Source organism: Panthera leo, chromosome B3 (assembly GCF_018350215.1).
Source record: "Panthera leo isolate Ple1 chromosome B3, P.leo_Ple1_pat1.1, whole genome shotgun sequence".
Lineage (NCBI taxonomy): Eukaryota > Metazoa > Chordata > Mammalia > Carnivora > Felidae > Panthera > Panthera leo.
In genome coordinates, this window is record NC_056684.1 from 41702383 (window position 1) to 41768311 (window position 65929).

The window sequence follows — 65929 nt, forward strand, 5'->3', positions numbered from 1 at the left end:
CGAGTCTATGCTACACAATGACTGCAGAGCTGGCACAATTCACAATGACGACAGACCTTCTACTACCTTTTTGGACTATGTGTCTCTATGAAAGATATACTTAGGGCCAATGGTATTTAACTTTCACCTAAGGGTGATTTGGAATTTAAGTAGTTTAACAGAGTTAACTAGTTTCAGATGAGTGGAATATTTAGGGGGAAATATTTGGGGAAGATTAGACTCATTCTCAACTGCCTTCTAAGTCACATCTATTTTTCCTAAAACTTGTAATAACCCAGTCTATATATTTAAAGAGTCTATAGGGAGACAGAGCCAGGACTAAGGCCCTCTGGAGCTGGCAAGATAAGGCTCTCTGCTGGCCAGTGCTTGTCCTGCATGGCAAGTGGCTCCTTGTGCCACCTATTGGACTTTGAAAGAACAGTCTCTCAGGTTTTGATTGAAAGGTAAGACACCAGCAAGTATTTTCTGCAGCTGGAACAAATTCATGGTCTTCCCTAAGTCAGAACTATTCTAAAAAGCTAGAATTTTACAAGTCACTAAGAGGGAAATCATCATCAGCCCGAGATTCACAGAGCCAACTGATTCCTTTGTAATCAACAAGCTCTAGGAATTACAGTTGGCGTTGACTGAGCACTTAGTATACTGTGCACTTTACAAGCATTACCTCATTCTGTCTTCATATAACCTTATGAAGCAGACATAAATATTTTCATTTTACAGATAGGGAAACAACACAGTTAAGTGGCTATTAGGCTTAAAAAGTTTCTGCATTGCCTGCCCGTTCTGTATACAGACATTCTGCAAATAGTTGAGTAAGTTTTTAAACGTGAATAAACAGAGCACCATTCTTCTTAATACTCTGAGCCTGCTGACCCATTAGCCTTTTAATCAGCTTTTATCTAATGGGAAAACAGAATGATTTTCATTTATTTTTGCTTGAACATGCCTTCCAAGGGAAGGCTATACTATCTCCATATCACTATATCACTGTAATATCTCATTAACCTTATAATGACTTACACTTACTTTTTCAGTTTCAGAAAACAAGTTAACTTGGGCTTGGCCAGAATTTTGTGGTCGTTCGGTCTTCTCATCACACCAAGTTGAGGCAGAGGAAATACCAAAGGCATGCATCAAGAAGGACCTATAAAGTTATGAGAGAAAAAGAAGGGTTATGGATAAAGCAGAGGGAGAAGAGTTAGTTCTCAAAGAAAGACGATCAAGCCAGTTACATTGAGTAGATGGCACTCTGGACATATTCCTGTGCCTATCATGCTACTAGACAAGTGGGGGAATGACAGCACATCCTGATCTTAAGAAGCCTATGGACTTCTAAGGAAGAGAACACACTCAGAGGAACATGAGAAGCATGAATCTGCAGTACAAGAACTTGCAGAGAAAAACCACACAAGACAGCAGTGGTCATTGAGAAAGGATTAATGTAGGCAGTAAGTACTGCAGAAAAGGGAAAGGTTACATTTGCATACATTTTTGCTGACCCCAGCATCTTCATAAAATATCTTCACTGTGAGCTGTGGGGAGACAGTGAAGTATGAGAGAACACCTGGCCTCTCAGTAGCTCACTTCTCCCCTGGAGACTCAGGCAGGCGATGAGAGGGTTTGCAGGAAGCAACAGCTGGAGAGACATGGAGACCAAGCACCCGGCCATCAAGGCAGGCAAGATGGTGCTGGCAGGTCTCACCTGGCTACCGAGTCTTGATGTACCAAATATTAATGATTTTTTTTTCCCCTCTGTATTTGTCCTTCATTCTACCTTTCAGCAGAAGTAGCCTGTAGTTCTTCTGGGCTTTGCTTTTGAAAATTTTGAGCCCTCTGGAGAATGGAGAGTAGTAGTTCTCAACCTTGACTCCTCCAGGAATTACCTGGGGAGTTATAAAAAACACTGCCGCCTGGGTCCCACCCCCATGTGCTCTTAAACTGACCTGGGATGCTCCTCTGGTGATTCTAACGTGCAACCAAGTTTGAGTCCCACTGACTTAAAAGGTTCCTGGACATAGTAAGAGAGAATAAGATCTACTAAAATGGACAAAGCATCTTGGAAAAGGAGGGAAGAGGGGAACTTCCGTGTTGCAATCTAGAGAAATAGCCTTGATTTGTTGTCTGGAGTAGTGGGAATCTGGGTTCTGGTTTTCGTAGAGTTCCACAGAGGAGGTAGGAAGGCTCCAGAGAGAATGCCAGTTGGTAAATCTAGGGCAGTGTTTGTAGGTCTGGGATCTGCATGCAAATTGCCAGGCCATCTTGTTAAAATGCAGATTCTGACTCAAGAGGTAGGGGGTGGGGCCTGAGTCTCCATTTCCAGAAAGTTTTTAGGTGATCCCAGTGCTGCCCATAACATGTCAAAGATCTTCATGGCTAGGACTCTAGGCTGTCTCTCTTAAGATTCCCATTTCCATCTGAAGCCACAACCTGTTAAACGTGAAGTGTTCCACAGTCAGGGGCAAAGGACATCCTTCTGTGACCTGGTCTGATTGAGAGCTGAAGGGCAGACAGACCCATCTACAGATCTCCAAAGCCTGGCAGGCTAAAGAGGAGCATATCCTGGCAGGGGATCCCCATGTCAGGGTCCTGGTAGAGTACAAATGGCCCACTCAGAAGAGATGACTGAAGATAGCTTCATGTAGGTATTATTTACAAGGTTGAGGCAGGGTTAACAGAAATGAACAAAAGATGGTGGGATACCATCCCTCAGGCAGAAGAACCAAAAGAGGAGAATGTATTGACTGGAATCCCATAAAAGCTGTAGGAAAGGGACACCTGAAACAACAGTTTCTTTTATTTTTATTTGTTTATTTATTTACTTACTGGGGGAGGGGCAGAGAGAGAGAAGGAGAGAGAGAATCTCAAGCAGTCCCCACACTTTCAGCACAGAGCACAACACAGGCTCCTTCTCACAAACCATGAGATCATGACTTGAGCTGAAATCAAGAGTCGGATGCTTAACCAACTGAGCCACGCAGGTGTCCCTTTATTTTTATTTTTTGAGAGGCCTCACACCCAGCATGGAGCCTAATGAGGCACCTGAATTCAGGATCATGAGATTAAGACCTGAGCTGAGGGACACCTGTGTGGCTCAGTTGGTTAAGTGTCTGACTTCAGGTTAGGTCATGATCTTATGGTTAGTGAGTTCAAGCCCTGCATTGAAAGCACTGAAGGTGGAGAACCCACTTCAAATCCTCTGTCTCCCTCTCTCTCTGCCCCTCTCCTGCTCACACTCTCTCTCTCCTTCTCTCTCAAAAATAAACATCAAAAAAATAAAAGACCTGAGCTGAGATCAAGAGTCAGACACTTAACCTACTGAGCCCTAAGTGCCCCACAACTGTTTAACTTCGAGAAGCACAGCCACATGAAGAAAATAGCCCACCATGGATAGATCCAGGGGAGTGAATACCCCAATATTTCTCTAAACCCACCTTGTGATTTCCTACTAATACCTCCCATTGGCCCAACTCAAGTAGAAACCAGAGGACAAGAGAACTCAGCAGATGCAGTCCATCAAAGTCAGCTTCCTGGGCACAGAGAAGGGTGAAGGATGGAGAGGAGATCAGGTCAGGGAAAACCTAGCACAATCTCCAAGAATGAGGTGAAATGTTCTGCCAGGCCAGACTACTTAGCCTGTTTAGGCTGCTATAACAATATACTCTAGAGTGGGTGGCTAAAATAACAGACATTTATTTCTCACAATTCTGGAGGCTGGCAAGTCCAAGATCAATGGTGTGGGCAGATTTGGAGCCCACTTCCTTGTTCATAGATGGCAGTGTTCTCACTATGTCCTTACATGGTAGAAGGAGTGAGGGAGCTTTCTCAGGCTTCTTTAATAATGGCACTAATCCCATTCATGAGGGCTCCATCCTGATGACCTAACCACCTCTCAGAGTCCTCACCTCTCAGTACCACCACACTGGGAAGTTAGGATCCAACCTATGAATTTCAGGGGGACACAAACATTCAGCCTATAGTACAGCCCAGTGGGGCTCAGCTTCTGTCAGAAATTCAGCTGGCATGGAAGAGAAAATGACAACAGAGTTTGCACCTGAGACTCTTACCCCTTCTAGACGGGAGCTTACCTGAGAGTGTCAAACATCCTCATGAATGACAGGTGAACTTCAACCCCCACAACGGAGCTTTTGGGACAATGATCGTGATCCTGTTGGAGAACTGGTGAGCAGAGAAGAGGCGAGCTTTCAGAAGTTGGTGTTGATTTCAGGAATGTGTTGAGAGTAAGCCACTCAAGCTTTGAATCCTGACAACAGGTGGAGCACAGAGGAAGAGAAAAAGAATACAACCATGTGACAGTTTGCTGATGACACAGATTTCTCTGAGTTTCTCAGAAAAATACTTAGGAAGGCAGGAGTGTGAAGAGTTATCTTTGGGCCCCACCTCGTACCCCTAATTTCTTAAGACAAAACGAATCTCCCACCATCTTTCTGGGAAAAGAAGGGCACAAGCCAGAGGCACGTCCCCACTCCGGGGCAAGTAGGGATCTGACCTATTTAGAACTGGTCTTGGCTAGCCTGAAATTTAGCACCGGTTAAGTTCCTGGCTTAATCGGAACACCTGTGCGCTTTCCCAGTGTCTGAAGTTGACAAAGGGGGAAGGGAGCGGAGACAGCTGCGCACTTGTGAGGCTGGTACTGAACGGGAGATAACAGAAGCACTTTCTTGGACGTGGCCAGGTAGAACCGCTGGGGAGTTCTCAGCAGTACACAGAATTCCAACTGGCACTTTGGGAAGTCAGGTGGGGGCTCCTTCCGCCGGATCCCTGAGAGCAGGCTGCCAAGGCAAAGGGCCTCTGGGTCCCTTAATTGGCCAGCAGTGCAAAGACAGCGGGACATTTTAGGAGATGCTTAGCTTTGGAGGAGGAGGCAGAGTTGTAGCGTCCAGGTCTTTCTGACCTTGAGTTTTATTTCCCATGCAAGTACTGTGTCTCAGAAGTTGAGGGTTTTGACACTGTACGGGGCATTAGTAAGGAATGGAAGCAATAACTAGTCAGAACACTAGAAAGTGTTCTGAGGGGGGCGCCTCCTGGCTCAGTCGGTTAAGCGTCCGACTTCGGCTCAGGTCATGATCTCATGGTTGGAGGAGCCCCACATTGGGCTCTCTGGTGCCAACTTCAGATCCTCTGTCCCCCTCTCTCTGGCCCTCCCCTGCTGGTTCTCTCTCTCTCACACAAAATAAATAAATAAACTTAAAAAAAAAAAAAGTGTTCTGAGGCCTACTGCATATCAAGTGCCAAAATCAATTCCAGGTTAATTAAAAAGTTAAAGAATGAATACCACAACAAAAGAATTAGAAGAAAGTTTAGCTGATCCTCACATGGCCAAGGCCTGTGAAAACACAAAAGCAAAAAAAAAAAAAAAAAAAAAAAAGGAAAAACCAAGTTTGAAATAAAAATATACATGCAAAATTAAAAATTTCTGTATAGTTTTCAAATCACCAAAAAAAAATTAAACGGGATAAAGTTAACAGGAACTAATGAGTTGGGAAAACACTTGCAGCATATGTGATTACTGGTTAATGTCATTAACACAGAAAGGAAGAAATGGATGATCACCTCAATGGAAATATGTGAACTGCCAATAAGCACTGGAAAATATTAATTAAACAGTGAAATATGATAAAATATCATACAGTTCTTCAGGATTGACTGAGATAGGGAAAAATATAATATCCAGTATTGCCAAGGGTAAAAGAAAGGGGCATCTCAAATATATATAACTAGAATGTAAATTGGTTTGATTTTTCTGGAGGGTAATTGATAGTTTATATTATTATTATTTTTAAATGTTTATTTACTTTTGAGAGAGAGAGAGCATGTGCACACAAGTGGGGGAGGGACAAAGAGACAGGGGGATAGAGGATCCCAAGCAGGCTCTGTGCTGATGACACTTTAGGTGCTGACAGCACTGAGCCCCATGTGGGCTCATGAAGTCATGAACTGCAAGAAGTCATAACCTGAGCCAAAGTCGGATGCTCAGTTGACTGAGCACTCAGGGGCCCCAGTAGTTTATATTATACACCTTACAATGTGCATAACTTAAAAAAATTATTTTAAATGTTTATTTATTTATGAGAGAGAGGGAAAGACACAGAGTGAGAATGGGGGAGGGGCAGAGAGAGAGGGAGACACAGAATGTGAAGTAGGCTCCAGGCTCTGAGCTGTCAGCACAGAGCCTGATGCGGGACTTGAACTCACGATCCATGAGATCGCGACCTGAGCCGAAGCTGGACGCTTAACCAAGTGAGCCACCCAGGCTCCCCAAAATGTGCATAACTTGACTCAGCAGTTTGTCCTCTAGGAATTTATCTTAAGGAGATAATCAAGGACGTGTACAGAGACTTACCTACAAGAATGTTTACGACAGTGTTATTTTAGCAATGACAAATTCTGAGGAGGGAGTACTGAATGTTAAGATTTGACAGAATTGGGGAGCAGCTACATTGGTCTTCATTATTGTATTAGTTTCCTACTGGAACAAAAAACCGTAAAGTTAGTGGCTTAAAACAACGTAAATTTTTTAAGTCACAGTTCTGTAGTTCAAAGTCCGACTTGGGTCTCACTGGGTTAAAACTGAGGTGCTGGCAGGACCGTGTTCCTTCTGGAGACTCCAGGGCAGTGTCCATTTCCAGCTTCTAGAGGCTGCCCGCATTCCTTGGCTCAGGCTCCCCTTCTTCCATTTTCAAATCCAGCAACACAGCATCCCTCACACCTTTCTTTCATCACCGCATCTCTTTCCCTGACTCTTTGTCTGTTTTCCTCTTCCACTTTTAAGGACCTTGTGATCACATCGGGCCTACACAGACAATGCTCCTAGTTAGCTAATTAGCAAGCTTAATTCCAGTTGTCATGTAACCATAGGTCCTGGGGATTAATGCTGAAGTCTTTGGGGGTCATTATTCTGCCTACACTACTGTATTATAGTTCCATATACTTATCTTCATAAAATGGTATTTTGTAATATTTCAAAATCCTAAATTCAACGTCCACTTTCGTGTATGGATGAAAGGAGGCTATATATTGATAGTATGAATGCAGTGTGCGCATTAAAAGTCATAATGTGGGGTCACCTGGGTGGCTCAGTTGGTTAAGTGTCCGACTTCAGCTCAGGTCATGATCTCACAGTCTGTGAGTTCGAGCCCTGTGTCAGGCTCTGTGCTGACAGCTCAGAGCCTGGAGCCTGCTTCAGATTCTGTGTCTCCCTCTCTCTCTGCCCCTTCCCCACTCATGCTCTGTCTCTCTCTGTCTCAAAAATAAATAAAAATATTAAAAAAAAAGTCATAATGTGGGAAAACATGTAACACGGAGCAATGTTCATTATATAATGAATGGGGGAAAATAAAGTCTACAAAAGAATATGCACAAGATAACAATTATGTAAAACCCAAACCCCAAGTGTATTACTGTTTACTATGCAAGTAAATAAAAAATGTTGGGAAGGTCAAAATGTCAATAATGTTTATCTCTGGATGGTCATTTTAATTTTCTTCAATTTTTCTCCATTTGCCAAAATGTGTGAAATAAAAGGTGATTGACAATGTTATCTAGCACATTTTTCTCCTTGGTATCCTTTTAATTACACTTGCTCACATCCATCCCTCAAGTTCATCCTCATCAAAAATACTTCAGTTCAAAGGGGCACATGCACCCCAATGTTTATGGCAGCGCTATGAACAATAGCCAAAATATGGAAAAAGCCCAAATGTCCATGACTGATGAATGGATAAAGAAGGTGTGGTATATACATACAATGGAATACCACTCAGCGATGAAAAAGAATGAAACCTTGCCATTTGTAACAAGTGGATGGAACTAGAGGGTATTATGCTAAGTGAGGTAAGTCAAGCAGAGACAGATACGTAATTTCCCTGATATGTGGACTTTGAAAAACTCAACAGATGAACAGAGAGGGAGGCAAACCATAAGAGGCTTTTAAATACTGAGAACAAACTGAGGGTTTGGCGGGGGGGGGGGGGGGGGGGGGGTGTAGGTTAAATGGGTGATGGGCATTAAGGAGGGCACTTTTCGCTGGGGAGGTGGGGAGACACCTGGGTGGATCAGTCAGTTAAACATCCGACCCTTGGTTTTGGCTCTGGTCACGATCTCAAAGTTTGGTGAGTTCAAGCCCCATGCTGGGCTCCATGCTAACAGTGCAGAGCCTGCCTGGTATTCTCTGCCTCCCTCTCTCTCTGCCCCTCCCCCACCTACACTATCTGTCTCTCTCAAAATAAATAAACCTAAAAAAAATTAAAGAAAAAAAAGGCAGGCACTTTCCTGGATGAGCACTGAGTGTCATATGTAAAAGATGAATCACTTGGTTCTACTTCTGAGGCCAAGACTACACTGTACATTAACTAACTTAAATATAAATAAAAAGAAAAAAAAAACCCACCACATTTCAAGTCTGGCTCTCAGTGACACCATTTTTTTCAGGCCCCAGTTGTTCGCGGAGGCAGGAAGGAACCATGCAGTGAACTAAGCCTGGCAGCGAATCCTGCTTCTTAAAAACTTCAGGGCGAAGCTAACCCAAGGCACAGCCGCATCCCACAAAGAACTTAACGGGTACCTTGGAAGGTGGATGCTCAAGTATAGGAACCCTTCATAATTTCTCCAACACGGGTTAACGGTTTCGATTGACGCTACTATTTTTTAAAAAAACAGAGAACGGCGGCAACAGCCGGGGACCTGGCGGCCAGGACCGTGGCGGGGGCCACCCACAGCGCCCGCCGGGTTCCCCTACGCCGCGGGGATCAGGCGGCCGTCAGCGTTCCCCCTCCGCGGCCTAAGCCCCAGGTGGTTTCCCAGCCGGACACACCGCCTGAGCCTCACTCCGGGCACCGCTGGCTCGACGCGGAGCCCTACGGCCGGCGGCCCTGGCCCAGGAGCCCGCGAGGGTGGTGCGGTTCGGGCGTTCGGCACGAGGGGAACCTCAGGGCCTCTCCCGCAGCCCCTGATCGGCTGACCCGGCCGAAGCCGACCCCCACCACCGAGAGGAGCGCCTAGAGCGGACCGGCCAGCCGGTCCCGACGCTCCGCTCCGCCCAGCCGCCTCTATCCCGGAAGTTGATGCAGCTCGCCAGATCGCGTGCTGCTCGTTAGGGGTGTCGCCTTAGAGATCGGGACTGGCTGGGATTGCGAAAGGATCAACATGCCTGTGAGTTGTTTACTTTCTGGCTTTCCGTTTATTTCGGGCTTCTCTGTCTAGGGGTCCTGGGGGCGGGTTAGCCCGACGCTTCCGCGGGCCCGGGGGTCCCTGCCGAACGCATTTCAGGGGCGCGGATCGCGCAGCTCCTCCGCGCGTGGCGGACTTGTTGGGACTTGCCTGGACGGCGCGGCGTGTAGGGCCCTGCCTGGGCGTGGAGCGGGAGGACCCGGGGCCGCCCAGTGCTTAGGTCTCGAGTCCCTAGCTAGAGGGACACAGCTTCTCGGTAACACTCAGCCTTCTTGGGTTTGGGTGGGCGCTCGCGAGACTGTAGTCTTTGGAGTCTTTTTGCTCTCCTTGTGCTTGGTGGTTCTCTCCTCGTCTCGGAAGCGATTTTCTGCTGGTTTCCTTTTTCAAAACTGTCTTCGCAGTTACCTTACTTGTTAACTGCATCAAGGACAGTCAGGCTTCAGCCGCTCAGAGTTCCTGTCAGATCAGATGTTGAACCCCGGGGCAGAAGTCACCCCCGGGTTGGCACTCTCCGGTCTACCTCAGCGATTTCTACTTTCAGCGGGTGCACGGTTGGGGTCAAGTTCTTACTTAGCACCACAGTGTTGTTTTTATCGGAGACTGTTACTCAGCGGACTAAAGAAGAACGAGATTAACCTTACCATATGCTTCTTGATCGTCCTAGACCTTTACCGGGACGTAGAGAACGCAAGCATTATAAAAAGTATGGATTAAAGTTAACAGGCTAAAAAAATAACAAGTATCTGACATGTTGCGTCGGCTGAGTATGACTTTTATTCCCTTTTTTGCGTGTGTATTTTAAGTGTGGTTAAATCTGCCACCATTGTGGATTCCTTCTGGGAATAATAATACGTTTTTTTTATTCAGTTGGCTAGAGATTTACTCCACCCGTCCTTGGAAGAGGAAAAGAAAAAACATAAGAAGAAACGTCTAGTTCAAAGCCCAAATTCCTATTTTATGGATGTAAAATGCCCAGGTAAAATTTCAGATCTTAATTCCTTTCTCAAGGAAAATTTCTGAAGAGATTGCTAATGTGGTGTGTATGTTTAGATCCCTTAGGACCCTTTGTTGACTAGCAGTGGGATTACAGAATTGGAATGTCAAAAGGGACAGTTTCCTAGTAAACTATTCAAACCACGGGAGAAAGATTTGGGGGCGGGGATGGTGAAGAGGAGACTCCAAAGGGGCTATGACATTTGACTTACTAAGTGTTAAGCTATGCAGATGGTTAGTTTTCTTGAAACTAATCATGAAAAGTATGTTAATTCTTCAATGTAAAGCTGTGCTGCCCACAGTGGTGGCCATTAGCCATAGGCAGCTACTGAGCACTGGAAATGTGGCCAAAATGGGAAATACTCCTTAAGTGTAAAATGTACACCTGATTTTTAAGATGTAGCACATATACACACAAAAACCATATTGATTACATGTTGCAATGGTAATAATATTTTGGAAATACTGAGTTCAATAAAATATATTACTAACTTCACCTGTTGGCTTTTAAAAACATTTTTTATGTGACGTAAATATGTGGCTTGCTGTTGCAAACATTAAAGTCTTAATCTTTTACAAAGTCTTTGCTAGAAATATGTTGAACAGTATGCTTTATTTTCTTCTGCTTTTCGCTTTCAATTTGCCCTTTTTCTAGGTTGCTACAAGATTACCACGGTTTTCAGCCATGCTCAGACGGTGGTTCTTTGTGTAGGCTGTTCAACAGTGTTGTGCCAGCCAACGGGAGGAAAGGCCAGACTCACAGAAGGTATGTCATTTGCCCGTTTCTAACCCAGTGATGAGATTTTATGATTATAAGTGTCTTCCTTTGCTAAAAACCAGTTTAAAAGAAATCTTAAATTCATTATTACCAAAATAGTTGTATCTTTCATTGTATGCTTTTTCAGTAAAGAGTACCCTGCTCAGATGGCTAAGTTTATATTCTTGACTTTGTAAAGAACTCATGTAACTATTATTTTTCTTAGTTTGGAATACCTAATTCTGTTATAGTTAGTCATTTAGTTTGTTTAACTTGGAATATTAAACATAAGTCAAAATGGAGCCAAACAATAACTACATACAATAGGACATACAGATTTTTAAAACCATAGAATTTTAAAAATTCCATCATAAATATTTTGTTTCATATATAGTTGACGCATTTGACTGAAGACAGTTTTCATCATTGCTGGCTAAGCAACAGAAAACTAATGTATAAATTAAAATGCCAGAGGTTTTGATTTGTGAGTACCTGCTTAATTAAACATCTCATTTAAAAATTTTTATTTATTTATTCATCTACTTATTAAAGACTTTATTTTTAAGTAATCTCTACCTCCAGTGTGAGGCTCAAACTTACAGCCCTGAGATCAAGTCACATGCTCTACTGACTCAGGCAGCCGGGTGCCCCTAAAAATCCCGTTTGAGTTGCTCTTTCACTTTTGTGCACCAAGAAAAAAAAGAGTAATTATGAATATTGTTTTCCATAGTAGTACTTACAGATTTATAGTTCCATAATTATATTTGAAATTTGCTTGTGATATTTTGGGGAGTTGTGAATTCCACATTGTTCTCACCAGAAGAGTTATAAGTAGTTTGGGTACTGATCTAAAATCTATTTTGTGTGAGCTGGTGAGATCTAAGTATGAGGTCAGCATACGATATTTAAGTGTAGTGTTGCTCTCAAAAGTATACTTGCAAGAGTTTTTAAACCTTTATATCATGCCATGATCTTGGAGTTTTGTGCCCATGTGCTGATGGATGATTAATAGGGTATTAGAGTTTTCCTAGCAGACTTGAAGAGCATCCTAATCAAAATTAGTTTCTTGGGAAAGTGATTCAAAATAATTCCTAAAAACTAAGATTGCATTTTCTGATAGCTGGCGTTAAAGTTTTACCTGTTGAATTTAGGCTCATGGTCTTATGTAGACTCCAACATAGCATTTGAGAAACAGGAATAATAGTTATAGTCATATCAGAATAAATTCAAATGTACAAGATTTATTATAATAAAGTTCTAGTATAAAAGGATAAATAACATATATATGAATGTTAATCTAATATTCCTAAAACTTTGGTTTTTTTTAACTTAAAAAGTACTTTTTGTCATTAAAACTATACTAGAGATAGAGTACACTTGTTTAACATGCTCTTGTGATTCCTTTGCAGGGTGTTCATTTAGAAGAAAGCAACACTAATGATCACACAACCTCTTGAATTTGTGTTCTATCGCAGAAAGCCTTATCAGTTCAATAATTCCGGTTAATCTACCAAGATAATGTAATTATGTTTAATTTTGTAAGGTATACAACAGTCATCTCCTATTTTGGTGTCAGTTTTTCAATAAAGTTTTGATTATGGGCAAATTCCCCTTTTTCTTTTTTTTAAAGTATGTGTGAATATGCTATAAGTTTATATGTATACTGTGTCTGTGAATTTGGTATAAACATTTTAAGAAGTGTATTCTGATTAGTTTGTCTCATTTCAAGACTGGAAACCCTAAATATTTGATTTTCAGCCCTTTTCCAAATTGCTGTCAGTGGGCTAAATAATTAAAAAATGGAAAGAAGTCCATTATTTGTTAATTCTAAAAATAGTTTGCTATTGCAACTATGGAAACACATTTACAGAAGTACATATTTAATGCTGTAACAATCAGTATAATTACAGAGTAATTATAATGTAATGGTTTGTGTTTTTGTGGCCCTAACATGCTGCATAATTTAGTAGAATAACTGCAGCTGGGGTCTGAGCTATAGGAAGCTCCTTTTGGGGTAGGAAATTTGAGAGGAGACATCAGGAGTAGCATGATTTACCCCAGGATGTCCTGGTTGGGAATGGTAGATGGCATGGAATTCTCTGATCCAGACACATGAGCATACCTGATTACAGATGTGTGTTGAGTGGCTCTGGTGTCTCCTTGTCATTTTGATAGTTTATGGAGTGATCCTAGGGAGCTAGGAAGTGGAGTGTATCTCCCTCTAGCCACATTGGACTGCTTGTATTTGATGTGTTATCTTTAAAGTAGGCACTTAAGATGGGCCTTTGCTATCAAGAGATGTTTCTATATATTCACCCCCCCAATCTGGAAGGCTGATCCTTAAACATATTCATATACAAGAGGAATGTGGCACAAGAACTGAAAAACTTGGGGCACCTGGGTGGCTCAACCTTTTGAGCGTCTGACTCTTGATTTCTGCTCAGGTCACCATCTCAGGGTCTTGGGATTGAGCACTGCATTGCCCTCTGCATTAGGCTCCATGCTGAGTATGGAGCCTGCTTGAGATTCTCTCTCTCTCCCTCTGCTTACTCTCCCCTGCTTGCCCTCTCTCTCTCTCTCTCTCAAAAAACAAAACAAAACAAAAAAAACTGAAGAACTATCCAAAGTTTGGAATGTATTTAATATATGGAGAAGTAAATAACCCAAACATTTCCAAACTTGCTTGGTTTATGGTATCTTTAGAGTCTCAGTAATTTTTTCAGAGTTCCTTGGCCAAAACAAAACAAAACAAAACCTAACAGTTAACATTAAGTAGTTAGGTTCTAATACATGTAAATTAAAAACAAAAGTGGTATTTTTTATCTCATTCTTAAATGACCACATTAGTAATCGAATGGGTGTCCCTTTTGGGCACTGCACGGTTTCTCAAAATTGGAATCAGACTAGACAACTGCCGTCTCCTTTCTTCCACACTGATTTTTGCGTAGTACTTGCTTTTTATCACAGCAATGACCCAAAACCCAGCTTCGCAAAGATATGACATCATCAGGGGTGCCTGAGGACCTCGGTTGGTTAAGCATCTGACTCTTGATTTTGGCTGGGGTCCTGATCTCATGGTTCTTGAGATCGAGCCCTACATTGGGCATTAGGCTCTGCACTGACAGCGTGGAGCCTGCTTGGGGGTCTGTCTCCCTTTCTCTGTCCCTCCCCTGCTCAGCTCTCTCTCAAAGTAAACATGGAAGAAAAAAAAGATCTGATACATCGGAAGGAATGTGGTGTCACATATTAACTACCTGGAACTACAAGTTGGCATGGTATCCAAAAGATACCCAGTATCAAAGCTTTTCTTGTGCCTCAACTCACCTCAGCTTGCACAGTTCAGGAAACTTGGCCCCATGGAGAGCCAGTGGGGATGGCAGCCTATTGAAATGGAAAGGAGCAAAACCTGTGATATCTAATCTAGAGGGCAAATCCCTGAAAATTTCCTTGGAAATAGTACTGAAAGAAAGGGTTTGTACTTCGAAAAACATATCCAAGGATTAAGTTATGGAGATACTTGGCACTGGGAAGTGAATGGTGTATTGACTTTTACTTCATTATTAATCCAAACAGTATTCCTGGGTTTGAAAAATATGCAATAGAACACTAGGACTTTTACAAATGTCAGAGTCTGCCAACAGACCTTGTTATTTACTGAATGCTTTTCTTTAATACTCTTATATTGACATTTTTTAAAATGTAAACTTTTTAAAAAAGGTTTTAAGTAATCTACACCGAACATGGGGCTCAAACTTAAAACCCTGAGATCAAGAGTCACATGCTCTAAGGCCTGAGCCAGCCAGGTACCCCAGATGTAAACAGATTTTTAAAGGAAAACTTTCCTCTCTTCTCTAAATAGAAAATCCAGTTACATAAAGATAACAAAATGAAATGGATTCTTGGCTCTGACCTGGTCAGATGACAAATGGTTTCTTACCTGGTGGCGCCTGCAAATCATCCAAAAAAGTTCTTGTTCTTATCCTTGTTCTTGTCCTTGTTCTTCTTCATACGATGTATATAGAACTCAATGTTGAACAGTGAACATTTCATTCAACACGAAACGCAGTGTTTTTTTAGTATATCCACAAGTTGTACAGCCATCACATAGTCTAATCCCAGACTATTTCCTTAGTTCATGAAGAAACTCCATATTCATTAGCATTCACTCCCCATTCCTTCCTTCTCCCAGTTCCTGGCAAACACTAATATATTTTCTATCTCCATGGATTTGCCTATTCTGGACACTTTATGTACATGGGGTCACATAATATGTGACCTTTTGTGTCTGGCTTCTTTGGCTTAGCATAATGTTTAAGACGGCCATCCATGCTGTAGCATGTATTAGTACATCATTCCTTTCTGTGACTGAATAATACTCTGTTGTAAAAATATACCTTCTGTTTATTCATCAGTTGATGGACAGTGGGTTGTTTTCACTTTTTGCTACTATGAATAATTGTACTATGAACATGTGTGTACAAGTTTTTGTGTAGACATAAGTTAGATTCTCTTGGGTAATATACCTAGGAAAATTGCTAGGTTATAGTAATTCTGTGTTTAGTTTTTTGAGGAAATGCCTATGTTGCAAAAAGGCTGTACCATCTTACATTCTGACTAGTAATGCACAAGGGTTACAATTTCTCTACATCCTCACCGACACTTGTTTTTATCAGCCTTTTTGATCGTGGCCATCTTACTATGTGTGAAGAGTTATCTCACTGTGGTTTCGATTTGCATTTCCCTGATGGTTAATTATGTTGACCATCTTTTCATGTGCTTATTGGCTTGTTTTTCTTCTTTGGAGAAGTGTCTGTTCAGATCCTTTACCCATTTTTAATTGGGTTGTGTTTTATTGTTGAATTGTAAGAATTCTTATATACTGTAGACATTACACATATAAACAATTTTCTCCCATTCTGTGGGTTGTCTTCAACTTTGTCCTTAGAAATAGAAACATCTTAAATTCTTATGAAACCTAATTTACCTATTTTTTTTGTTGTTTCTTGTGCTTTTGTTGTCATATCTAAGAAATCATTGCCTAATTCATGGTTATGGAGATTCATGCCTGTTTTCTTCTAAGAACTTTCTAGTTTTAGTTCTTACATTTAGATTTGATCCATTGTGAATTAACTTGAATTAATTGTTACATATGGTGTGAGACAGGGGTTCAACTTTATTCTCTAATTCTTTTTAATGGTTGCATACCATTCTATGGTATGGAAGTGCCATAATTTATTAAGTATTATCCTGTTGATGGGCACTTTGTTTCTAGTTTGTTCCACTGTAATCAAATGTCATAAATATATTTAAATATGTCTTTAGTAAAGGTGCTTTTATTTCTGTGGGTTAGATTTCTGGGAGTGGGATTGTTGGTTGGAAAGATAAATGTATTTTTCATTTTAATAGGTAATACCGATTGCTTTTCGCCAGCAATATATGAAAACATTCTCCTCCTTCTCCATCTCTTCCACTAATAAATGGAATCTAAATTTTTTGACATTTTGATGACCATAAGGTTACATATACATCATTGCTACTCTAATTTGTATATCTGCTTACTGAGGAGTGTGGGAATGTAAAAAAGGCAAAATAAGCTGCTATCTTCCTAGAATTCCTTCTCATTTGCCTTTTCTTAATAACACCAGCAACAACAACAATGACAACAAATTCTCCATATTAGAAATATGTCTAAAAAGAGTTGGAATGCAGTTTCCTGTTGCTGCTGTAACAAATTAGCACAAATTTAGTGGCTTAAAACAGCACAAACTTAAATGGATCATCAAACTTAATGGATCATCCATGTCTCTAAAAATAAAACAAAACACACACACACACACACACACACACACACACACACACACACCCCAGAGAGAGAGAGGGAGAGAGAGAGAGAGAGGGAAACAAGGAAAACATAAACTTATTATCTTACAGTTCTGGAGATCAGAAATCCAAAATGGCAAAAATCAAGGTGTTGGTGGGGCCATGTTCCTTCTGGAGGCTCTGGGGGGAGATGTTTCCTTGTCTGTTCCAGCTTCCAGAGGCTGCCTGCATTCCTTGGTCCCTGACCCCACATCTTCCTAGCTCTGCTTATGTCATCACATCTCCTCTGGCCTTTACTTCCTACCTTCCTCTTATAACGACATTTGTGATTACATTGGGCTCACCCAGATAATCCAGGACAATCTCCCTGTCCAGGATCCTTGATTTAATTACATCTACAATGTCCCTTTTGCTGTGTAAGGTAACTTATTCACAGGTTCTGGGGATCAGGGCATCCGTATTCTGCCTATCACAGAATACAAAGCTTTAAAATTCTATCCCAGAATTTAAAACAAATTCTGGAAATGTGTCTTTGTAATTCTCAGTGGAAAAAAACTTAAATCTGGGCACCTGGGTGGCTTAGTCAGTTAAGGATCCGACTCTTGGTTTTGGCTCAGGTCATGATCTCACAGTTTGTGGGATAAAGACCCAAGTCAGGGTCTGAGCTCACAGCATGGCCCTGCTTGGGATTCTCTCCTTCCTCCCTCTCTGCCCATCCTCTGCTTAGGTGCCTGTGTGCATGCATGCAGGCTTGCTCTCTCTCTCTCCTTCAAAATAAATATATAAACATTAAAAAAAAGAAACATATAAAAAAACCTTAAATCTTTGTCTGGAAGGGTTAGAATTTATAACTGCATTTTATAGAGAAAAACAATTACTTTTATAGAATAATGACCTTACCTTATAACCTCTTAGGAGTTTAATGCTACATTTTCTTAACTATAGGCATAAATAATTATATCAAGTTAAACCCAGGCTCAGATAGCCTTCGAATCTTGTTTCTAAGGGAAGTCCGGCATAATTTTCTCAGTTTATCTCTTCTACCTATCCTAGCTCAGTTCCCTCATTGCTATACCAAGTCTATTGTTATTTTCTTGCTTAGCAAAACCTCACCTTAGGATAAGAATTAGGGAAAATAGTCCTGTCAGATTTAGTTAAAAGCCTACCTTCAAATCTTGCCTTATGGAAGCAGTTTTAGTTTTGATTATTCCACATGAACAGAAATTTAAGCTGTCACTGCCTTCTGGACCCAGAGTTCACCAGACATTAGCTTCAGCTCTGCTCAGTGTTTTGTGTTTGTGTTCTTCAGTCCGTGAATATCTTTCTCATTTTCCCACTTCCCATTTTATATGTCATGCTCTGTATTTAGGAGGTGGAATGTAAGAACATGACTCTACTGTGCCACCTCCGTCTTGTCTTTATATTAATCTGTGCAGTAATGTAAAAGTTGTGAATTAACTTGAATTAATTGTTACATATGGTGTGAGACAGGGGTTCAACTTTATTCTCTAATTCTTTTTAATGGTTGCATACCATTCTATGGTATGGAAGTGCCATAGAAGAAATAAACTTTCTTTTATAAATAAATAAAGAAAATAAACTTTTCTTTATTTGCAGCCAGCTTTACTAATTAAAATCCAAATATATATTTATTTTTATTCATTTTATGTACCTTAAGAACTTACTATTTATTGTTTATAAACTATAAATATCTATAGTTTTTACTAACCTATTTTTACTATCTATAAAATTGCATGCCACTAAGTGTGACTTTTATTGGATCTGTAAATTTTTAGAGACTTCTTTTTTTTTTTTTTATGGGAAGGCAAGATAATGGTTAGAACAGGCTTTACAGCCAGATATACCTGGGTTTGCAATGAGTTCCAATGGCTAATGGTTGTGTGACCTTAGGCAAAATAAGAACAATTTCTACTTAATAGAGTGTTTTGAAGATCAAACGAAGTAACATATACAAAGTGCTTAGCACAATGCCTGACACATAATAAGCACTTTGTTAATGGTATGTTTTTAATTAAAAAGGATCCTATTAAAAATCACGTACTTTCAAGTTCTATTTTTCTCTAAATTATTTACCCATCTCATTACCGTACTAGAGTATAGTTAACTATTTTAAGATTTTTAAAAAAGTTTATTTATTTTTGAGAGAGAGGGTGTACACACATGTGTGCAAGCACAGGGGAGGGGCAGAGAGAGAGGGAGGGAGAGAATCCCAAGCAGGCTCCACAGTATCAGATACAGCTGGATGCCAGGCTTGATCCCACAAACTGTGATATCATGACCTGAGCCAAAATCAAGAGTTGGCACTTAACCGACTGAGCCACTCCGGCACCCCCACAGTAACTTCTTGAAATACTTCATTCATTTATCTTATTCCAGATAGCACAGAATGTAAGTGGGAAATTTACATTAGAGGAAATCCAAATGGCTAATGGTTAATCATAAAAAACTCCCTATTCAAATATTTTTAACCTACAAAAACAGCAATTTCATATGGTCCAACCAAGAAAAAGATGTTCCTTACAGCACTGCCTACTAAAAAAAAAAAAATCTGTCAATGAGAAAACATTATGCGATATAGTTAAGCAATGTAGTATTTTACAGCAGTTAAAATAAACTGGCCAGATCACCGAACAATGTTAAATTTAAAAAGGGAATGTATAAAACATGTATACAATGATGCTATTCATATAAATGTAAATAATACAAGTTAATACTGTTATTAGATATGGATACATACATGGCTGTGAAAGAATTAAACAAGGAATTGGAAGGGTAAATACCAATTCCTGATAGCTGTAGCCTGTAGGGCAAAAGGGCTGGAACTTTGGGTTTGGCATGAAGGGGTCTTCAGCTTTATCTCTTATGATACTATTTTTTTTAATGAAGAAAATTTAATGAAATGTTAACATTTTAAATTCTGGGTATTGGGATTGCCATATGACTCTTGTGTGCTTTCTGCTTTTTTTCTGACTTCACAAAAGTTTAATAAAAATAAAAGATCAGTTTAATACAGGAAGGTAAGGAAAATAATTTGTAGCTAATGATCACCTTGACAACTTGTAAATTGCAGGAAAAACAAAACAAAACAAAACAACAACCCCAAATACAAGAAACTTGTGTCAAGTTCTCTTTAGTTCTTTTCCCTAATATTAAGGATCCGCCACACCAGAGATAGCACTCTGGGAGATATGTACATTTATCAAGACTGTTTCTAACAATATTGAGAAAAGAAGTTATCATGGCAAAAATATCTAAAACAGGAATTCTTTCTTTTTCTTTTTCTAAAACAGGAATTCTTAATCTAGGGTCTGCAAAGCCCTGACATTTGCATAGCACCTCCTTTTCTGAGCAAGTTCACAGCACTTCTCAGAGCTTTAAGAATCCTAAAGAAGATGAAAAACATCTAAAGCAAGTGCCTTGTTCATAATACACACTCACTAAATTCGCAGGCTCTTCACGCTGTGTGGATCCTCCTGCACCTATAGTTCAGTTACAGGGCACTTCTCCCCAATGCCCAGATAACGTTCTTTCCTCATCCTTTTCCCCTAATTCAAATGTCCGCACTTTGGAGCCTCTGAGCAGTTCACTCTGCAGTCTGTACACAAGTTCGAAGCATACAATAACATCGCATGATCAGGTTGCAAGCGTATGTATCTTTCAGTATCAGAAACATTGATTTATTTTTATTTTTTAAATGTCTATTTACTTTTAAATTTTTTTTTTTTTTTTACGTTTTTATTTTTGAGACAGAGAGAGACAGAGCATGAACGGGGGAGGGGCAGACAGAGAGGGAGACACAGAATCGGAAGCAGGCTCCAGGCTCTGAGCCATCAGCCCAGAGCCTGACGCGGGGCTCGAACTCACGGTCTGTGAGATCATGACTTGAGCTGAAGTCGGACGCTTAACCGACCGAGCCACCCAGGCGCCCCAATGTCTATTTACTTTTGAGAGAGAGAGAGAGAGCGCGCGCGCACGCAAGCAGGGGAGGGGCAGAGAGAGGGGGACAGAGGATCCAAAGCAGACTCTGCGCTGACAGCAGTGAGCCTGATGTGGGCCTAGAACTCAACAACCATGGGATCATGACCTGAGCTAAAGTCTGATGGTCAACTGAATGAGCCATCCAGGCACCCCCATTTTCTTAAATTACCATAATTTTGGGGTGCCTGGGTGGCTCAGTTGGTTAAGCTTCCGACTCTTGATTTTGGGTTGGGTCACCATCTGATGGCTCGTGAGTCAGAGTCCCACAGTGGGCTCTCTGCACTGACAGTGTATTCTGTCTCTGTCTCTGTCTCTCTCTGCCCCTCAACCACTTGTGCTCTCTTTCTCTCTCTCTCAAAATTAAATAAACATTAAAAATAAATAAGTTGCCATAATTTTATTGCTTTTAGTCACAACATATTTTAAAATTTAAACATTAAATTTAATCAATTAAAAGAAGGCATGACCTTTTCACGTTTATCAAAAACAGCATGGATTGAAAACTTTGACCAATATGAATACAAGACTTAGAGATCAGAAGCCAGAAAGGAATAAGGAGATCAAATGGATCAGTTATAGAGAGAGAGCTGCTTTCTCTATACTTCAACCAACTCAGAAACATCCATGTATTTACCTTTACAGATCAAAGTGGAAAGTGAAGAAACAGGCTTAGGGCTCAGAAGTAAAGAAAACCCCTCTTTTCTTAGAGTGTAGGAAAACTGCTATCTTTTTGAATTTTCCTGAATTGAGTGTATCCCCAATATATTCGTCTATGGCTGTTACAATAAAATTTCCTAATATGTCAACGCTCTAAGAAACCATCTGCGGAGCCAGTCTCCCACACTGAATCAGGGTTGGTCTGTGTGATCAGAAGAATTTGTCGTAAGCGATGGTAAAGGACTTCCAAGGCTAGATTATAGCAGACATTGTGGCGTTTACCTCGTCCTCTCTTCAATTACTCAACTTTGGGGATGCTATAGGACAATCAAGCAGATCTGTGGCTAGGTCCATGTGGTGAGAAACTGAGATCTCTTGCCTTAAGCCAGTAGCAAGTAATGGAGGCCTCTTGTCTATAGCCACATGGGGAAGCCACGTTAACATAAGATCCTCTGGTCCCAGGCAAGCCTTCAGATGACTGAAGGTTTTGCTCACATAGTGTCTGCAACCACAGGACAGACCCTGAGCTATAACCATTCAGTTTAGCTGCGCCCACATTTGTGAAACACAGAAATTGTGAGATGGGATAATTTGTTAATGCAATAGATAACTAATGCACATTGTACAAAATGAAAGAAGGCAGACGAAACAGGCCACATATTGGATGATCCTATTGATGTGAAATGTCCATAATAGGCAAATCCAAAGAGACAGAAAGTAGGTGGGTGGTTTCCAGGGTCTCGGATGAGAAAGGAATGGGGAACAATTGGTAATGAGTATTTCTTTTTTGGGGTGAAGATGTTCTGGAATTGAATGGGTGTACACCTGTGAATATACTAGAAACCAATGAATTGTACCACCTTAAAAGGGTGAATTTTAAGGTATATGAATTGTGAATTGTATCTGAAGTATGTGTTTTTTCACATTACAGATTTGTGATCTGGAAATAGAGTGTGGCTGTAACAGAAACCCAAAATGTGGGAGTGGATTTAGAACAGAGCAGGGGCTGGAAGTTGGATGGACTTTGAAGAGGGTGTTAGTGAAAACCTCAGGAGCCTCGAAGAAACCCTTCAGAAGCATGATGGCCTTTGAGGCTGAAGCTGTGGCCTTAAAGGACAGTAAGGAAAATCTTATTGGAAATCGGAGGAAAGGAATTCTAATTTTGCAGTGGCAGAAACACTTTTGGCCTGCAGGAACACAGAAAGTAGAAAATGTGCCCAGTAAACGGGGGAATCCAGCTGAGATGTCCAGTGTTCAATGTGCCTCCTGGCTTCTTCCTGCTGCTTATACCAAAGGCACGAGAGACATAAGCTAAAGGAAGGACTACTTGATAAAAAGAATCAATAATGGATGGTTTGGAAAATTCCCAGACTCTCCAGATGGCAAATGAAGCTAAAATTAAGAAATGGCTTCAAGGCAAAGATAAAATTTAGGGCACTTCCTGGAAAACATGGTTTAAAGATGAAGCTGAGGTCCTGACTATAAAATCCTTTCACTGCTGGAAGAACCAAGATGGTGCCTCAGAGGGCTATATAAACAACAGGGTTTATTAGAAACAAGTGTTTCTAATGTTTACTAACATGAACCTGTCCCCCACCCCACCTCCCTGTGAGATTTGTAGGAAACTTGCCAGGTTGAAACAAATTATATTGGCAGGAACACTACTTAGACTGAAAGGACAGAGCACAAAAGAGGCCTTTGGGCCTCAAACTTATATGAGCAGAAAGCAGGCTGAGAAAGCCACTCAGCTACCAACACATGCTACCTTTCATGAACAAATTATAACTCAGTGGGCGGAACCAGCGGCCTGGAGAATATAGCCAAGAACAAAGAATTATCCCCAGGCCTTGAGTACTAATCAAGGAGCTGCCAACCTGCGTCTGGTTGGATTTCAGAATTGCTAGAACTCATGTATGTCTTCCGTTTCCCCACTTTCTGAAGAGGAGGGTCTATAGCAATAACTGTACATATGTTGTGCCATTGCATGTTCCACATGTGGGGAGCAAATAACTTGTCTTTAGTTCACAGATCTCAGATACAGAGGAACTATACTTCAGGAACTACCCCCAAGGAACCTTATCCATACCTAGACCGGATTTACACAATAGATACTGGGCTATGAGCGGATACTATAATGGAAAGAAATTTCTGGAAAACTTGGGAGGAGGTAAGCGTATTTTGTATGTAGAAAGGACATTAATGTAGACTTGTTAAAGACAATTCAGCTAGGACTGACATTTGTGAATGAGCAAGGAGAATACCCTCCAGGGAACTTCAACTTGGCAGTTTAATTTTAAATTTAATTTGACGGAGGACATGTATGCCCAGGACTCTATAGAGCTACTAACAACATCTGGCATCCAGTTTAAGAAACATGAGGAGGAAGGAATTGAGACCCAGTACTTTGCAGAACTTCTTATGACATCGGGAGTGGTCCTCTGTGAAGGGGTCAAATGGTTATCATTTCATAGTGGTTATGACCTTGGCTATTTAATGAAAATCCTGACCAACTCTAACTTGCCTGAAGAACTTGACTTCTTGGAGATCCTTTGATTATTTTTTCCTGTCATATATGATGTGAAGTACCTCATGAAGAGCTGCAAAAATCTCAAAGGTGGTTTACAGGAAGTTGCTGAACAGTTAGAGCTGGAACGGATAGGACCACAGCATCAAGCAGGATCTGATTCATTGCTCACAGGAATTGCCTTTTTCAAAATGAGAGAAGTATGAAGACATCAGTGCCTTTTTCTCAGTTGGTTGTTATGCTGAGAACATAAAAAATCTTACGATTTTTAGAGCAGAGGTCAGACTGTGGTAGATGACCCCCCATGATCTCCATCCACTTCCTAATATTCATACCTTGTGTAATCCCTCCAAGATTGTATCATGGCTGGTCTGTGTGATCTAGAGAATATAGCATCTGTGATGGTAGATGATTTCTGAGGCTAGGCTATAAAAGACACTGACTTCTGCCTGGCTTATGGCTCTCCCTCTTTCCCTCCCTCTTTCTCTGTCCCTCTCTCTCAATGTCCCTCGAATCACTTGCTCTGGGAAAAGCCAATTAACATGAGACTAAGATACTTAGGCAGTCCTACGGAGAGGCCCACATGGTGAGAAACTGAGACCTCTAACCACCAGTCAAGCGAGTAAGCCATTTTAGAAGAATTTCCTCCAGCTCAGGAGAAGCCTTGAGATGACTACATCTTGTCTGCAACCTCATTAGAGACTGGTGCCAGACTCACCCAGCCAGGCTACTGAATTCTTAAGCCTCAGAAACCATGAGTTAAGTTTTTGTTCTTTTAAACTGCAATAGATAATATACAGTTTCTCATAAACTTGTTTCTGCTGTCATATTAAAATAACAGTATTTGAACTTTCCTGTAGAATGACATTTGCTTTATATTACACGTTCAAAAATATATTTTTTATCAGAATATTTTATTCAAGAATTAACACGTTTTTTCAAAAAGTAAAAATAATAGTTACTTCCCTGAGTATAAAGAACTAATCCTACAATAAAAGACAATTACAAAAGTAAGCAATTAGAGGTACATAATTCTCTGCATTCAATTATACTCTATTACAAATCTATTTTTAAAAAACCTCATGTATTTTGGGATTCATGTTTCCAAAGACAACAACAAGAATAAAACAGCTCATTTTATACCTGTGATGTTAAGATATGTCAGATCTGTCCTTATCAAATTCCAGAGCAATCTTTAAAGCAGTGTTGTTGAGGCCAACCGATTGCATGTTACATATGATAGAAACAACTATTCCTCTTGGGGGAACTTTGTTATTTATAGCTTCCGCATCCAGTTCTTCAGGAAGGACCAGCAGGACACTGCTGGCACCCACTGCACCTCCAGTATGTGAGGCATAATGCCGTTGCTTCCTACAAGAACCATATGTTTGCTTCTTTTCCACGACACCCCATGCCATCGCATATTTACCCTCTTTATCCCAAGACATCTCTGTGTTAGGGACTGGTGTCCAAATCATAACCATCGTTTCTGGTTTGAGATATCCAGGTAAAAGATTTTCATGTGAGTTCTTAAACAGCCCGACTTGGTAACCATACAGCATTGCATTCCCAAATTTCAGAAGGTCACCCACTGTAGACAGAAATCCACCACCAGCCCATTTATAGGAGTTATCCACGTAAGGTGTGTTGACAAGACGTCTCTTTTTATTGTAAACGTAAAATCTAAAATGAAATAAGAATGGTCATTAAAAATTTAATAGTCTACTACTGACTTTACATATGAAAATGAATAGGAAAATATGTACATGAGACAGAATGTGTTTTCATGGAGTGATCATTCTCAGAAACCACTGATTTTCAGTATGATTCAGATTCTAATAAAAACATAAATAATTGAGTAATCAAAGCATAGAATGTGTGTTTTTTCCCCCCTATTGGCATGGCTTGCCCATTCTGAGTGTATTATACTTTTAATACTGGTAAAAATGTACTGATTGTTATACATGATACATTTACCCTGTGCATATGCAAAAACACTTCTTGTTTGGTAGATATTCCCAGTCCTTGGGGGCAATGAATCATGTGCCACATGTAACTTTTATAACTACAAGTGTATACATCCGGATATTTAAGAATAAAATTAATATTTGTAAGGAGACTACATCTCCTGATTAAAAATGCCATGGGAATACTATGTGTAGCGATGTCACATGGTACTTTCTTGGTGTAGTGAGAGAAAGTGGAGTTTGCAAAGCTGTTTGAATCCCAACTCACCCTTCCTAGCTAGTAAAATATGCTTATTTTATTTGACTAACACTTACACAGCTCTTATTTTGTGCCAGGCATTGTTCTAAGAACTATGTAAGTATGAACTAATGACAGTTGGAGGTAGGTACCACTATAATTTCTATTTTACAGATAGAAAACTGAGGCACAGACGGTATAAATTAACTGGTCCCAGGTCACAAAGCTTGTAAGGGGCAGAGTTGGATTCAAACCCAGGCTGTCTGTTGCCTCTCTGCTTCAGCATCCTAATCTGTGAAGTGGTGACAAAAATACCTGCTTTGCTGAGTTAGGAATGCGTGCCTGAATCCCTTTGCACATTCCTGGTAGCTACCTAACAAACGTTGGCTTTCATTTACTCACACACTCAACAATTACTGGTGGAGCACTTACTATGCGTGTGGGGCTGCTTAGATGCTGGAATGAAATGTTAAACAAAAGAGACCAAGTGCCTGACCTCATGAGCTTTCTACTCTAATAGGAGGAGACTGCACCATCCATATTAGGTAAATGGAATGAAATCACACAATAATTAGACATAAAATGAAACGTGGTTCAGGAGAATCCGTTCTTTCAAGATGCATAACAAAATGTGCTCTCAGGTTTGCAGTGTGCTGTCCATCTGTGATGACCTTCATCTTCTTCCCACCTTGGCTATTCCTAACACTGTCAAACTCAAGCTCACCATTACTTTCAGCTGCTTTATCGGCAGGGTCTCGAACTCGGGAATTTCTTCCTGGGACTGTGATTTCCAGTCCTGCCAAACTCTCCAACTGAACCTGCTCTCTTGCCCTCATTGTGACTATTCCCCCTGGACTCCCATCTATTCCCCCTCGACTCTTCCCCATCTCCCCAGGTCTTGGAGTTCCTCTTGATCTCACCTGACTTTCTGTTTTAGCCTGAACTACTGTTTCAGCTGTGGTCTTACTAGCACCTTTGGGTTCCTCACTCACCAATCTGCCAATCCTGAATAAATTTAGGCACCCCTTTCTTTGGATCCTTATCTGCCAAGAAAGGCTGCAGATACTCACACAACAAAGCTGACTGGTCTCAAGTCATACTCTTGCTAAGGGTTGTCACTGCTGTTACCAAATCTCCTTCTTTTCCTGGTTATTATCTGGTATGTTCTTCACAAGAGCTACTTCCAATCTCTTCCACCCTTGGTCATCCACCCCTGGCCAGTGAGCAGACAACTATATCCTTTGTTTTACTGAGAAAATTCCAGCCTACTCTAGGTGCTTTAGATGGCCTCAAACTGCCATTTTTATCTTAAAGTGCATTTACATTATCACGCGTTATTGTCTCCTTTCCGGTCACTTATGAAAATGTCCTATTATTTTTAAGACTTGGGGCGCCTGGGTGGCGCAGTCGGTTAAGCGTCCGACTTCAGCCAGGTCACGATCTCGCGGTCCGTGAGTTCGAGCCCCGCGTCAGGCTCTGGGCTGATGGCTCGGAGCCTGGAGCCTGTTTCCGATTCTGTGCCTCCCTCTCTCTCTGCCCCTCCCCCGTTCATGCTCTGTCTCTCTCTGTCCCAAAAATAAATAAAAAACGTTGAAAAAAAAATTAAAAAAAAAAAAAGACTAATTCTACTACCTGCATCTCTGACTGCCTTTTTGCCTCTACACCCTTGTTCCACCAGTTCTACTTCCGAGATCATTTTATCTCCTTGCAGTCTATTCTCCACGCAGAAGCCTGAGACTGTGTCTCCCTCCCCCTTCTTCCATCCATTTGAAAACTTCCAATGGTTACCACTTTGGGGACAAAACCCAAGTTTCTTATGATGGACTACAACACAATTGATGGTCCTCAACAGAGGCAGAACTAAGTCCTTAAGGGACATTTTTGGAGGCATTTGTTTAGGTGGCACAATTATTAGAGGGCTCTGACATTTAGTGGATAAAGGCTCAAGCGTCCTAAACTTCTTATGATGTATGGAAAAGTCCCACAAAGTGGTATTCTCCCATACCGTGTAAGACCTTCCACTATCCCACCAGACACTCATGGAAGTAAAAAATCTATTTATAGTGGGCTGAGCCTCAAACCTCTCCATTTGGTACATAAACACAAAGTACTTTTTGCATGTTTTTATTCTACGATGCCTTTTTCTTGAAAGTAACTACTGTGAAAACTGAAGAAAGACTGCACTTTATTTTGCTCAAACCTTTAGCCAGAGGCGGCCAACAAAGGCATGAGTTGAAGCACCAATACAATATACCTGTGGTGGTCTGCATTTACAGTTGTTACATTTACGATGCTTTTATGTATTAAGTTGCATCTGACTTTATCATGTCTTCCAATGTTCTGAGTAAACAAACATATTGAAATATCTACTATGTATTATAAATTACATTTCTCTTATTTCTTCTTTATTTAATGTTTATTTATTTTGGGAGAGAGGGTGACTGAGTGCGAGCAGAGGAGGGGCAGAGGGAGAGGGTGACACAGAATCTGAAGCAGGCTCCAGGCTCTGAGCTGTCAGCACAGAGCCTGGCATGGGGCTCGAGCTCACAAATCGTGAGATGATGACCTGAGCTGAAGTCGGATGCTCAACTGACTGAGCCACCCAAGTGCCCCTCTTCTTTTATTTTAGAGTAGTGAGTATATGTTATATGATCTACAACTTTCCTTTCAGGATATTAAAAGAAGTATTATAAAATATTTGTGAAATTAAGGGGCAGAGGGTCTAATGGCATTGAGACTCACCATCCAATATGATTTTGTCCCTCCTTCTTTGATCTCATCACTTAGAACATCTTCCGTTGCTTCTTTTGTGCCAGACTTATTTCTGTATTTGCAACAAGGCAATTTAGCCTTCCTTATCAGTCATGTCTAAAACCAATGTATTTCAAATAGATCCCCTACCTCTCTCCATGTTACTCTTTATCCCATGTTCTCTTTTATTTTCTTCCTATCAGTATCTGAAATTCTTAGCCTGTTTGTCTTTTTCCCATAAAAGCAGGAACCTTACCTATCTTGCTCCTTGATGATTCCCCTATCTAGAACAGTATTTGCCATCCACTGAGTGCTCATTAAACGTGTTCAATATAGAGTGGTTCAGTCGGTTAAGTGTCTGACTTCAGCTCAGGTCATGATCTCACCATTCATGACTTCAAGCCCTGTGTCGGGCTGTGTTCAGACAGCTCAATGCCAGGAGCCTGCTTCGGATTCTGTGTCTCCCTCTCTTTGCCCCTCCCTCGCTCATGCCTCTGTCTCTGTCTCTCTCTCTCTCAAAAAAAAGTAAATAAACATTAAAAAAAAAGTTTTCAATACATGAAAACATCACTTGTTGGCCAAATATTTAATGGAGACACCTTGGAAGGCACTGGAGAGACAGGTTAAACCATACACCGGCTGCTTTCAAGGTGCTAACAGTCTTGCTGGATAAATTTCAAAGCACTATATGAATCACCTGGGGATTTTGTTAAAATGCAGATTCTTCAGTGGGTCTGGGGAGGGGGTAACATTCTGCAATTCTAACAAGCTCTCAGGTGATGCCAATATTGCTGGATCCTGGACCACACTCTGAGAAACAGGTTGAGGGGTGATTAGCAAGATGGATGTGAGGACTCCTGAGCACTAGTGAGAGTGAGCCTTGTTGAAATGGCCGATTACAGAGGCCAGGCTGGGGAGCAAAGTCGTTCTTTTGGCTGAGGCAGAGAGTTTGAGGGGATAAGTGGCAGAAGGTGATGCTGGAAGACAAGACATGGGCCAGGGGACAGGTCACAAAGAACTTTCTATGTCACGCTAGGAGCCTTGACTCCTTCACTTTAGTTCACAAAATGCTCTGGTTTTCTGTATCCTAAGGCGGGGGGGGGGGAGCCTTTTATCTTTTTATCCTCGTTACAGCTTCCAGTTGTCAGTCCTTTCTCTCTTCTCATTTACTTCCCAACTACACAGAGCAGCCCATACCTTCTGTTTCCACGCACTCACCCTCTCTAGTCATTCATCTCCTTAAAACCTGGCTTCTGGTCTTTAGTCACTCAACAGTTCTCTTGTAGGTTTTCAAAGCTCTCCTAATTCCCTCATCCAGGCTGTATCCTATTTGCCCCTGCAGCACTGTTAACCAGATTTTCCTCCAGACTCCCCCTTGGGCCAGTCTGCTCTCCGCTTCTAGATCTCAATCCCGATTCCCTACATCTCCTACATCTCCTTCAATCACCGTGGCCCCGCTTTCCCAAGTCTTCTCTTCTACAGAGATAACTATAAATCTCCATCAGTTCCACAGCCCCTGTTCCAAATTACAATCAGATTTTCTACTAGCATTAATAATTCTCAAATCTGGTTTTGGGGAAAGGCAGGAAAGTTGTTTATCAGAATCACCTGTGGGCCTCCCCGCTCTCAAAATTGTACCCTTCCCTCAAAATTCATAACTTTGGAGGGAATGTGGGCATATATAATTTGAAAAATCACTCCTTTCTTCTTTCCTTCAAGAGTCTTATATGTCCCCTAAAAGTCTGAGGCATAACACTGGGAGAAGCAGGGGTGGTCAAAGGTAAGTGCTTTGAAGATGGGCGGGGGTGGGGGTGGGGGGGAGCCTACAGAGAATCTTAATATGCTCTCTTGAGAACCAATGACTTGATATGTGTTTGGTCTTCTCGTTTCTCATAATGAACATGTCCAAAATTAAATTAATCTCTTCCAAAACTTCTTCTCATATTTCTCATCTCCATTAAAACCCTGGTTGACTCTTTTGCCCTCAACTCTCACATCCATCAAGATGCTAAATTCTATGATTCAACTTCTGCTTTGTGACTTACCCTTTTCCCTTCCTTCATTCCTATGGCTTCTCCCATATTTTAGGGCCTCCTTACTTTCTTCCTGAACTCTGATTACACTTCTAATTCCAGCCAGTGAAATCGAAATGAAACCACATAATAGAAATACATTTTCTCATTGGGTAATGTATGTTTTACAGTGAACTCCAAATTTGTAAACAAGGGGAGAACCACCAGTATATTTTGGCTGATAATCAGCTGTGAGTAACTTTCTTTTAAAAGTAAAGCATTCCAAACTGCTTATATCAAAGCTGGAAATTAGTACTCCTCAGGCATTCCTCTTTTAAAATATAAAAATATGGAGAATTTCAGACTCCAATCAAGAATTCCAAACTTTAAATAAACAAATTCTAGGCTTTAATCTCTTGATTCCTTTTCACAGAGAACAAGTTAATTACTTTTGGTGAAAATAATTTTGTTCAGCTAAAAGATATGTTTACCATTTCAAATTCTTAAGGAATTTCTGCTCTAAAAAGAATGGAATATAGACACAAGTTCTTGAGTAAGTTACTGAGACATCTTTGTAACTGAGTAACTGATGGAATAATGCCAGATGACAAACAGCCTCTTCCTACTTATTTAAGAATCTCTAGATTCTGCACAACAGCATTATATAACTATAGAAATCTATATCAACTTAGAAATTGAAAATATATTTTTACAACGCTTCTTAAATCCCTTTAGAGATCAATATGCACCAGTTCATGTTATATTGTTATGAGAAGTTTAAAAACCCACAAAATTTACAATGCATATTATAAAAACCAATCCCACACTTTGACATTTAGCATTAACATTTGGATTGAACCTATTACTTGAGAGCCTATCAGCTAATGGCACAGAAAAGAGCTACCTAAGTAACAATGCTTAATTATGGAAGATACTGTAGGAAACAAAGCTAATAAGCAATAATCACAAAGATAATAACTGGAGGTACAGACCATATCTACACTGTCAAACTATAGCAAACACTTTGGAAAGCATCCATTGTATTAGCTTTCGGTCCCATCCAATTATAAAAGCGATTTTTGTTGCCAACTATTATGCCAAACTCAGAAAATATGAGCAGAGTCTAAAAATAAACTAATGAAAATAAAAATCTTAAAAAAAAAAAAAAAAAAGGCAGAGCACCTGGGTGGCTCAGTGGGTTAAGCATCTAATTTTGGCTCAGGTCATGATCTCGCAGTCTGTGAATTCAAGACCCATGTAGGGCTCTGTGCTGACAGCTCAGAGCCCGAAGCCTGTTTCAGATTCTGTTTGTCTCTCTCTCTCCCTCAAAAATAAATAAACATTAAAAAATTTTTTTAATATTCTTTAAAAAAATAAAATGAAAATAAGCTAATGCACTGACTAGGGATTCCCCTATCAATAAACTGAGTGTCTTTCAGTACAAGAATATTCAGTCCACTCCCCCCATGGGTATTTGCTTAAAGGGTTATTTAGTTTACTTGCCTATACAGAATATACTTGTTATACAGAATTAATATATCTATTAGTGTATACTAAGTCAATGTTCCTCATCTTCCATTTAAGAAAATCCCAGTTTTATTCAAGACATCAATGTATCCAGCTAAAAACTAATTTCTCTGCATCTCTTACAGCTAAGTGTGGCCTGTTGCTAAAATTGTGGCCAAAGAAATATAAGTAGTATTTTGGGATGGGATTCCAGGGAAATACCCTAAACAGGTGACAGACACTGGGAGGTATTATTTTAAACACACAGATATACACACAGAGAAGTGATAAAGATGATACGTATTTACTCTTGGGTTATAATAACTCTAACAAGCCTGTTATGATAATATAAATATGCTTAAATTTATGATTATGATCAAGGAGTCAGGAGACTAACAAAGCAGTGAACTTGTTTAACATAAACAAATAGAAACATACACATTTACTAAGTTTTACTTTAAGATTTTTTTGTCTTTAAAAAACCGTATCTCTGAAATTTCCTTATACTCCCTGAACTCACTTAAAAAGCTAGTGCTTTCAAGCTCTTTTAAAATAATTATTACCAAAAAAAGAATCAGAGTTGAGTTTTAGAGGCCCAAATAGATACTGTAGTAAGTAAAACAAAAGCAAAGCAAACAGACAGACCATTTTCATAGGTAACAATATTCCCTTCTTCTAGTGCCCTGTTTCAGCAGCCCATTTACTAGAACTAAAATGAATCAACTACCCCTTTAGTTCCACTGGGTACTATCAAAATCTAACAAATCAGAGCTGACAGGAGCCTTTAACAAAAGAAATGGAAACCCATGGCCTTTTCTTTTCTTTCTTTTTTTAAGAATGGGAGATAAGCTGAAATTAACTCAGCATCATATGCCATATTTTGATTTTCGTGCAAGACACGAACAGCAAGTAAGTGCCCTGCAGTCTGTACCTTCATAGAGTCTTCATTTTCGGTTTAGAAAAGAAGCTCAGTGATTACACCTAATGTTCTCTCCCCCTTACATATAAGTATAAGCCTTATCAAATGCCTGGATCTAAAACAAAATAAGGTCATGCATCTATGGCATCTTTACTAGAGAATCATTTTAGATTCAATTGACAAACTCTGGCATTTTCTTATGCTTTCCAGGAGAATGTAACGTGGGATCTAAAAATAATAAACACTACTTGTTTGAAGAGGTTGAGAGCCATAGGCCATTTTAAAATTAAAATTCATTGTTTGCTGCTAACCTAATTTCTTTTAGATCCAAAAAAACCTCTTTTAGGCTGATTTGCAATGTACATTTAATCCTTTTAAATAAACTGGTAATTTTAAAATGGCAATTTAACTAACTATAACAGAAGACTGAACAAAACCAATAAAGGGATAAGAAGATAAAGCTAAAATAATCCACTATGAAAGTACCATTAGGCCATTTGCAAAGCATGAACTAAGAAACATATACAAAATAAAAGTAACAGTTGCTTTGTTAAATGTGTTACCTCTCTAACAAACCAAATAGTAATGAGTGAAATGCAAAAGAAAACACAACCATACAACTCATCATAGTCATTAGTCTCAAAAATTCTCTCCCAATACCCCTTTTACAAATCACTAGTAAAAATTATGATAAAATTTTAGCTTGATACATTTCAATTAAATGACTCAAACTTCTAGAGGGGACAAACCTATCAGTGCCACCTCAAAAAGCAATTAAGTCACCATCACCAACAATGGGATGGACTGACCTCATGTAACTTCTGAGAGACATGACAACTAAATGTAATGTATGTACCTGGACTAGATCCTGAACCCGAAAATAATTTTTTTTCCCTTTCTTTTGCTATAAAGGACATTACTGGAAGAACTGGCAAAATTTGAATAAGGTCTGTAGATCTGATAGAAGTATTGTGTTGATATTCATTTCCTGAATGTCCTTATTTTTAGAAAATATATATTTAAGTATTTACGGGTAAAGGGGCACCATGTCTGCAACTTATTTCCAAATGGTTGAGAAAAAAAGAATGAATAAAGCAAATGTGGTAAAAAGACAACATTTGGGGAATCCAGGTGAAAGGTATATGGGAATTCTTTGTACTTCATCTTGTGACTTTTCTATTAAGTATTAAATCATTTCAAAATTGAAAAACCATTAAAAAATAATAAAAGGTAAAGTATTAGCTACAACATAAAAGAGATGATGGAAGAGCATATTATAGATGCCCATGATAGGTGCAATTTTGGTTCAATTAATAATGAGTTGAAATTATTATTGCTGTCTTTCATCTGAGGAACTTGGGGTACTTTGCAAATACATTCAATTTCTCTTACTTTATAGATGGAAAAACAGACATGCGGAAAAGCTCTAAAATGTGGCATATGTGATTTTGGAACGGAGACAAGGAAAGTTTGACTTTTAATGGACAACACAGCGTTAAGATGTGATACAGCTATACGCACCAGACGGTATCATTTACCTTGCTCTATTGTAAATCACTGGCTCATTTTCTTCCTGCACAGTTGTCAGCATATCCAAGTCATGGAATATTTTCTGCATATAGTCCAAATATTTATATCCTGAAGCTCTTTCTACTATGGCTGCCAGTAGGGTATAGCCAAAAGTTGAATACAAAAACTGACTACCTTGAGACATCATTGCAAGGGGGAGGGAAGAAAAGAAAATGCTTCATTATTATTTATAATCATAAAACGGTTCCTACTGAAAACTGGCATACCTTTACAACTGGGATATTTTACTTCAGCATTTAGAAAAAGATAATGGGTGATATGTTAATAAATTTTGTCACCTTTGCAATGGCCCTGCTTACTCCATGATTCAATGAAGATCAGAATACTTAAAATTTCACATGAATCTACTCCTTCTGCGATAATGAATAAGCAAACTTATCCTTCCTCAAAATTAAATTAAAATCCTTCAAACTGGTAACAAAACAGGAAGGGGAAGAAAAGCAAATTTGGTTTCTTGAGTTAACGGTCTTGTTCTTAGTATATCTAATACTCATTGTTTAAGGCATGAATTAGTTGTGTACTTTCTTATTTTAATAAAGTATATGTAGGTAGAAAGACTTTGTTTCAAATATACATTAAAATACAAATATATATTCAAATACAGATACATTTCAAATACATACCTTTATATCATTTGGGACTCTGGAAACACAGATTGTATGATCTGTGCTAATAATTGTAACCTGATTTTTTAAGACAAAATCCAGAATTCTATTCCTTTGTCCTTGTTAATTATACCTATATAATATGTCTTCATGGTAGAAAACAACTTTTAAAATAGAAATGGAATAGAAGTACATAAGCTTATGGTAAATTCAAAGATATTAAGTGGTTTTGGTAGGCATCATACCAAAAAATATGTTTACAAACATTTTTTGTAGTCAGCTTTTTGGGAAATAAAATTAAGTTGATGAAAACTATTTTCTCTAAGGAGGGAAAGCAGAAAATAAGTGGAGCAATTTAAACACTAAATTAGACACTGAACACTGACATATTGGCAATATTTTATCATGCCCTCTTTGGTCCAGATTTTATTTGGAGAACGTTATAACATTTCTCCCTAATTTTTCAAAAATCTCTTGATACAGAAAATCCACTAAATGACTGATAAGGCTAAATCTAAACAACTTGCTACCTGGAGGGTAGGCTGTGTCAAGAACTACAGACAAAAAGGCCCACACTTGTCTAACAGCGAAACCCATGCCGCAATCATCAACCACATCCAGTGCTCTCGGGGTGAGATCATCTTAGATTGTCTGAAAATTAATACTTCAATAATGATGACTTTGTTAAGAGAAGGAATTAACACTCACCAGGTTTAAAGAACAAAGGGTCATTTTTAAATAATCTTAGTGATTCAATTGAATTTTCAAACTTTTCTTTCAAATATAATTCGCCTTGTTCAAAATCATTCTTTTTCTTGCCAGGTTTTAAATTCCGGCCTTTGGCATCATTATCTTGCTCTATCTTAGCTTTAGCAAAGTCACTCTTTTCATTACTTTTGCCTCCTTTTTCTTTGAATTCTTTTTCGTGGTCAGATTCCACTGTCCCTTTCATCATCTTCGAGGCTTTGTAAGCTTTCTCTTCTTTCACCTTTTTCATGTCCTTTTCATAATGACGAATTCCACTTAAATGGGAGATCAACAATCTTGTTGTGACAGAAACCTAATTGTAAAAACATGGAAATTCAATTATAATATTAAACTGTATACTAAGAAGTTAGTAGCCTTAGAATAATGCCTCAGTACTGTTTTCCATTTTAAACTGCTGCTGGAAAAACATGTCATGTTCACATCTTCAGCCTTAAGTTTCAGAAAAATACACAATCACTTATCATCTGGATAAAAAAAAAACTTTAATCCATTAACAATCATTAAAAACAAACTGAAGAATCTTGTGAAACATTTTAAACCATTTAACATGCCGTCAGTAAAATGAACTATGAGTTTCATCACCTTTTCACCTTCGTATTCTTTTTCTGGGAATTCAGGAACATAATGTTGTACTGGAATATCAAGATCCAGTTTCCCAGCTTCCCACAATTTGGCAACAGCAACCATGGTGAGGCTTTTGCTGATACTGGCAATTCTCATAACAGTCTCTGGCTTGCAGGGTACTCGGTTCTCAACATCAGCATAACCTAAACCTTTAGAAAAAGAAAAGCAAAAAGTCACTATTAACAGGCTTCATGGTCAAAAGAATCTTCAGAAACTGAAGCAATACTATCTTAAAACATCCCATGTATTTATCTAAAGGAAAAGATATTCCACTTAAAAAAAATTTTTTTTAACGTTTATTTATTTTTTGAGAGAGAGACTGCGAGTGGGGGAGGAACAGAGAGAGGGAGACACAGAATCTGAAGCAGACTCCAGGCTCCGAGCTGTCAGCACAGAGCCCGACTCAGGGCTTGAACTCATGAACCTCAAGATCATGACCTGAGCCGAAGTAGGAGGCTCAACCAACTGAACCACCCAGGCACCCTGATATTACACTTTGATGAAAAAGTCAACACTTAAGGGATGAGAACCTCAGTAACACTGCCAACAGTAAGGCTAAGAATCTTCTAACTGAGCCAAAATTACACACTGTGCACGATAGCAATTTTCTATCTGCTTCAGATCCTAATTATTCTTAGTTTATCTCAACAATTCAGTTATTCCACATTTCACATAAGTTATTCTATATTCTTTAAAGAAAACATCTTTGTTCTCAGATTATATTTATTTTTTATTCTTGAGTTTCCACTAAATTCCTTAAAATAACCACGCAGGAAAAGTAAACGTGAGGGGCACCTGGGTGGCTCAGTGGGTTAAGCAACCAACTCTTGATTTTGGCTCAGGTCATGATCTCACAGTTTCCTGACTTTCCCTGCACCAGCAGCCCAGAGCCTGCTTGAGATTCTCCCTCTCTCTCTGCCCCTCCCCTGCTTGCACTCAGTCTCTCTCAAAATAAATAAACTTTAAAAAAAAAGTAAACGTGAAAAGGTGTCCTGCAAACCCAATCTAGGTAACCATCAGTTTACCTCAGCTGCAAACCAGAAGAAAAAAGTCCTAGAGAAATTTTTAAGTTTGTTTTTATCTTCTGGAGGCTGAAAGTGTGAAAATCTAAGCGATAAGAACTGAAATCTGAAAAGAACAAAAAGGATACAATGATTGTTTTTAAATTGTAAATGTAGATTATGCTGAAAAATATTTACATAAAAATAAAGCCCCCACCCATAAAGCTGACATTTATATAATTTATTATATTTTTTATAAAATTAGTATTCTGATTAGGCTATAATTATACTTGGGAGAAGAATCATTTTTCTTTAAATTCAAAACCTTATTGTTCCCATCAACTTCTCTTAAAAATATTCATTCCTTTGGGGGCACCTGGGTGGCTCAGTGGATTGTGTCGGACTTTTGATGTTAGCTCAGGTCATGATCTCACGGTTCCTGAATTCAAGCCCCAGCACTGGGCTCTGCACTGACAGCATGAAGCCTGTTTGGGATTCTCTCTCTTTCTCTCTCTCTGCCCCTCCCAACTCACTCTCTCAAAAATAAATAAACATTAAAAAAGCACTCAGCCCTTTACTTTTTAAAAAATGTTTATTTATTTATTTTGAGAGAGAGAAATAGAAAGCAAGGGAGGGGCAGAGAGAGAGAGAAAGAGAAGAGAGAGAGAGAGAGAGAGAGAGAGAGAGAGGGAATCCCTCTGCACTGCCAGCACAGAGCCCATCAACCCGGAAATCATGACCTGAGCCAAAATAGGAATTAACTGACTGAGCCACCCAGTCACCCCACAAGTACTCATTCCTTTAAATGATATCTGACACATTTCCTAAAAGTAGGGTTCTTAAAAACCTGGAATGACCAGTTGGACCAATTCGTGTGCATTGGGTAAGTAAATCAAATTATAAAATATGCTTTGATAAAAGTATCATAAAATGATTAGAAATCTCTCTCCCAAAGTCTCTAGTTTTTGTTTGGAAAAACAAAAGTAATAAAGCAGATTGTAAAACCCACTAAGAGAATTATGCATACCCCTAGTTCTTAGTGCATTTTACAGAACAGGGGGCTCAATAAATTGTTAACTAAAATTTAACTAGCATTAAGTGTTATCTACAAATATGCAGGAGGTAACAGATTGTTCTATATACAACTTTCAGGACGGTAAATCTGGTCCTTAGACACAAGCCGTCTTTATGATTTCAAGAGTCACGTTTAAACTTTGCTGTTTACAGAAGGCCCCATTCTTTATTCCGTTAGAATTGTTTTCTCTACAACACGTATGGTCTTAGGAAAACTGAACATTTCATGGGATTCACTCCACGCGGTAAAACATCAAAACTTCATTCGCCAACTGGCACAAAACAAACCACTAAGTAACACTTTTCTGAGCCCACCTTCTGACCAGACTTCTTTTCCATCTACAGAGACTCCAACCACTATGCCAGGGGCGCCCACCTCATCCTAAGAGCGAAGGGGAAAGAACAGACAGTTCAAAGACAGGCGGAAACACCTCGCACGCCCGCCAGCGCCCACCTCTAGGGCCTTCCCGAGGCCCCGCCCTCATCCCGCCCCTCCGCCCGGACCCCGCCCACCCCGGCTCGGCCAAGACCGGCGCTAACGGTGAGGGGCGTGCCTGGTCTGCACTGAGGGCGAAGGGGCGGTCCCCGAGGCGGGCGAGGTGACCTCCGCCCCCACTTGGGCAACCCCCAAGAACGTCTGACCGTGGCCGGGCGGCCGGGGAACGGGAAGTCCTTCTTGGAAGCCGACCGCAGGCATCCCACCGCCTGGGGTGGGGTCCGCTCGGGCCCGGGAGATGACCACCAAGACGCCCCATTCCGGGGTGACGCCGGTGGCGGGGCGCCGGGTTCTCGGCAGCCTACGCCCCCGTCTCCGCACCTTGATCCGGTGCAGCAGGTCGCGGCTGCTGTCGATGGCTCTGGCGAAGCGCCGGGTAGGGGGCAGCATCGGGGTCTGTGCAGACCACGGAGCGAGGGGCTGCTCCTGCGGCGGCAGCGGCTCCGCCTGGGGCGACGCCTCGGGGTCGGGGGCCCCTGGGGACTGCGTGGGGGCGGCGCCCCTCAGCCCGCCCGCCAGCTTCACCCCGAGCGCTAGCCCCAGCCCCAGCCCCAGCCCCCCGACCCAGCCGGGGCCGAGGAGCGGCAGGCCAGCGCGGTGGTGGGCCGCGCGCCGCCCGCGGCCCCAGGCCCAGCCTCCGGGGGTCGCGGCCCGGGCCGTCACGGCTGACAGGAGCCGGTACATGGCGTCCGCTACGAGACCGAAGCCTCGGAGCTCGCGCAGGCCGGGCGGGCGGCAGAGGCGCGGGGAGGGGAGGGGACTGGATGGAAATGAGGAGGCGGTGACCGCGCGCAGACCTTAGCAGTCGACGCCGGATTCGGGAGCGCCGATAGCATCGAGCCTTTCCTCTTTTCCCTTTATCTCCTTGCCTGGTCTCTTTGTTGATGTTTCTTTCCCCGCACCGGTTTTCTCTTCTCTGCCTCTCCTCAGATCAACTGTCACCTCCTCAGGGAAGCCTTCCCAGTTGCCATCCCAGCGGAAGTACTCGCCACACCTTTTTGACCCCCCCAGTGCTCACACCTTAATAATACTTAACGCTTTCATTGAACTTATCTGATTGCTTACCAGACAGGCTATGACCTCTTTGGAGAGCTGTGACTTTTACTTTGGATTTTCAGCTCTTGGAACAGCGCCACGTACACAGCAGCCACTCTGCAGGCATCTCCTTCCACCGCGCCCAACCCCCCAACTCTCTCTCTTGCCATGTCCTTTCTTTATGCCTCATTTCAGCTCCTTCCATTTACTTGAGTCCTTTTTAAAATCTACTTTTGGAGGTCCAGCGTTACACCACATCAAGCGTTAAGTTATATGCAGGCCCATATTAAAAACAATTTTTCTTTTTGCTGCAAACATTTAAACGTTTTTTTGCACTTGAAATAATTTACAATTAGCTATCATTTCTGACATCTGTAGATGATCAGAGATTACTGTGAAATAAGAAATCTAACATCAAATTGCTACAAAAAGGGGCGCCTTGGTGGCTCAGTCGGTTAAGCCACCGACTTGGGCGCAAGTCACGATCTCGCCTTCTGTGAGTTCCAGTCCCACATGGGACTCTGTGCTGACAGCTCAGAGCCTGGAGCCTGCTTCGGATTCTGTGTCCCGCTCTCTCTCTGCCCCTCCCCTGCTCACACTCTCTCTGTCTCTGTCTCTCTCCCTCTCAAAAATAAATAAACATTAAAACATTTTTTAATTGCTACATGTAAAAGGTGTATAATTATTGCTGAACAAGTAATGGCGATGTTAATTTTAAAGATAATTAAACACTTATCCATTTCAATTTTACAATTATGCATATTTAGTTTTCAATATATATATATTTATTAGGGAGACACTGGGGCTAAAAAATTATAAAGCACTGGGGCTGCTAACAAAGCCACTACCAGCAAGAGATCAGGGTATCCTAGGACTCAGGGGTTTGGCACTGAAACTCACAGAGGTCTCTAGAGCACCACCTGCAGTTAGAATGGACAGGTGCATTCTATCAGATGGTATTGCTGGAAGCCCCACTACTCCAAGCACATGACAACAAGAGAACAAAAATACAAAGGCAAAAAGGTAAAAGACATAGCTAGTGGTGGTCACAATGAGCTCTCATTTTAGTATTCTTTTTAAATTTGTACATATATTTTATGTACTCTTCTGTACTTCTCCTTGGATCAAAAATGGAATAGAAGCACAGAGCCATGCAGAGAGCAAAAGGCAAGTTCCTGGTGGACTTCCAGCAGTTCAGAAGCAGGTAGAGGCCACCCATAGTATAGCTTCTGTGAAGGTAACAGAGAATAAATGTTCTCCATGAGAGCTGAGTACCTAGGAGGCAACCTGACCAAACAGCTGGCAGAAGTGTTGGCTACGTCTTTACTATCACCATGGGGCAAGAGCCCAGAACGCCAATATTTTAGCTTGCTCTGGACTGGGAGCCACAGAAACCAGAAAGAAGAAAAGTAAACTTTTACTTTAAAAAGTAAAGACAGAAAGAGGAGGGGAAAGATAGGAATAGAGAAAAAGGAAAGGAAGGAAAAGTAAGAAGGAAAGAAAATTTCCATTAAGTATAAACCGGCAAACCAAATTTCCTAAACATATGAAGGAAAATATTTCTAAGAAACACTGGCAATAATCAAAAAGTGAAATACCTCAAACAAATGAAAGCAGTAGGACAATCTATAGGAAAAGAGAAAAAAGAAGCCATTCCCTGGTTAAAAAAAAAAAAAAAAAAAAAAGGTTGATAGAAGACAAAGTATGTTTTTTTTCCCGAAGAATCCTCGAAGAGAGAAGTGAATGCCTAATATTCACAAAACAAGTAAGGAATTATGAAAAAATAGGAATAAGTGAAACAACAAAGATATTAAAAAGAATTTATCAGAAATTGTGGAAATAAAAAATCTTGAGAGATTTAAAAAGAGCATCTTTTCTGAAGTTGGAAGTATGAATTTGGTGGGCTGCCTTTATGTGAGGTCAGTTTTTGTTTTCCCTCAATGTTTACTTTTGCAGGCTAACCTTCTCCAGCTGCTCTAATCATTCTTCATATCTTAAGGTTTCCGGGCCCCAAACCGGTTCTAAGAACTAGCAGACACTGTGCTTAAGGGTCCACGGTAAAGTGAACCCATCATCTTCCCTCTTCTGGACAGTTGGCATTTTCACCAGTTGAATTGCAAGACTGGTTCATAATGAATATGTGGTCAGCAACCAAGTCTTTTTGTTTTGTTTTGTTTTATATAAACAATATAGTCAAACCTAGCTTCCCTTCTTTAGCATGTACTTGCAAGATTGATTAACCTTTATCTTACCTGTTTTGGTTTAGTATTTCTTTTTGTTGTTGTTGTAATTTTTTAATGTTTATTTTTGTGAGAGAGAGTGCAAGCAGGGGAGGGGTAGAGAGAGAGGGAGACACAGAATCCGAAGCAGGCTCCAGGCTCTGAGCTGTCAGCACAGAGCCTGACGCAGGGCTCGAACCCATGAACCATGAGATCATGACCTGAGCTGAAGTTGGATGCTTAACCGACTGAGCCACCCAGGTGCCCCTGGCTTAGTATTTCCATTGGCATTATTTTTAACCTAAATTCTGTCGCTGTCTATGTTATAATAACCTTTTGGCTTTCATATCATCTGCAAACAAGATAGGCAAGCCTTCCATCTTGTTCAAATATTGAATATGACTGGACCTCATACAGAACCCACTAGTCCACCAATAGAAACTTTTCTCCAGGAGATCAGAGATCTAGTAGCCAGTACTTTTGATGTGGTTGTTTAAAAGGCTGGCAGCCTGTCATTGCTATTTGTGACCTGCTAGTGTGTGATGTCCTGAAAGTACTTCTGTTTCCTCTCCTATTTTCCTCTTCAGAATGTTTCCCATTGCACGTTTGATCTAAGGTTCATTGAAGGCTTTTACAGAACCCTACTCTTAATCATCCAACACATATTTATGGGTATCTGCTCTTTACCAGACAAAGTTGGTGCTAAGGTTACAATGGTTACTCAAAACAGACACATACCTAGCCCCCCTAGAGATCACAGGCAGGAGGGTAAGATATTCATGAATCATATAAACACACAGATAAATGTAAAATTCCAACTGTAACAAGAGCTGTGAAGGAGGGGTGCATAGTGTGTTGAGAGGTGATAAAGGTGAGATTTGATCTAGTATTGGAAGATTAGGGAAGGTTTTTCTAATGAGGCAAAATGAGATCTAAGATCTTAAGGATAAATGGGAATTAACTTGGTCCAAGCATGGACAGAAAGAGGAGGAAGTGTCCCATGTAGAGGGATCAGCAACAGCAAAGACCCTGTGGTAGGAGGGAGGAGGGTTCATTCAAGAAATTAAAAGTGGCCATGGCGGCCGTCATGGAAAACAAAGGGGAAAGAAGTGAGAAATGAGGCTGAGCACTGACATTCAAGATCTTATCTCCCCTTTGATTCTTTGGAAGAAAGAATATTCTTCTAGAGCTGCTTCTTGCCACAAGTCCTATTCCACCGTATCTCAGTGCAGTATAAGCAATACTATCTGTTTTCTAGGGAGACTTTCAAAATTACTTCATCACTCATACGCTGTGCTTTGGTGTGTAGATATCAGGGGTCATAACTATTAGTTAATCAGCTTCCTGCCCAACCTTCCAACCACAAGAATTTCAGAGCACTTCCTCTTTCATGCTGCTGTTTCCTTTGTTACACTTGTGGTACCATACTATCTGGTTTTAATGTGTTCTTTCGGTAGTTTATTCTTTCATCCCTTAAAATTTAGTTGAGGGTAGCTTGACTTTGGATGGCAGCTTGAGAGTGTCTATTAGCTGTTTAAAAAAATGCTTGTAACTCATGACCCAGCAACACCATTTTAGGTTGTACACTCTAGAGCTATGATTTTCAAAGTATGGCACTTGGACCACCATTAGCATGACCCGAGTCATTAGAAACGCATATGTTCAGGTTTCACCCAGATCGACCTACTAAATCAGACACTCCAACAGGGGTGCCCAGCTATCTGTGATTTTAAAAGCCCACCAGCTGATTCTGATACATGCTACAGTTTGAAAACCACTCTAAAGAAATACCTGCACAATTGTATCTGGTAACTTTCGCTGTTAAAACAATGACTTGGCTCACAGTTCTTCAGACTGGCAGGTGGTCTGGACTCAGGTAGGCAGTTTTGATTTCCTCTGGCCTCAGTCGTTGTCAGCAGTTCGTGCTGGGTTAGCTGGGTCTGGTTGGTACAGGATGCCCTCAGAAGACAGCTCAACTCTCTTCAGTGTGGTCTCTCTTTCTCCAACCAACAGGTGGGCCTCAGCTTGTTCACGTGGTGGCGGATAAAGACCCAAGAGAGAAAAGGAGAAGGATTCAAGGCCTCATGAGGCCTAGGCTTGGAACTGGCACGCTGTCTTGTCTGCTGCATTCTCTTAGCCAAATAAGCCCAAGGTCATCCTAGATTCAAAGGGAGGAGAAACAGACGTTAACTGCTGATGGGCAGAGCCTCAAAGTCATATTGCAGTGGATTCAGGGAGGGTGAAAAATTACAATGGATACAGAGAAGATGGCCCGTTTTTGCAATCTTTCACACACGCTCATACAGAAACAATGCAAGGGTGTTTACTGTAGCATTTTTAGTAATAGCAAAACATTGGAAACAACCTAAATATCCTTCAGTGAAGGATGGGTAAGTTGTGGCACATACATACCACGTGGATACTCTGTATTCATTGAAAGGAATGGGCTAGGTCTCTCTCTAGGTCGCCTATAAGAAATGTAAAACAAACCCCCCCCTTTTTTTTAAAAAAAAAATTTTTTTTAACGTTTATTTATTTTTGGGACAGAGAGAGACAGAGCATGAATGGGGGAGGGTCACAGAGAGAGGGAGACACAGAATCTGAAACGAGCTCCAGGCTCTGAGCTGTCAGCACAGAGCCCGACGAGGGGCTCGAACTCACTGACCGCGAGATCATGACCTGAGCCCAAGTCGGACGCTTAACCGACCGAGCCACACAGGCGCCCCATAAACCCCCCTTTTTTAATGAAAAAAGAAAACTGAGAAGCGAGCGAATTGTATATAATAATACCATGTATACATTTTTAAAACCTACACAAACAATATTACGTATTTTTGATGGGTACACATCTATGTTTTTGAAAGTTTTTTAGGTTTAAAAGTATATACAATTAACCCTTAAACAACACAGGTTTGAATAGCATGGGTCCACTTATATGTGGATTTGTTTTGATAAATAGAGTTCAATACTGTAAATGCATTTTCTCTTCCTTATAATTTCCTTTTTTAAATGTTTATTTATTTCTTTTGAGAGAGAGAAAGAGAGTGCGTGCACACATATGAGTGGGGGAGGGGCAGACAGAGAGGGAGAGGGAGAATCCCAAGTGGGCTGTGTATTGTCGGCACAGCTCAAACCCATGACTCGGGGCTCAAATCCATGGACCATGAAATCATGACCTGAGCCGAAATCAAGAGTAAGACGCTTAACTGACTGAGCCATCCAGGTGCCCCTTTCTCATGATTTTAACATTTTCTTTTCTCTAGCTTACTTTATTGTGAGAATACAGTATATATAATACTTATATATCTGTATCTGTATATGTCTGTACATATACGTATATATCTGCGTACATATATATGTACGTATCTAAACATATATATGTATCTGTATGATTCTATTTATATAACATTCTGAAACTGACAAAATTGCAGAAATAAAAAACAGATTAGTGTTGCCGGGGTTAAGGAGGGGGTTGGGCAATATAAGAGATCCTTGTGGTGAGGATCTATATAGAGATCCTATAAGGGGCAACATACGAGATCCTTGTGGTGATGGAACTTTTCTCTGTCTTGACTGCATCAACTGTCAGTATCCTGGTTGGGATACTGCCCTATAGTTTTGCAAGATGTTACCACGGGGAAACTGGGAAAGGGTATGCGAGATCAGTCTCATTTCCTAGAACTGCATGTGAATCTACAATTATCCCAAAATTTTAAAAAGCTTATTTAAAAATACAAGATGTAGTGTGAACCAGGATGAATATGCCAAAACTGAAATGTAATCATGCACATCCCCTACTTAAATGCTCTAAAGTGCTATTTCTCAACAGGAGAAAGTCCAGACTCCTGTGGTTCGTCACGTGGTAGGATAACCTATTGAGAAACCTTTTTTTTTTTTTTTTCTTTTCAGAATTGGATTTACCACAAAGGAATGAACGACATTTCCTTCTCTGCCAAGAGGGTAGCCAGGCCTCTGCAACCTGAAGGTCTGGGCTTTCCTTATCCCCCAGGGGGCAGTTAACAACTGTAACTGGTTGTTTGAGAGATCTCAACCCACCAAAGTATTAACAGAGAAGGTTTTGTTTTTTTCCCAGCTATCTACTTTGCTTGGCTAAATCCCTTTCCAACTGGGTAGAAAGGAACTTTAGTGACATCCCTGTCTGGTCCCAAACGTTTTCAGTCACATCTAGCTATTAAAGTAGTGTAATTTCAAGGGAACATTCAGTTGCTCTAGGTACTATTTCCTTTGCCAAGTGCAGTTCAACACCCTCTCTCCGGGAGCTGGGCAGGCTGCCTCTTGCACGGAGGCCCCTGGCAGAGGTTGAAGGGGGGCTTTGACTTGCTTGCTTTCATCGCCCTCTCCCCTCCTTCCAGTCCCTCACGCCTACACTCACCACCAGGAGCAGTTGTGGAGTCAGGGGGCTGACGGGAGAATGGTGGTTGGTGCAAGAATGGTGGCCGGTGTAGCCCTGGGTCTGGGCCATGCAGCTGGCGGAGCCTTAGAGAGCCTGCCCCTAGAAGGCACGGTTGCCTGTGTACATTGAGCGGGAACTTCCAAAACCCATGGCTTTGCAGAGCTCAGCGAAGGTCTCCCAGACTAAGTTGGAGGCTGACAAGGTTAAGTGTCCAGAGAAGAATCCCACCTACAATAGCCTCCACAGACCCGGGGACTCCTCGCCCCTGGCAGAGCACCACAGCAACAACCATAGACAGGGGTCCAGCAACACAATCCCACAACTTTCTGGGGCTCTTGTTTAATACTAAGGTGGTGTAAGGAGTCCCACCCCCACAAACAAGATCCATCTAGTGCTTTTTACCAACCTTGATGGGTTTGCTATGTTTGATTTGATTTATGCAAATGAAAGATAAGGCATTATTTGTACCCTCAGCCCCATGGACACTGCCATTTTTATTGAGTAAATAAATGAGTGGAATAATTCATTTCTGTTACATTCTGTTACATTCTGTTACAATTTCAGCACTGAATCAAGGTGTAGTGGATATGTGTCATTCGGTTGGGCCCCTGCAAAAACACTTTTCCTTTCTTTGAGAGAATTTCCTCTCTTCTGAATTCTGCCTCCTTGGGGAATAAGGACAATCATAGCAAATGCTTACATAGTGCTATTCTGTGCCAGGCACAGGTCTAAGCTCTTGACGTATATTTCATTTTAGCAGCGTGCCAACTCTAAAGGCAGCTAGTGTTATTATCCTTGCCATTTCCTACATGAGGAAATAGAGGTACAGGGAAGTGAAGTAATTGGCCCAGGAATTTATTTTCTCAGTCTTGCTTCACTTGGTGGCAGGTGTGTGAAGTAGGCTCCACCAATCAGAGGTGCCCGTTTTTGGAAGCTGGTAATGCCATCAAGGGTGCTTCCCTGGGTGGCAGTGACAGGAATTCTTGTCCAGTGTCCAGTGCCTGTCTGGGCGGCAGGGCCGCCCCACTGCAGGCCTGGGCAGTGTTCCAGGCTGCGCACTGCTCTCAATTTTCCAGCTTTGGGGAGTGCCCTAATATTAACAACTCCATGCGTGTCTCCTGTACATCTGCCGTCAGGCATAATTAAAAATAGTGCCCTTTCCCTCTCAAATGGGGCGAGAAAATATATGGTCATCCCATCCAATATGTTTCAATAAACTCCTTTTCTACTTGACCTGGCTACAGTGGTCTTTGTAATCTGCAGCAGACAGTATGCTCCCAACTTTCCCACCACCCTCACCTCCCACTTCTCATCAGGGCTCTTATCTCGAGTTCTCAGAGAACAGGCTGCTGGTTGCCTCCAGGCCTTTGCACAAGCTTTTGTTTCTTCCCGGAAAGTTCTCATCAACATCTGGGGTTTACCCAGCAAACCCCGCCCTGGAGGGTGTGGGACGCTCCCTTCCTGCCTCCATCTTGCCCTACATTCCTCCATTGCGGCACTTAGCCCTGTGGTACAATTTGACCTAACTCTTTGGATTTGTTTTTTTACCCAACTTTTTGGATTTGCCAATGATCCGTGAATTCCTTCAGAGCAGAGACTATTTCATCTGGGTTTAGCCCTAGTGCCTGGCACATGGTGAGCTTTCAACAAGTATATATTGAAGACTCTATATGAATGAGTGTAAAATTGTACTTTTTATAGAAAAATAGTTGCAGTCTGCTACTCAAGTTCCATCTTCTAAGGTTTTCATTTGCTGGTTTTGTTTTTTAGCTTGAGAGAATCCTACTGGAGGACTAGAAAATGGAATTCACCCGGGGAGAAGACCTTACTAGCACTGGGCCATCTCACCCCCTGAGGGAGGAGAGCTCACCCTCATTGGACTTTATTATGTGCTGGCTACTTGATATGCATTTGTACATTGAGCAGTAGGTATTATCTCCCTGACAAGTAAGAGAACAGAGGCTAAGAGAGGCTAAATTGCTCAAAGAAATAAAGTCAAATGGAAGAATTGGAATTAGAATTAGGGTTTGCTCCAGGGTCTATGCATTTTCTTGCTTTGTTCCCCGGGGATTTGTACAAAGTGATTCAGACAAGGGAGTGTGTATGCATTTGCCATGTAGATTTACAGAGGAGGCAGGGCCACAATAGCTGCCTCCACCCTCCATTCCCTGCCTGCCATTTCTGCATACTGTCTTTTCTGCCTGCTTCTTTGACTCTATCTTCTTTTTTTATTTTATTTTTATTGTTTAGATTTATTTTTGATAGAGAGAGAGACAGAGCGCAAGTGGGGGAGGGGCAGAGAGAGAGGGAGACACAGAATCCGAAGCAGGCTCCAGGCTCCGAGCTGTCAGCACAGAGCCCGACGCGGGTCTCGAACTCACGGACCGAGAGATCATGACCTGAGCCGAAGTCAGAAGCTTAACCGACTGAGCCACCCAGGCGCCCCTGACTCTATCTTCAAATGGAGACAAAATAGCCAGTGGTATTACTTGAGGATTGCAAAGCTGGAAGGCACATCAGACATTATATAGTGTGGTGGTTTTAGTGGGATGGGGCATTTAGGAAGGCATTGAGCTATTTTGTCTTTTTTCTTTTTTTGCTTATCATAATTGGGGGAGGGAGGAGGGGGGCCCCTGACATTTAGTGGAACGGGGCCCAGGATGATTTTGAAAGCCCTTCACTCTGTGGGAGAGTTGTGCTGGCAAAGAATTTCTCCGTGACCAAACTCTGGCCAGACCCTTTTGAGCCCTCCTCTCGACTAGGCCTCAACCTTGCCTATAAAAAAACCCCCATAAACCGACACTAACAGTTTCTAACAGCTCAAGGCCATATCTCTAGGGGGACCCTCCCCTCTAAGGTGCTTGCCTGACAAAAATCAGGGCTGCCAAAAGCATTTACTGTTTGTGTCAGTCAACATCTGAAGATAGGCCATCTGTCTCCCAGTTTCTATGGGTGCGTAGGAACCTAACTTCAATAACTAGCAGGTTATTAACAGGTTAACTAGCAGGTTAATTCAGATGCCTTTTACACAAACAAACTCTCTCAGCTTTTTGTAATTTTTCACTTCTCTGATTCTGTTCATTCTGCCCCCTCCCTGTACCCTCATTTTTCCTTTAAAATACTCCAGCACCTCTGTATAAATCTGAATGGCCCTCTGCTCTTTCCTCTACTGTCAGTGGTTCCTGAAGAAAATCTGTTTCACCACTTGAACTAATGCCCTACCGTGTTTTCTTTGACGGTGCACCGTGAATTGTTCAGCCCCAAATACTATCCTTCAAAAAGAGATACTTGTTTTCAAAAATAAATTTTTAAAAATGTTTTTTTAAAGTTTATTTTTGACAGAGAGAGAGAGAGAGAGAGAGAGAGAGAGAGAGACAGAGCATGAGCATGAGCAGGGGAGGGGCAGAGAGAGATGGAAACACAGAATCCAAAGTAGGCTCCAGATTCTGAACTGTCAGCACAGAGCCAGATGTGGGACTCGAACCCACGAACCATAAGATCACGACCTGAGCCGAAGTTGGCTGCTTAAGTGACTGAGCCACCCAGGTGCCCCAGAGATCCTTGTTTTCAAAGCGAGATCTTATACATGTGTTCACTTAGTGATAATTCATTGAGATGTATACTTATAATTTGCGCATTTTTCTCTCTGTATTATATATATGTGTGTGTATTTATGAGAGAGAGAGAGTGAGAGAGAGAACATGCAATGAGCGGGGGAGGGGCAGAGAGATTGGGAGTAAGAGGATCTGAAGCAGCCTCTGTGCTGGCAGCTGAGAGCCTGACGCTGGGCTCAAACTCACAAACTGTGAGATCATGACCTGAGCTGAAGTTGGATGCTGAAGCGACTGAGCCACCCAGGTACCCCTGTATTTTATATTTTCATGTAAAAGTTCATGTATAACAAAATAAGAACTTGAAAAAATGAGGGATGCCTGGGTGGCTCAGTCAGTTAAGCCTCTGACTTCGGCTTAGGTCATGACCTCGTGGTTCATGAGTTCCAGCCCCACATCGTGCTAACAGCTCAGAGCCTGCAGCCTGCTTCAGATTCTGTGTCTCCCTCTCTCTCCTGGCCTTTCCCTGCTCATGCTCTGTCTCTCTCTCTCAAAAATAAACACTAAAAAAAAATTTAAGAAAAAGGAAAAACTTGAAAAAATGATAATAAAGCATAATTTAAGAAATAATCATTGAAACAGTGTTAAGTGGAAAAAGTAAGACATTCTGCTTTGCAGTAGTAAAAACACAAACACGTATAAAGACATGAGAATGTAGAGGAGGAGGAATTTGTAGGATTACGTGTGTTTTTTAGAAGTATGTTATTTAATGGTGTACTTAAAACAAACTTTATTGAAATATAATTAAAATATAACAAGCTGTATGTATTTAAAGTGTACAGTTTGATTAAGTGTGAAATCATCAATCACAATCAAGACAATGAACATATCCATCATCCTCTTTTTAAAAATTTTTTATAAATTATTTTAAAGTGTTTATTTATTTTTGAGACAGAGATAGAGTGAGCAGGGAGGGGCAGAGAGAGAAAGGGAGACAGAATCCGAAGCAGGCTCCAGTCTCTGAGCTGTCAGCACAGAGCCTGATGTGGGGCCCAAACCCACGAACTGTGGAATCATGACTTGAGCTGAAGTTGGATGCTCAACTGACTGAGCCACCCAGGCATCCCTCCATCATCTTCTTTACAATCCTTTCCTGCCTCGCTAGTTGTTTCCCTATCCATTCCCTAAGCAACAGTTTTTTGGCACTGTAGATTAGGTTGCATTTTTTAGAATATTATGTATGTGAAAAAATATGGCATGTATATGCCCTTTTTTTTGTATATCTTCTTTTACTCAGCATAATTATTTTGAAATTAATACATGCTAACTCATGTATTAATAGTTCATTCCCTTTTACTGGTGGGTGGCATTGCATTATATGGATATACCACAATTTGTTTATGTATTATTGGTTGATGGACATTAGAGCTATTTCCAATTTGTGATTACTACCAGTAAAGCTGCAATGAAACTTCATATACAAGTTTTTGTGTGCACATAGGTTTTCATTGTGCATAGACCTAGGACTGGAATTGCTAGGTCATATGATAACTCTATGTTTAATCTTTTGAGAACCTGCCAGATTGTTTTCAAAGCAGCTGCATCATTTTACTTTCCCCCCAGCATTGGATGAGAGTCCCAATTTCTCCATATCCCTGCCAATACTGTCTTTTTGATAACAGCCATCCTTGCAGGTGTGAAGTGCTATCTGATGTGGCTTCGCTTTGCATTTCTCTGAAGGCTAATGATGTTGAGTTTATCTGTCATTTGTACTTCTTCTTTGGAGAAACGTCTATTTGGATCCTTTTCCCATTTATATAACATTCTTGAAGTGACAAAATTATGGAAATGGATAACAGAGTAGTGGTTACAAGAGGTTAGGGACTGGGGGAGGAGGAGGAGAGAAGGGAGTTGGGAGCATTTATAAAAAGCAACCTGAAGCATATTGGTGGTGATGGAACTGTTCTTTATCTTGACTGCGGTGGACACATGAACCTACGTGTGTGATTAAATCACACAGAACTAAATACACAGACATGCACAAATGAGTATGAGTAAAACTGGGAAACCTGATTTGTATTGATGGATTGCAGTTATATCAATGTCCTGGTTGCGATATTAATACTATGGTTTTGCAAGATGTTGCCACTGGGGGAAATTGGGTAAAGGGCACATGGGATTTCTCTGGATTCTTTATCAGGGCATGTGATCTACACCTATCTCAGAAAATAAAATGTTTAATTTAAGAAATGCAATTAAAAAGAATCCTCATGATTCATTCTTCAACGAAACATAACAATTCTTAATATGTACGCACCTGACAACAGAGAGTCAAACGATGAGAGGCAGAAACTGACAGAACTGCAAGGAGAAATAGATGAATCCACTGTCATAGTTAAAGACTTCAACTCCCCTCCATCAGAAATGGACAGACAGATCCTGCAGGCAGAAAATTGGGGATGACACCGCCGAAGTCAATAACACTATTAATAAATTGGATATAATGGACATCTACAGTTCATTTTATCCAGTAAGAGCAGAATACATATTTTTCTCAGGCCCATATGGAACATTCACCAAGGCAGACCCCATTCTTGGCCATAAAACACAAAACACACCTCAACAAGCTTTTCTTTAAAGTTTATTCATTTATTTTGAGAGAGAGAGTGCATGCACAAGCTGGGGAGGGGCAGAGAGAGAGAGAGAGAGAGAGAGAGAGAGAGAGAATCCCAAGCAATCTCCATTCTGTCAGTGCAGAGCCCAATGAATTGAGAGATCATGACCTGAGCTGAAATCAAGAGCCAGATGTCTAACCGACTGAGCCACCTAGGCACCCTTACCTCAACAAATTTAAAAGAATAGAAATCATACATCTGCCCTCAGACTCTAATAGAATTAAAATAGAAATTAGTAACAGAACAAAAATTTTAAAAATTAAAAAAAAATTTTAAGAAATTAATAATAGAGAATAGCTAGAAAAATCTCAAAATATCTGGAGACTAAACAACACAATTTTCTTTAAGAAATGTTTTTTAAAAACCTTTATTCACTTTTGAGAGACAGAGAGAGACAGAGCATGAGCTGGGGAGGGGCAGAGAGAGAGGGAGACAGAATCTGAAGCAGCTCCAGGCTCTGAGCTGTCAGCACAGAGCCTGACGTGGGACTCAAACCCACAAACTGTGAGATCATGACCTGAGCCAGAGTCAGATGCTTAACCAACTGAGCCACCCAGGCACCCCTAAATAACACACTTCTAAATAACACATAGATCAATGAAGAACCTCAGGGAATTTAACTAAAAAACTATTGAACTTGGGGTGACTGGGTGGCTCAGTTGGTTAAGTCAGCGACTGACTCTTGATTTCGGCTCAGGTCATGATCTGATGGTTTATGAGATTGTATGCCCCCGTTGGGCTCTGTGCTGGCAGCATGGAGCATGTTTGGGATTCTCTCTCTCCCTTTCTCTCTGCCCCTCCCTGCTTGTGCTCTGTCTCTCAAAATAAATAAATAAACATTAAAAAAACCCACAGAAATTATTGAACTAAATGACAATGAAAACATAACTTCTCAAAGTTTGTGGGATGTAGCAAAAGCAGTGCTTAAAGGGAAACTTATACCACTAAATGCATATATTAAATAAGAAAAAGAATCTAAAATCAGTCATGTAAATTTCAATCTTAGGAAATTACAATAAGAAGAGCAAATTAAATATACAAAGTAAGCAGAAGAAAAGAAATGAAAGTCAGAGCAGAAATCAATAAAATTGAAAACAGAAAATCAATAGGGAAAATCAATGAAACTAAAAGCTAGTTCTTTGATTAGAAGATCAATAAAATTGTTGAGTCTCTACCTAGGATAACAAGAGAAGAGAAGAGAAGAAAAGAAAAGAGAAAAGAAGAGAGAAGATACTAATTACTAATATTAGAAATGAAAGAGGAACATCACCACAAATCCTACAGACATTAAAAGAATAATCAAGGAGTACTATGAACAAGTCTATGTCTACAAATTTGATAACCTAGATGAAATGGACCAACTTCCTGAAAGACAGTCTGCCAAAATGCACATAGAAGAAATGGATAATCTGAGTAGGCCTCTATATGTTAAAGAAACTGAATCAATAATTAATGGCTTCCTAAAACAGAAAGCACCAGGCTCAGATGGGTTCACTGGTGGATTCTAATAAATATTTAAGGAAGAAATTAAACCAATTCCCTACAATCTCTTTCAGAGATTAGAAGCAGAGAAGAGGGAATACTTGTAAACTCATTCTATAAGGCCAGCATTACCCTAATACTAAAATCAAAGTTATTACAAGAAAAGAAACTATAGACCAATACCTCTTATGAGCAAAGATACAAAAATCTTCAACAAAATACCAGTAAATTGAGTCCAACAATGTATAAAAAGAATTATATACCATGGCCAAGTGGGATTTATCCCAGGTATGCAAGGATGGTTCAACATTCAAATATCAATTAATGTAATCCATCACATCAACAGGTTAAAGAAGAAAAATCATATGATCATATGGATAGATGCAAAAAAATATATCTGATAATATCAATTTCCATTCATGATTAAAAAAAAAAAACCCTCTCAGTTAAGTAGGACTAGAGAATTTCCTCAACTTGATAAAGAATATCTATAAAAAACCCTACATCTAACATCATAATTGATGGTGAAAAACTTTCTCACTAAGATCAGGAGCAAGGCAAAGATGTCCCCTCTCAGCACAGCTTTTCTACATTATACTGAAGTCCTAACTAATGGAATAAGACAAGAAAGCATATAAAAGCTTTACAGACTGGAAAGGAAGAAATAAAACTTTTGTCTGTTGATGAAATGATCATCTATGTAGAAAATCCATAAGCATTGACCAAAAGCTCTTGGAACTAATCAGCCATTATAGCAAGGTTTCAGGATACAAGGTTAATATATAAAAGCTAATTTCTTCCCTAATATACTAACAATGAACAGGTAGAATTTGAAATTAAAGACAATACCATTCACATTAGCACCCCCCAAAAAAATACTTAGGTATAATCTGGAAAAATATGTACAAGACCTATATGAGGAAAACTACAAAACTCTGATGAATAAAATCAAAGTAACTAAATAAGTAGAGAGATATTCCATGTTTGTGGCAAGGAGGACTCAATATTGTCAAGATGTCAGTTCTTTACAACCTGATATATAGGTTAATTGCCATCCCAATTAAAATCCTGGCAATTTATTTTGTGGATACCAATACACTGATTCTAAAGTTTATATAGACAGGCAAAAGATCCATAATAGCCAACACAATATTGAAGGAGAAGAACAAAGTTGGAGTATTGACATCACTCAATTTCAAGACTTCCTTTAAAGCTACAGTAATCAAGTACTGGCAAAATAACAGACAAATAGATCACTGGAACAGAATAGAAAGTTCATAAATAGACCCACATAATTATGGTAAACTGGTCTTTGACAGAGGAGCAAAGGCAATACAATGGAGAAAAGATAGCCTTTCAACAAATGGTGCTGGAACAACTGGATGTTTACATGCAAAAAAAAAAAAAAAAAAAAAATCTAGATACAGACCTTACACTCTTCCAATAATTAACTTAAAATCATCACAAAAACAAATTAAGAATGCAAAACTATATAACTTCTAGAGAATAATATTGGAGAAAATTTAGATAACTTTTGGTCTGGCCATGACTTCATAAATACAACACTAAAGACATGCATGATTCATGAAAAAAATGGATAAATTTGACTTCGTTGAAATTAAAAATTTCTGCTCTGCAAGATACACCATCAAGAGAATGAGAAGTCACAAAGGAGGAGAAATATTTGCAAAAGACATATGTGATAAAAGACTGTTATCCAAAAAACAAAACCTACAAACCCCCAAGCCGAAAAAGATTGTTAGCCAAAAATATACAAAAAACTCTTAGAATTCAACAATAAGAAAACAAACAACTGAATTAAAAATGTGCCAAGGATCTCAGCAGACCCCTCACACAGATGACAGATAAGCATATGAAAGAGGGTTCCACATCATATGTCATCAAGAAAATGCAAAGTAAAACAACAGTGAGATACAACTACACACCTATTAGAATGGTCAAGATCTAACTGACAACACCAAATGTTGACAAGGATATGGAGCAACTCTCATTCATTGCTGGTGGGCATGCATAACAGTATAGCTGCTTTGGAAGACAGTTTAACAATTTCTTACAAGACTAAACATATTTTATCATAATCCAGCAGTCTCTCTCCTTGGTGTTTAGCCAAAGGAATTGAAAATTTATGTTCACACAAAAACCTGCACATGGATACTTATAGAAGCTTTATTCATAATGGTCACAACTAGGAAGCAATTAAAATGTTCTTCAGTAGGTAAATGGATAAATAAACTGTAGCACATCCAAACAAGGGACTATTGTTCAGCAGTAAAAGAAAGAAATGAGCTATTAAGCCACGAAAAGATATGGAGGAAACTCACATGCATATTACTAAGTGAAAGAAGCCAGTTTGAAAAGTCTACATACTGTATGAATCCAACTACACGACATTCTGGGAAAGGCAAAACTATAGAGAGTAAAAAGATTGGTGCAGGGATTAGTGGGGAGGGAGGCATACAAAGGTGGAGAACAGAGGATTTCTAGGACAATGAAACTATTCTGTATGATACTATAAACTCATTAAAATTTGGTCAAAAGAATGTACAACACCAAGAGTGAATACTAATATAAACTGTGGACCTTGGATGATAATGATGTGTCAAGGTAGGTTCATCATTTGTAACATACATACTGCTCTGGTGGAGGATGTTGATAATGGGAGAGGCTATGCATGCGTGGAGGCAGGAGATATATGGGAAGTCTCTGGAATATTCTGCTCAATATTGTTGTTATCCTAAATCTACTCGAAAAATGGTCTCTTTTAGAAAATGTAGGGTGCAAATGAAATTGTGATGAGTTCTGAAGTGGGTTCAAATCCCTGCTCTGGTACTAACTGTATATTAAAAAAAAATCCAAACCTCAGGACCCTCAGAATGTTTTCGTGTCTTTTCCTGAATGTGATTATTGCACAACTTCCGATTTCTGTCTCCTGCATGTAGACTTCTCTGGTTAATATCCGAGCTAAATGTTCTGTCTTTTACCTTGATCTTTTGTTTTCCAATCACTGTCCATGTTGTTTATTCTGATTTAGTTTGCAAACCATTGAAGGCATAACTTTGTCTTACATATATTTGTGTCCCTCATATACAAAGTTCAGCACCTGTTTTATGACCTGTTGGGTCTGAATTTGGGTGATGAGTCCTGAATTTCAGTTTTTTCATCTGTAAGGTAGGACTTATCATAATGACACTGAATGTTGTTGTGACAATTAAGTGTGCTTGGACCTGTAAAAATGATGAAATATAAACTTTAGTGAGGGGGCCAGCTGATGAAGAGTACAAATTAGAACTGTTTATTCGGCCCCTAATATTATTTTTAGTGAAAATTAAAACAAACAAACAAACAAACACCCAAGATGTCAACTACTAAAGTCACCAGTTCTTTTCCTGCTGCATGTGAACTAATCTTCCAGTTTCTACTTAATGGTTTGTCTTGCTCTCACATCTCTTTTCCTCCACTTGTCCACTTCATTGTTTGGTCACTGCCTCAGTGGTTAAAGACAAAATAGGAATTCAATTCCTGTGCCTCTCCTGGATTGGTACTGACAGAAGGTTAACGAACAACCCTGTCTTGAAATGTCATAATGACCTTTTTAAGGAAAGGAATCAAGTCACACGGGAATGCATTCTCACTGGAGTAATGAGAATGTTAAACACCCGGGAACTGGAACCAAACCCTGCACTGCCACCCATGTCCCCTCTCTACAGAGCAGCAGGGAGTCTAACACTGTGCTCTGTCGTTCTGTTACTGTGGATGACTGTTTCCCTACTTAGCGACTCAGCCGCGGGGGGCCTGACAGGCAACCGCACTTGACTGATGGGCGAGTTGTGCGGCAGAAGGGATCTTGTGGAGGGTCTTTCAGGCAGGCGATTTCTCCCATGGCCTTAATAACAACTAGCCTCAGATAGATTAACTCTGGGGAAAGTAGAAAGGATTTTTTTTTTTTTTTTTTTTTTTAGGTCCAAAAGGCAAAGAATGAGTTAACAGATTGCTGCAGGCATCTATTTTAGTCTCACAGCTCTGAACAATTTCCAGCTGCAGATGTTAAAATATCCAAAATCCATGGAGAACAGAACAGATGACATTATTCATCCCGCCTATGCTGCTCTGGGGGCCTCCTGCAATTCACAGCATTTGATGACTCATGTGAGGAGCAACACTGCCTATGCTCCCAGCCCGCGTACTGTTCACTTCAGCTCATAAAACCTTTTATAGACAGTCACCGCAGGGCCACACTTCCAGGCTGGGGATGTACAATGATGAACAAGTTCCAGGGGACCCTCAGGAGCTCACAGCCGAGAAGGCAGGTGGAGGGCCCCTGCACGTGGTTGAGCAGCCTCTGGCCTGCACGAGGGTGCCTGGGGAGGGTGCCTGGGCTGAAATCCAGCCTCTACTCTTATTGCCAAGCCACGTGTCTGGCTCTGGAGGAAGGGGTGCCTTTTTCTAATACAAAGGAGCAATGTGTGTTCCCAGGGGCCCTGGATCGAGGTAGAGGCCTAGAACTCATTCATACAGGAACGTAAGTGCTGTAATAGATACAGGTATCAATAACTATGAGAAGGAAGGAGAAACAGGGAAGGAGTCAAGAAGAGTGACAGAGAGGAAGGGACATTTCAGGAGGGCCTTGGAGGAGAACAGGAGGAACAGGAATTCACCCTGTAGAATTGATGAAAGAAAGGCAAACAAGGCAGGGGAAAAAGAGTGAGCAAAGGTGCAGGGACTTGACAATATTGAGGCTTGTTTATGGAACAGAGGGTGGTTCAGCCTGGCTGATGGAGGTGAGGCCAGAAGGTAGGCAGGTCTTCTAAGCCACATTGAAGATGCTGGGCTTCAGCCAGTAGGCTGATGGTTCTCAAACTTTGGTGTGACACATGAAAGGCTTATTACAAGTGTAGTTTCCTTGGCCCAAGCCCCTGAGATGAGTTCTGACTCAGTAGGTCTGGAGTACAGGGGTTCTTAAGAGCGAATACTTGGGGCACCTGGGTGCCTCAGTTGGTCGAGCGACTGTCTTCAGTTCAGGTCATGATCTCACGGTTCATGAGTTCGAGTTCCGCATTGGGCTCTCTGCTGTCAGTGCGGAACCCACTTTGGATCCTCTGTCCTCCTCTCTCTGCCCCTCCCCTGCTTGTGCTTGCTTTCTCTCTCTCTCTCTCAAAAATACATAAACATTAAAAAAAAAGAGTGAACACTTAAAAATGATTTTCCCATTGGATTTTGATCCAGTGGTCAGAGGAGAAACAGCGGTGAGCTAGAAGGGTGTTCAGAGGAGTTTAGCCAGCAAAGGGTCTGCCAGAGAAAACGACCATCAGCTGCAAAGTTGAGAGTGGGGGCAGGTGGTGAAACCCACTTTGCCAGTACATGCTCTATCTCAGAGGGGCGCCTGGGTGGCTCAGTCGGTTGGGCAACCGACTACAGCTCAGGTTATGATCTTGCGGTCTGTGACTTCCAGCCCCGCATCGGGCTCTGTCCTGAGAGCTCAGAGCTCAGAGCCTGCAGCCTGCTTCCGATTCTGTGTCTCCCTCTCTCTGCCCCTTCTGTGCTTGCTTTCTCAAAAATAATAAACAATAAAAAATTAAAAAAAAAAAAAAAAAAAAAAGAAAGCTATCTCGGAGACCAGCCCTTAATTAATCCACACTCAAATGCAAAGGTCAGATAACAGTTTTAAACTGTGAAGAAAGCAGACAGTAGGGACAGAGGCACGGACTTCAGGCCCAGCTCTACCCACTGTGGGTTGGGTCACTTCAGGCTAATCATTTCCCTTCTGGGTCTCTATCTGTACAGCAGTAGGACCACTGAGGCCCCTCTTGGCTGTATCATCTGGGACTTTGATCCCTCCTAGTGAGAATTCATTGTATAAAAGGATGCTGGAAAAGAAAAAAAAAATATCTAATAGCAGAAATTAGAATAGGCTCAGAGTTGTTTTGAGGAAGGGAAGTTCTTTCTTTCTGAAACCTTCTCAAACCTCTCTGTGCACCTAGCACAGCACTCTGCACCTTGTAGGCACTTAGTACATATTGCTTAATAATGAATAGCATCCAGAGGGTCAGAGTTGGCTCATCAGGACAGGTCACATCTGAAACTCCTCCCCTGTGCTTTATCCGGCCTATATTATCAACGGGCATTTAATGTAGTGACCCTCCTATTATCCAGACATTCATTAATTAGGGTTCTCGATTATCTGGATGTTTTAAAATATCCTCAGGTAATGTTAACAATAAACCTGAGCTATCTATATGTGATTGGGTGGGGGGAAAGAATTAGAAATTTTAAAGGTGATGAAAACTTTCTCTTGGACTTACACAGGCTTTAAATATGCAGACTGTGTCTTTAAAACTTGCCAAATGAAGGTAGTTACGTGGGATATTTGAACGTATAATAGAAAGCAGAGAAAGCAGCCTTTGGTTTAGGAAATGATGTTCCTTCCTGTCCCAAATCAAAAGACAGGTATAAAGTTCCTTCACTAAAAAAAAAAAAAAAAAAAAAAAAAAAAAAATGTTTATTTATTTATTTTGGGGGGAGAGGGGCAGAGAGACAGGGAGAGAGAATTCCAGCAGGCTCGACACAGTCAGTGCAGAGCCAGTCGTGGGGCTTGAACTCATGAATGGTGAGATCATGAACTGAGCTGAAATTAAGAGTCGAATCCTCAACCGACTGGGCCACTCAGGCGCCCCTGAAGTTCCTTCATTTATCAGTTTGCAAATTGGAAGAGTCTATGGCTAGAATGTAGTTATGTCTAGAACAAGGCAGTAGGCATGTTACACTCACTTTGGTCAAGGAAACGTGGAAGCTGTGACCAGGAAGGCATGAATTTAGGAGCTGTTCACCAGTTGAGGCAGAAGCTGTTGGTGTCTTGCCCATATTTCCATGCCAGCACCTGCAGCTCTGTGCCCGTGAGGCTTCTCTGGTGCCACACATTCTCAGTCCTGCACATGAATGTGGCACACAGGAGATGTCAGAGGGTCATTGCCATGCCACCCTCACCCCTGTGAAAAGACAGACTGTTGGGGCCAGGTGTATGCCTTAATTCCCTTGCTCCTTGGATAGAATAATTGTCTTCTAGCGTTCCCTGAGGGTTAAGCTCCAGATGGGCACAGTGGTGACCTGCACGATCACACGTCATTCCTCGCCCTGTCTCCCCTCTCTACTGTGGCTTCCTAGAATCATCTCCCAGACAAACCACCTACACTGGAATCCTTGTCTCAGGTGCCAGTTCTGGGGGAACCCAACTGAGACATCAGGCCACTGGAAGTGTGATCACTGAGGCCGTTGATTTGTAGCCCTGGGGCTAACAAAAGACAGGGCCACCACATGGCTTACACAGCCCTAGAGAAAGTAGCTGAAGAGTCCCACATAAAAAGAGGTGAGCACAGGGGAAGTGCATGGACAGCAGGGTGGTGGGGAGCAAGAAGGTGGAAGAAAGCAACCTTGATGGGATGTCTACTCTGGCCCTGAGTCTGGGTTCAGCATTAGACATACATTATCTCTATCAATCTGTCCAACAACACTATGAACTAGGAAGCTGTCACCTCCATTTTACAGGTTAGGAAATGATGATCGAAGGAAGTTAAGTAACTTGTTTACAATCACGTGACCATCGAGTGGCGTAGAGAAGGGATTTGAACTTCGGCCTCTCTGGTGCCAGTGTCTCTGCTCTATTTCCCAGAGCTCACCGAATAGCCCACACATAACTAGCAACTATCAGTGACCAATGTGGTCTTTACAAAGAAGAGCCAGTGGTTCCGCAGGCCAGGCCGGGCTCCCCAGTGGAAAGGACCTTCGGGAAGCTGAGGTCAGTTGTCTGTGTTTCCCACTCAAGTGTCTACCTCTCTGAAATTCATTCAGAAATGTTCCATGAGAAGCTGTTTGTGTGCCAGGCACCTTAGAAGGACCTAGGTGCACAGTAGTGAGCAGACTTGACCCAACTCTCATGAAACCTAGAGACCCATAGGGAAGATGGATCTTCATCAAATAATCACACTCATCAATGTGTAATTAAAAATGAAGGTAATTGCTCTTAAGGAAAGAAACATGGCTAATGAAAACTTAAAACAAAGAGACTTGTTCTAGATTGGGGTCCTCAAGGGAAACTTTCCCAGGAAGTGCCATTTGAACTTTGCTCATCAGGCGGGTGAGGGGAGGGAAGGAAGATGCTGTGAGGTTAACGTGGCTTCAGGCCGAAGGGGATGGACAGGAGGAAGGTCAGGATGAGGTTGCAGAGGTGGCCAGGGGCCAAGGGAAGGGTTTTGAGTTTCAGCCTAAGAGCAAAAGGTCAGACTTGGGTGCTGAAACCATCGATTTAGTTAGAGCGTGGAGAACAGACTCTGGGTGAGGAGAGGGCAGAATTGGTGCAGACAGAGCAGTTAGGAGGCTCTCAAGGTAACAAAGGCAAACCATGAGTGTGACCTGGCCACCGGGGTGGCAGTGGAGGAGAAAAGTGATTGGTGTGGAAATTTGGAGGTAAAATCCATCAGGGCATGGTGGAAGTTTGAAGATGAGGGCACAGAGGGGAAGATGGTAAAGGTGAAACCAAGCCTAATGGCTTACATAAACTCCTATTAACTGAACTGATGTTTACATTCAATTGCAATGAAACACTGTTAAAAGGACAAAATGCCCACTCTTGTGTACTTTATGACAGGCCTGATGAGAACAGCTGCCTTGCATGTGAGAGGGTTGCACATCCTTATGAACCTCAGACATGACCATGGTGGTGGCTTCCGGAAGAAGTTTACATATCCAAGTTCAAGTCCTTGGGTGGCCAACATAGTTGATGCTTTTCCTGTCAGACCCACTCTAGCGGGAGGGGTTGTCTCTAAAACAGAACCACCAGACAGAGCAGGCTGACCTCAGAGGGAGAAGCTTACAATAAATCGGAGCATTCTGGGAAACCAACCCCAAGAATTCTGGCCCCCTTCCCCACTTGTGACTATCTTACGAACTTTAGGATTTGGCAGTCGTTCAAACCAAATAACTCTGGGATGCAAAAGGCAATGGAGTCCAGAACAATCTCTGCCTCATTGTTTCAGATTAAATATCTCAGAATCCTTGCCCTTCTCCCTCTTCAAATACAGCATATTTTCTGGTGCAATGAGAATTTGCATAAACATTTTTTTTCTCAATAAGCTTTTCTATAACAAAGCATTTGGTTGCTTCATTGGGAGAGAATTTCCAAGATTTCAAATGTGAGTGTCTGGTCCTAAGTATCCTGGTGGGACTACACGGAGGTCCCAATTAAAGTCACTTGTTAAAGGGAGCAGGCACTTTTGGAACAAACATCCTCTCAGGTTCTGCTATCTAAGGGTCAGAGAGCCCTGGCCTCCCAGCTCAGCAGAGAGGCAGTGGGGGAGGGGAGAGTGCATCCTGGCATGAACACTGAAGGCTCCCAAACAGGGAACATGGCCAGTGGGCTCCAAACAGGGCCATTACTTTTGTTCAATTACGCATTACGAAAAGGGTAAGAAATGAGGGAAGCAAATTAAAACTCAGTAACTATTGCATCCAACACATAACTAAGGCTCTAAAATCTCATAGTTGAGATCTATGTACACCTGAGCCCTGACTCCTACCAAATCCCATACTTCATCATTAACATCTGTGACTCTCAACTTGTACTTGAATCACAGGGGGTTGGGTTGAGGGGTGCGGGATGAGGGTGTTAAAAAACAAATTAATGCGTTTGGTAATGATTTCATTCATTACCACACAATATGTAAGTCACCCCAAGTCACTCTGTTTGTGGCCTCGGCCTTATCTGATGGACAATAGGGCAAGCTGTGGCCACTTCTGTTCCGTCATCTGTTCTGCCTGTCCAGGACACTCTTTCCCCCAGTAAGGCACACACATGTGTTTCCTATTTGAGCCCAGTCCCTATACCCTCTCTTAGCACTGAAACGTTGTAGCGTTTAAGAACATGAACACTCACTCACCCCTCTGGTTCTCTCCTTTCTGGCCTCCTCTAATTCTGGCTTCTAGGAACCAGACCTTGGCTCTGACCTGCTTGCTCAGTGCCTACACCGGCCATTGGGGATTGTGGGGCAGATACTTAGATCCTCATAAGCAATCTATGAAGTAGAAACTAATATATTCCCCATTTTACAGCTGGGGAAATTAATGCCCAGAAAGGTTAAGTGATCCAAATAAGACCACCCAGCTCTGGACCTTACTGTTTTTGATTCTATAAGCCAAATAATCTATTATTCTAAGTTTCAGCTGCAAAACAGAAGAAAATTATTAGCCACATATTGGGTGGCAAGCATTAAAGAGATAGAGATGTAAAATTAGTGAAACCAGCATAAATAAGGCTGGAGTCATTGGGAACCAACTGAAGAAACTCTGGGCATGAAACATTACCCCAAGTATTTTGTATTAGTCAGCTCTGGCTTTCATAACAGAATATCATAGACTGGGTGGCTTAAACAATAGAAATCTGTTTTTTCACGATTCTGGAGTTGGAAGTCTGAGATCAGGGTGTCAGCAAGGTCAGGATCTGGTGACGACCCTCTTCTTGGCTCGATCACATACATGGTGGACCTCTTGTGTCTCTTCTTATAAAGGTACCAATCCCATGGTATCAGATCCTTACTCTTGTGACCTCAGTTAATCTTAATTACAGGCCCTTCCATAAAATACAGTCACACTGGGGATTTCAGCCTCAACTTACGAATTTTTGGGGAAATAATTTAGTTCATAGCATGCTCCTAAAGGAATCACTAAATCTTGGAAATAACACACAGTCATTCTTTTCTGGCACATTCCTTCCCCGAAACTCATTGCTCCGCCCAGCCTCCTTTCCTGAGGTAGGGTGGAGGGAGGGGCACCTTCCGTCTATATTCTACCCTCAGGCTCCAGGAAAGGTTATCCAAACAGACTTTAATTGTTTCTTTTGAAGGTTTTTCCTGCCCTTGGGTTGCTTAGTCACATAAATACATCAGGGATTCCTAGAGAAAGCCCCCAAATTCTAAGCTGGCTTCTACCTGGATTCAATGTTTTGTTCCAAAGTTCACTCAGTCAATCTTTCTATTTTAAGGAAAGGGAAAAACTAAACT

General features: G+C 41.0%; 2 protein-coding genes, 1 long non-coding RNA gene and 1 pseudogene across 5 annotated transcripts; 3 read left to right on the plus strand and 1 right to left on the minus strand.

Annotated features, from left to right (window-relative positions):
- The first annotated feature begins 9058 nt into the window (after nt 1–9058).
- RPS27L (ribosomal protein S27 like) lies at nt 9059–12542 on the plus strand. 2 transcript variants are annotated; one of them, XM_042941806.1, is made up of 4 exons: nt 9059–9168; nt 10054–10162; nt 10835–10945; nt 12346–12542. In XM_042941806.1, the coding sequence occupies exons 1-4, from the start codon at nt 9163–9165 to the stop codon at nt 12372–12374; spliced, it is 255 nt and encodes an 84-aa protein (XP_042797740.1). In that variant the 5' UTR covers nt 9059–9162; the 3' UTR covers nt 12375–12542. The 2 variants fall into 2 exon arrangements, with proteins under 2 accessions (XP_042797740.1, XP_042797741.1); XM_042941807.1 differs by lacking the exon at nt 9059–9168 and adding an exon at nt 9235–9442.
- Nucleotides 12543–22493: 9951 nt separating this feature from the next.
- LOC122222536 lies at nt 22494–24479 on the plus strand (annotated as a pseudogene).
- LACTB (lactamase beta) lies at nt 23695–40347 on the minus strand. 2 transcript variants are annotated; one of them, XM_042941810.1, is made up of 7 exons: nt 39809–40310; nt 39307–39373; nt 36875–37065; nt 36233–36584; nt 34868–35033; nt 25080–25619; nt 23695–24117 (listed from the first exon to the last, which is right to left on the minus strand). In XM_042941810.1, exons 1-6 carry the CDS (start codon nt 40169–40171, stop codon nt 25088–25090), a joined length of 1671 nt encoding a protein of 556 aa, XP_042797744.1. In that variant the 5' UTR covers nt 40172–40310; the 3' UTR covers nt 23695–24117; nt 25080–25087. The 2 variants fall into 2 exon arrangements, with proteins under 2 accessions (XP_042797744.1, XP_042797745.1); XM_042941811.1 differs by lacking the exons at nt 23695–24117; nt 25080–25619 and having other exon boundaries at nt 34889–35029; nt 39809–40347.
- Nucleotides 39554–49355, plus strand: LOC122221950. Its single transcript, XR_006203527.1, has 3 exons — nt 39554–39863; nt 46651–46726; nt 48926–49355. It is a non-coding gene; the product is annotated as an uncharacterized LOC122221950 (long non-coding RNA).
- The last annotated feature ends 16574 nt before the right edge of the window (nt 49356–65929 follow it).

Bases quoted from the DNA above. Each gene is read 5' to 3' on its own strand.
- RPS27L (XM_042941806.1), top strand. The intron at 10,163-10,834 runs GTAAAATTTCAG...CCCTTTTTCTAG, and splicing joins TATGGATGTAAAATGCCCAG to GTTGCTACAAGATTACCACG. The intron at 10,946-12,345 runs GTATGTCATTTG...ATTCCTTTGCAG, and splicing joins AAAGGCCAGACTCACAGAAG to GGTGTTCATTTAGAAGAAAG.
- LACTB (XM_042941810.1), bottom strand. From the start codon at position 40,171: ATGTACCGGCTCCTGTCAGCCGTGACGGCCCGGGCCGCGACCCCCGGA. The intron at 36,585-36,874 runs GTGATGAAACTC...TTTTACAATTAG, and splicing joins AAGAATACGAAGGTGAAAAG to GTTTCTGTCACAACAAGATT. The intron at 25,620-34,867 runs GTAAATGATACC...ATTTCATTTTAG, and splicing joins GTGATTTACAATAGAGCAAG to ATTTTACGTTTACAATAAAA.